This window comes from Calidris pugnax, unplaced genomic scaffold (assembly GCF_001431845.1).
Source record: "Calidris pugnax isolate Ruff unplaced genomic scaffold, ASM143184v1 scaffold44, whole genome shotgun sequence".
Classification (NCBI taxonomy): Eukaryota; Metazoa; Chordata; class Aves; order Charadriiformes; family Scolopacidae; genus Calidris; species Calidris pugnax.
The window spans coordinates 3,138,561-3,208,709 of record NW_015094506.1 but is presented as its reverse complement, the minus strand read 5'-3'; the positions used below and the strand labels follow the sequence as shown (position 1 = coordinate 3,208,709).

The window sequence follows — 70,149 nt, the reverse complement described above, 5'->3', positions numbered from 1 at the left end:
AATGAGGCTGACTTTCTTCCCTTCTTGTCTGGTTGTTGGCACCTGGGCCAAGCCAATTTGATGCTGTGCAGTTCCATGATCTCTGGCTGCACTGTCCTGACATGGCATGGCAGAGATGGCAGTGATCCACGACAGGATCCCTGGGCTGTGTCCTTCCCTCCTTGCCCTGGCTTCAGCCGCAGACCTCCAAAGGCTGCTGCAACCCAAAGGAGGAGGCAGGCAGAGCTACCACGGTGCCTGGAGAGGGGCAGCCCAGAGGGACCCTGTCTTCTCAGCAACTGCTGGGGCAAGGGCAATGTCCCTCCCTCCTTTGGCAAAAGTTACAGACAGCTCCAGCAGCAGGTCATGACGGCAGCCTGCTTGACATTGTGGGTGCTTGTTCTTGCTCACAGCGGAGGCAGCCTGGGAGGAAGGATTTCGGCTCTCCTTCTCCTGTCACTTCCTCTTGCCTGCCCTGTTTCGACCCAGATACATTACAGTATAACGAATCTGTGACTCCCCTCGGGATTTCACAGTCGTTGCTGTGCTGCGTAACACAACTGCTCACAATTTCATGGTGGTAGCAAGGCTGGTGCTCAGCCTTCCTCCCCTGGATGGGCCCTTGGGGACAAAGCAAAAGCTCTTTTAGGCTACATTTGAGCTTCAGCACTTCAGAACGCGTCTCAGCTACGGCCACTGCTCTGCAATGTACCCCTGTCCCATGCTGAGCCCACGTGCAGTGAGACCACATCATCTATGCCTGCCTGATGTGGCAGGGCAGGGATGCAGGTGGGCAGGAGCCATGGTATGCTACTATCTCCCTGGCTTCATCAATGTAGGATGAGAATACCAAGGTTTGCTGCAGCCTGTCTTTGCAACCCAGTCTAGATATAGCCTTTGCAGGATCACAACCGAGTCTCACAGAGACAAACTCAAGCCTTCAGCAGAGGCTGGTAACGCACAAACACATGCAACATGTTTGCAGACAGGAGGGGTCCTGCCCCTGCCTTCATACGAAAACTTTCTATCCTATAAGCTGGACACACCATGGATGACTTTAGTGCACGTGAGACTGTAAGTATGATCCCCTAAGTACAACAAAGGTGGCTTAGTTGGGACTAAGCATGACCTTAATTAATGATTAATCATGAGGGAGCACAACTTTTCTTTCGGGTTGAGAGACCTTACCTTGTGTCCTTTGCACTCCTGAGTCCCAGTTCATGTCCCAGAAAGGACCAGTTTCTCTTTTCAACCTTTCCATCCCACTTTTGCCCAGATCCCCATCTCCTCACACTCTCTGCCTGCCTGGGCCACATTTTCAACATGAAGGAGGCTATGCTCTGACACCCTCCCCTCCCTGCCGCCCTGACCTGATAGCCATTCATCACTGGCCGGGGACACCAGCCTCCAGATCACAGGAGTGCTTCCTCCTCATGAAATATTGACACAACCCTTTGTCTCTCCATACCCACCGACTCCCCACCCCTCTCCCTGCCTCTCCTCACGCTGGCTGTGTTTGTCAATTACCTCTTCATCTAGCCTTTCATTTCAAAAATTCTTTTTCATCTCTCGGAAGCTTTTTATGTTTTCTTTTTTTCCCAGGGAGGGGAATTGGGAGAGATGGCACGCAGGGAGGGCACTACCCCAGCCACTGCTAGAAATACAAAGGCAGCTTGTGCACGGCGTGGTTCTTAATTGGCTGCACTCTGAGACTTCGGGGCCCATCCTCAGTGATGAAACAGACTTGTGCAGTTCCCCCACAGCAGAGAACATTGCAAGGGCAGAGATTCCCATTTAAGAGGGGGGAGGCAAGGTTTGAGACAATTTGTCCAGAAAACACAGAGTCACCCCATCCAAACCCGGCTCCCCTCTCTTCCTACTGCACTGGAGCCAGCTGTTTGCCTTCCTGGGGCTTTTCCCCTCCCACTGCATGCATCTGGCGAGTTCTCCCAGGAGGCATCATCATTAAGTGTCAATGCAGGAATGAACACGAGAGCCGTTAATTGGCTTGCTTGTATAAATAGCCTGGTTTCAGCTGGCAGGGGAGGTAGGACCCTGCATCTTGAGTGCCCAGCACTGGCTTTTTATGAAGTTGTGGGGAGAGTGGGTCTGTGAGACCCTGTTCCAGATAAATCACTAAAGGGAGTTTAAAACCTGCCTTCTGCTGCAGCTCAGCTTGACCCAGAAGCCTCTGGTGATGGACAGAACTGCTCAGTTGCTGATGTATGGCAGGTATAGCAAACCCCCAACCCCCAGGAGGCTGTGGCATGGTAGGGTTTAAGACTCCCCCTTTCCCTTGCCATAGATTCTGGATAAAGACAGTCCTTATAATTGACCTGTGTGTTTGGGAATACGTATAACTCCTACTTGGCTATGATGCAGGGCATTAAAAAGTTATGACAGCTTCCTTCCTGCCTGTGAGAGACAGTTTCCCCTCACCCCCTTTATCTGCTATCCCAAATCCCAGTCAGGAATTCACTGTTGGGGAGAAGCAGCTGCAACATACCCTCAACCCTTCCTTTTAACAGCATGTTCTACCTGATAGCTGCTATGTCCATGGCCACAGATTTAGCAGTCTCCCCATCCACCTCACAGTTTCTTCAAACCTTTAGCAAACGCCTTTCAGGGAGATGACTCCAGCACAAGATGAGAGACATAGTGCTTTTTTGGGTCAAGTGCACCTGAAATGGAAAAAAGAGCATTGGAAAGTATGGAGGGTGCCTGTCAGCTGAGGACAAGGAGGAGACAACTTGTGGGGGTATTGTCTCCCAAGGAAAATTAAATTAATCTCTATGCCAAGGAGGGGGTGGTGGTGGGGATTTGCAAGTGGGAGAGGGGAGGGGGATGCCTCAGGAAGAGTTAGTTGGGACCTGTGAAAAAAAGGGTGCAAAAAGCAGGTGGGACTTCACACCTCGTGGGATCAAGGCTGCAGTGTTTATATCAGCCATCTTGCCTGGATTTTATTCTGGTGACGAACATGTTCTGAAAACAAACAGAACATTGAGGAAGAAACTTGTGGAGCGAATGACTGTTTTTTTGGTTGCTAAGCCATCTGTTCTGCTCCAGCAGCTCACTGAGGGCTCCGCCGTCGCTCCCGGTCTGCGTGCGTGTGTTTTTGCGTGGGTGGCTGGCGCTGGCTGGCGTGGCAGGAGGGAGTCTCGGGGCGGAGGGGAGGATGTGTGTATGCTGGGGAACTCAGTTGCTTTGAGCAAATTTGCTCAGGAGGGGAGGAGGAAAGTTGGCCGAGGCAGTGTATGCAAACATACGCAAAAGAGGCCAAATCTGGAAGGGGGGGAGGGGGGGACATGGGGATTGCGCTTTTTTTGTGTGCAATTAAGGTGTGTGTGCATGTCTCTGGGGGTCTAGGGTGACAGGTACAGAGTGGGGTTTACATCAGGATAAGGGACCACATCTCCACAGCTGCAGGGCTGTGCATGGCAGGGCTGGCCAGCGCATTGCAAACCTGCCTGCAGGCGGGGGCACAAGCCTGTGTTTGTGCGTGTCAAGGAGAAGCAGTGAAAGGGAGAGCTCATGGAGAACATATGTAGGTGGGCAACAGCAGCGTGCCACCCACCAGGCTGGGAGAGGCGAGGCGGAGGTGCCAGCCAGTGGGAGGGGGGTGCTGCATGGCACATGCTGTGGGTGATGTGGCTGAAGTGCAGCGGGAGCTGAAGGCCATGCATGGGGAGTCTATGGTCAGCCCACCAGTGTGCAGGAACTCAGCTTTCCTGTCTTTATTCCTGCCCATCCCACAGCAATCTCTTCCTCATACTCAGCCATGTAAGCCCTGCAGCCCCAGTCACGCTGCAATAATGGTGAAGGCTAAATAACCTCTGCATATTGATTACTTTGAAGCAGGCCATGGAAATCTTCTGTCCCCATACCCTTTCCCATCCCTGCCTTCACTCTCATCCTTCCTTGCTCCTTGCCAGACAAGGCAGGGTTGCCATAGCAGCTGACAACGTCCACTGTCCTACCTCTCAGGACAGGCAGCAGCAGTAAAAAAGCGTGGGTTGGAGGAAGAAACCTATGGCCTGTTTGTATAACTGTCTCCTGGGAATGGCAGCTGGGACTACTTTGGTAGCCTTCTGCAGCTGGTGGGAGACACCTCAGAGCATCCAGGTGTAGTACTGGAGGGAGAGCTGTTAGTGTGCTGGGCACGCATGGTGCATACCCACTCCCAGTCTTGTCCAGTTGCTGGGTCGGATTCAGTGATGCCCCCTCCTGAAAGCTAAACTGCTATGATGGTATTAAATAAAGTAGGGGTCTCCAGACCACTCCTAGCTGGCAGTGCAGACATCCCCTGTGCTGAATCGTACTCCTTCAGAAATCTTCATTCCTCTCTCTCCCTTCTGCACTGCAGAAGCTCATTTTCATGTCTCCAGTTCCACCCCAGCAGCAGCTGCATTAAAAGGTGAGCTGAATGCCACCCCTGTCTGCTCTAAGCAGCACCATTTAGGGAATGCACTCTATTGGTAGCAGTAAGAGAGCTGGTTTTGCTTTGTACAACAACTGATGTCCTCTGAAAAGATGGCCCTCCATTTTGGGGCTAATATTTATATGTTTTTAAGCATTCCTTAGGACAAAATTCTAGAGCTTTGATCTACCCTGAGATAGCCATTCTTAGATTTTTAATGTGTCATCATGTCCCTGTGCACCTTCTCAAACTTCTTTCACACAAACACTTCAATGGTCTTTTTTTGTGTGACTCAGGGCCTTTACACAGCATGTTCCCTCCCCACCCAAAACCCCCAAACACCACAACACCCCACCCCAACAAAAAAGACCAACAACCAAGACCTTCAGATCAGGAAGCATCACAGCCCTGTGGGATTTGGGAGATATTAGCTCTGTCATAGACCTGTGGGGCAGGCCAATGCTGCCTCTCCATCCACTACTCTCAGGGTCCCAAACCTGTGGGTGGGGTATTATTGCATACACTCAGCTCCTCCTCCTTTGAACAGTGGCCTCTTGGTGCTGCTGGAGACACACAACAAAGAAATATGTGTAGCACATCAGTGCTCAAGACTGGGCTAACCTCACTGGTTAGCAACCCAAAAAGGTGGGTGACAACCTCCAGAGACAAGATGTCCCGCCCAGAGTCCATGCAAGGAGAGCAGGCAGTTGGGCACAATCAACATGACCATGGCAACAATAGCATCAGAATCTCCCACAACCCTTGCTTCAAGTGGCCCCAGATTAGATACTCCCTCCCCTTTGAATGACCACAGAAGTTCTGCTTTCAGAACTTTCTGCTTTCAGGTACCTTTGCACAGCAGCACCACAATCAAAGCATCTAGCTATGGAACTGGAGCTGGTGCTCCAAGCAGAACTGCCACTGGGACAGAGGGAACCCTTACTTGAAGGTTACCAGAGTGTCTCATTTTCATGTATCAGGACAGAGAAAGGAGGCCTTGGAGAGGGGATCTGTTCCAGTTGTGAGCTGTGTCACTCCTGGGAATGCAGGCAGAATAATAGGAGAGAGCACAAATCGATAGTATTAATAAGGGGGCCTTACTGAGTTCACCACCAGAGATAGGGACGTAGAATTAGATTTACAAGAAAGCAGTAGGGGAAGAAAATGGGTGGGTTCTGCTGACAGAAAGAAGAGAAGAAAATGGAAGAGCTTAGAAGAATGGAAGTCATGAGAAACAGAGGGAGATGAGGTATGCTAGTGTGATTGGGTTCTTTGTTTAAATGGAAAGCGCGGTAATCTCCCCATGTTTAGGTGGTGTTTGAGAGAACCTGATTGGGATTTATTAGAAAATAAAAATGCTCTAATTGAAAGCGAGTGGAGGCAATTTGTACTAATAATGAGAGAAATCATCAAATAATGGAATTATTTAAAATCTATTAGTTTGCTCCATGCAGTGATAGGAAGGGGTTGATTATCTTGCAATAGCACATATTAAAAGGAGAACCCAGCCTGCTGGTCCCCTATGCAGATTAAAGATGTAATTTATTGAAGCAATTTATTTTCTGTTGGGGAGAAGGGGGGAAAATGGAAAAATATGATAAGAGCTGCAATCAAGTTTTGGATTCTTAATTTTAAGACCTACCTCTTATCTGCCTTCTTTCAATCATTAGAAAAAAATTACTCATTCCTTTGTTGGATTTAAAGCTTCAGAAGCAGACGGGGTGGCTGGGGAAAAAAAAATAAGATCTCACGAGGAGACCTGTTACTCAGCTCTTGAGGTTTATATTATTGACAGCAGTTGCTTCAAATCCAAAGCATATCAACCTTGGGCTGCCTGGAGTAGCAGCAGGTAGAGCTTAGAGGTCAGCATCGAGGTGCTGTCTGTATAATCCTTCCTGGGGACAAAAGGAACGCGTTGCTAAACTGGAGATTAATTCAGAGCTGCTTAATTCATTCATTCTGTCTGTCTGTCTCTGTGTTAATCTGGCCCTTGCAAACCACAGTGAGCGAATGACAAATGACTCTAGTCATTACAATCTATTCCAATCATCAGGAATTTAGGTGCCTAAAGAGGAATGAGACACTTAGTGGTATGCCTGGTTCTGGAGCTCTCCCTTGTCGTGCGATTTGCCTGGAATGCCCACTGAAAACGCCTTGCAGGCTGGTGCTTTTGCTGGTCTTTGGTTTTCTCAGTTGAAGGCCTAGATCCCTTCTTGCCCCTATTCTCCTGGCCCCATTGTGACTGCCTGATCCCATCCAGTATTATCACAGGAGTCTGACAGGACTCCACAACTCTGCCTGTCTCCTCCTTCCTTGTATCATCTGCTCACATTCTTCACTTTATTGTACCCAGACATCTCTCAACTATCAGCCTCACCTCCTACATCCAATGGATCTTGGCTTGTAGGCAACAGGTCATGAAGTCCTGCCACTCTCAAGTATCCTCCAGCAATCCAGACCCAACCTTCCTTCCTTCTAACTTCGCCATCAAAAGCTATCAGAAGAGTGCCATTATAAGGGATGGAGTGAGAGAAGAGAACAATCAGAGACAAGGAGATTATCTCACAATGATCTCAGTACTGAGGACAAAACAAGGGGACAAAGAGACCAGGCAGCAGCAGTCCTCACTCTACTCGCCATCCTTCTCTGTCCTCCAGGTCTGATCTTACATGTTGTTCTTGGGCAGGCTGTGGCTTGGGAGAGGGAAATTTCGAATATCCATATACAGAAGCAGTTCCAGGCTTTTTGCAGCCCCAGGGACTTTTCTGCGTGGTGCCTGAATGCTATGTTGACAGGAGACATTGCAAATACTACCTCATTCTCCTAAACTGAATAGCTGGATTCTGCCTTGAAAACCAATAGAAAGGGTAAAATGGAGACATCAAATTGCAATTCCATGTGTTTTAAGAAAACTGAGGATTCAAGATGCACTTCATGCTGCAAAGACCACAGCTAAGAGTCTTGTCTGTGAGAATTCATTACATCTTATAAAGAGGATAAAAGACACTAGAAAAGGTATAAAGATAGTAACTAGAGCTATGGTTGGAGTGGGTCTAAAACAGGGAAGCCAAAGCAAATTATATGCTGCTAAGAGATTTATGCTGAGAGGAAGGTTGTGGTGTGGGTGACTGGTGGGGTCTTAGTCCCAACCTCATCCAGAAAGCAGGACTAGCATTCATCGCAGGAGATAGCCTAGAGTTGCCATTGTGTTAGTGCTGGGATGGAGCTGGATTATCTGTTCTGCCAAGAGATCTGTGTGTGAAATAATGACTTTTCACACCTATGCTTTGCTATGGAATTATTTTTACATAGTAACACCTTTTAAAAACTTTGTCTATCTAGGTGCTTTGATGAACACATATTTCCTTTATTCAAGCTTCCAAGTCCTTTCAGGTGTCTGTGCCTGCCTCTATACCTTACTACCTGCTGATTTCTTTCCTTTGGTTTTTGCATCTTTCTTTTACCTCTGCTCTGCATAGGGATAATATGACAATATCATCTGCCTGCAGGGAGAAAATTTTTATTTCCTCTCTTTCTCACTGCGAGAGTGAGAGGTTACTTAGCATATCCTATTAAAGTGGGTCCCAGACAGAGAGTGTCTCCCCACCTTCAAGAAAAACCAATCTGTTTTTTCCACTTCGTAGAACAGTTACAACTCTTTAACAATCTGTCCAGCATCTTTCTAAATAGGGGTCAGTCAAGCATATTTGTGCCTTCTACCCCTTCTCCAGGTACAGCGGTTGACAGCCACTTTGATTCAAACTCAGTCAAATACAACAGTTCAGAAACCAAGAAATTAAACAAACTTCAGGCTAAAGCTTTTCTTTCTGAAAAGATTTTCCCATCATTAGTTTACCTAAATTGAAAGCAATAACAAAGGTAAAAGTAACTCACCCGTGCTTTTGAGACCAGATCAGGTTACTGGGTGAATAAGAGGAAGCAGCTTTTGTTAGCTACTTTTTTTTCCTTAGAATTCAGTAGCCGTAGAGCTTCATACCAGTAGGATGACAGATTGTGCATATACAAACTTCTTCATCACGTCACACACTAGAATATAACTGTATAACCACCCTGCCTCTCCACCCCATCCCAGTTACAACTGCAGTAACCAACACATGCAGACCATAGCATTCAGTGGTATTAACTACTCTCAGGACCTTGAGTGCACTAATGAGTCTTAACTGACCTCACCAGTTTCACCTGGGGCTTCCACCCACACATCCTCTACCTAGGGCCTGAGAGGTCTCTTTAAGATCAGTCCAAGGCACCTACCCACTTTTGGTGTGTTGTAGTTGTGTTGCTCCTGAATGCATCTGAGATCTGTTTCATCATCTTGGTTTACCTAAGTCCGTTAATAGATCTTATTGATGATTGCTACCACTGTTCAGGTAGCGTGGTGTCTCACCCCAGCATGTGGGGTCACTGCCCTGCCCGTGCTTGAGTTGTCCTTGGCTCCTGACTCATCATTTTTGATGCAGCAGTCCTGCTTTTGTTGCTTCCTGATAATTGGCGTTTATCTTTATTTCCAGGCATAACAGGTATTTGCCACTCTCACCTGCTTGGTGAAGACAGTATAACCTGAAAATAGGAGACAAAACTGTCAGTATTACAGGGTAGGCAGAAACACATTTACACTTGCTTAACTGCAAACAGGTGGATATTTATTCTTTATGAACACAAACAAATATAAGTACATGATACTGTACTCCCACCAATTCCTTTCTCCTTCATTAAGCACATGCCCACAAACATGTTTCCCAATACTTCCTCACTGAGGTAACATAATGATTGTTGTGTACTGTGCTGATCTTGGCTTGCTTCATGTGGTGGTTAACTATTGCCTTGTTTTTCTCTGAACATCTGTCGGTGGGAGGAGAAAAGAAGATGGATCCTGATATCAAGACTAGGAGGTAGATCAAAATGACTGTGGGTGAAGGTACATGAGTGTGTAGCAGCATTTGCCATTTGGATACACACATGCACTGGTGCTCAGTTACCCAGCCAAAATGGGAATCCTGATATAATCTTCCTCATGTCTCTGATGTTTGACTTTCCCTTCCCTTCCCTTCCCTTCCCTTTTCCCAAAGCCTCTTAATGCCTAGAAGACTCTGAAAGCCCATGGGCACAGCCTTTTGGGGTTACATCTCTGCTGAGCACATCTAGGACAGTCTGAGCACCATTCGCAGGCTGTCCTTACTGCAATTGTTAGCCCACTCCTCAGCATGGCTGTCGCTTGTGCAAATTGGCAATCTGCTATATAAGGTTCACGCCTGGTTTGAGGGACATCCAGTGCCCAGACGCTTTATATGGGCCCCTGTTCAGGTAGAGGAGAGTAGAATTTAACTATCTGAATATAAGCTATTTCGGGTCTCTTGGATTTGACAAGCAGCACGTTGAGTCTATGACAATTTGACCAATGCATAGAGGGCCATGACCACCTTCTAACCTGCTCACAAACATCCAGAGCAAATCTTACTCACTTTCCTCACTTCTATTCATCCCCTGCAGAGGAGCACCAACCATCCTGCTTTTGGATGCTCAGTAATCCAAGCTAGTGGAAGGATGACAGGGATGGCTTTGACAACTCATTTGCACAGTGCCTCAAAAACAAATCTTGGCAGAGGATTCTGCTGACCCCTGCAATGCAGCCAAGAGGGAATGCCAGAATCTGTATTTCAAACTTTCTCCTTCCTTTGCTCCACTTCATGCTTCATATCTGTTTCTTGGAGGTGGAAGAAAGTAAGTCTTGCTTTCTGTCCTTTACTAGGTATGTCTGTGGGTATGGGTCCATGTACACAGCGTGGAGAGACACTTTCCTCAAGATACAAAAATCCTTGAAAAGGAGCTGAGTAAAAGATGGCAATGACAGATTTGTTGAAGAGGGGTGGTTTGAAGAAAACCTGAGGTAATTGATGTTGTTAGTACTGGGAACAGTAGTCAGGCTGGGCTGGGGAGACAAAAGGAGGGATGGTAGGGGCTGGGGCTAGGGATCGGGGAGGTAACAGTCCGTGTATCTCAGCTAATGCTCTCTGGCAGAGTAGCAACGCTAATGGATATTAAAAGTGTCAGCTTCAAGATTTAGCAAAATGGTACCTTTCCCGATGCATCTCATCCTGGCACACAGAGCCCCGAGCAGAGGAGAAATTAGGGCCAACAGACTGTACGTGCTGAGTATGGGGTTGCCCTTTCATCTTGTCAGGGAGCTTAATCCTGTGACTCCGCATCTCCTGGTGACAATTCTGTGCAGTGCTGTTAGCTAACAGCATGCTTGTTTCTAGGTGGGAGGCCATTCTCCAACACCCACACAGACCTGTTCTCCTCCTCCATGTCCTCCAAACAGTGCTTTGTTCTATAGGGCAAAGGGAGATGTCCATCCCTCAAAGGGAAGGAGGAATCTTGGGTATGGTATGGAGTCATCTCCCCCTGCCTCAAGGAGCAGAGTGAGGTAGAGACCTGGCAGGAATGTCTGGCTGGTGGCTGGAGCCCTGTGGGTTTGGTCTTTGCAGCCTGTCCTGGTGACAGTACCCTCCTCAGTCAGGTATGACTTGCCTCTCTCCTTTGTGGCACAGCACTGGCAAATGAGGTAATGCCATTCCCCAGCCTTTGGAGACCCTCTGTGGAGAGGTGGTGAAAGGAAGGCATTCACCTGCTTTTCCTCACTGGGCAGATGGAAAACCACTGCGCATGTGGTATCAGAAGGAAAAAGGGAAAGAAAAGAGCGTTTAGGGAGAGGTGGAGCAATGTACTCTTCGCTAGTCCCACCCTTTCTCCCCCTCAATCTGCCCTCCCCTCCCCTGGTATCTGTGGTGGGGGTTTTTTTTGGCGCAGCAGTGGTGACAACTGGTGTCTGGTTTGGGTGCTGGGAGGTTAGTAAGTATGGTGCCCCAACCCTCTCCTGCTCGTAGTGACACTAGGTTTCACCCCCCTCTACCCATACCCAGGCCTCACCCTCCAGGCTGCAAAAGGGAAGACCAACAGAGTTTTGTCCTTCTACTGCTAAGCAGCCACAGCCTGGCCTGACAGAGTTGGACTCCATCTCCCTCCCAGGTTTTCCTTGGCTGTGTTACGATTTGATCCATCTTCTCGCCAAGTGGCTGACTGCCACGCTGCCAGCACTGGAGACGGATGCTCTTGTTACCCATCCAGCCAGGGAGCATTGCCCCTGGGGCTCTGGCCAGTCAAGTTGTCAGTGATTCAAGCAATGCGGTTTTCCTTGCAAGCTTGCTCACAGCTGAAGAACAAACCTCCAAGTACCTTCCTGGCTTCCTCTGGGCTAGAAAGGAGCAGCGTGCACAGAAATGCTCCACATCATCCTTGTGCTAATGCCCACCGTGTTAGAGGCTGATCACCCTAAACATTCCAAATTACACTGACAAATCTTCCCTTACTTTAATCCACATCTTTTTCTACTTCCACTCAGGCTTTTATTTTGGGTTGATGGGGCAGGAGAGGGGGGGGAGGCTAGCTCTGACTCTGTCAAGATGGCCAAGCCCTGGGGTCAAGTGGGCTTTTGGGGCATGCATCTTGATGGCAGGTAAACCAAACTAAGGTGGCAGGGAGGTTTCCCAGAGGCAGCCTGACAGTTCCCTCCTACTCTCCCTGCCTACCTCTTCATTGCAGTGAAGGAGGAGCCAAGCTGGCCAAGAGGCAGCCAAGCACAATCTCACTGAGGAGCGCAGGAGAGACTCAAGGAGTAATTATGGAAAGAGAGAGTGGGCAAAGTCTCAGAAGAGTGGAAAAGCAAGGGGGAAATAGGAAGGAAATTATGCATAGGTAGGAGTCAGATTCTCCAGAAACTGAATCAAATTGTGATTGTGCTTATGATGTAGAAGTTATCTTTGAGTCTGAGTTATGTGTATTAGGTTATTTCCTGTAGCCCCAACAAGAATAACAGCATCATTTCATGCAGGAACTGTGCAGCTGTAGTAACTGCCTTATCCCAAAGGTGTTGCAGCTCAGCAGCTGAGGCAAACCATCAGCGAAAGGGTTGCTCCAGTATAATGTCCCATTTTATTGCGGCAACATAAGGGTAAAGGCCAGGCTGGATGGGGCTTTGAGCAACCTGCTCTAGTGGGAGGTGTCCCTGCCCATGGCAGGGGGGTTGGAACTAAGGTCCCTTCCAACCCAAATCATTCTATGATTCTATGAAAAGTAAAGCTGAAATAGCAAACCCACAGCATCACTGGGAGGTCTGGAGCTCAGCTCTCCACAGGCAAATTCATTGCCTTCTAATTCAAGGTGAAGCCTTGGCCTTCAGGTGTTCAAGAGGTAAGGGAGTGAAAAATCCTTCTTGCCTTTAAGAGAGTTTCTGAAGGGGCTTTTAGGCCCTGGCAGTCAAAACCTCTCTTTATGATGAGGCGGTTTCGTGCTGCCTCATATTCTATGCTCTGATGAGTGGCCAATATATGTTCAGGCTAAAACGATCAGGTGAAGGGGGAGTCTACAGCAACACCACTAAATAAATGTGAACACAGGCTGCCCTGGTACCTCTCTCTGCGAATCTGCCTGCTTTCTTCTCACTTTTTCCTTCATTTGTTCTTCCTTGCTCATCTTCTCTTTCAGTCCTAATCTTGTCCATTCTCCTCCTTTCCATTCTGGGCTCCCAGCAGGCCGATACTCCAGGTCTAAGCAGGTTCCCAACCCTTGAACTGCACCCCAGAGTCAGCTCTGTGGGACAGAGATAGCTGCAGTGTCTGAGGTGAAGAGCTCCTGATCCAGAACACACTGAGAGTAAGGCAGGAATAGATGTACTAATCGGGCTTACTCTCTGTTGTGCAAGCCCTGCCACCACCTCTTGTCTCCGTGATGCACAGGGATCTCAGGCCTTTGCCCTTTATATGTTCCCCCTGCTGCACCCTACCAGTAGTTTTGGATGGCTCTGAGTTAACCAGGACACAGGGTTTGGGAGGGAGCTTTCCCTGTCCTTACCCCTTCTGGGCAGCTGCAGAACTGGGCAGGTAGAAACAACCAGCCTAGGGTGACAGCACACAGACTTGGAGTCCCATGCGAGATGGAAGAAGGGTTTACTCTCACATCAACCCTTATTTCTTATCTTGTTTTTTCCATCTAGGTATTACAGCTTGAACAGGGGAAGGAAGCACAGGGATTTGGGTCTCTGCAACACTAGGGAACCAGCTTTGCTAAGTATCTATCCCCAGAAAGCATTTGACCTCCTCACCTCCTCCAGGGCAGAGGATTTAGCAAGATGAACTCTCTTAAATGATTTGCAGAGAGTCAGATGCAGCAGAGCAAATCCCAGCTTCCTGATTACAAAGTGGCTTTTTCTAAGAGGAATTTACCCTATGGGAAGGAGTGCAGATATCCCCTCTGAATGCACACACACGCCGCCCTGCGCCCACCCAGCGCCTGCCCTCTCACAGCCCCATCCCCGTCCTCCCGGACCCCTTATTCTGAAAGCATCCCTCCCCCAAGCCATTCCCAGCTCTTTCCCTGGAGCATCCCTCCTCCCAATTTTCCTCCATGCCTTGCTTCATATCCCATTTGCCATTTGACCTGCCTCTTCTCAAGCCTTCTTTCCACATACAACTGACCCACCCCCCCAGAAACTCACTTTCTTGCTCCTTCTTCCTAGGGAGAAATTTTTCCTTCTCCCCTTCACCACTGACATATCCCCCCTATAAATGATGCTTATCACATTCCTAAAAGGAGCAGAGGAATAAGCTAACAAGCTGTGAGACTTGGATGAGCCCAAAGGGTAAAGATCCCCTTCCTTCTTCACAGATAGATGTTCTTCTGGAGCCTTAGGGCTGGGGCACACACTGCAGGTGGGGGAAGAGGGACTGGAGCAAGAAGGAGGTATTGAAAACATGCCTGATAAAGCAAGAACGCTGAGCTGGTTTGGGTATTCTGGTCGCAGGAGCATGTAAAATCCCATTATGGCTTTACTATGGTGAGTTTAATACACTGAACCCTTGGTTGCTCCAGCTGCCCCTGCCAGGCTTCTCTGAAATTCACAGCAACAGGTTTTCAATCTCTTAGCAATTCCCAGCTCGGAGGAGCAGCCTGCCTGCTCTGGGGAGGGGAGAGAAAATATACAGCTGCTCCCAACCCTGCTTAGAGGACAGAGGCTTGCTTCTTCTCCTTCCTCCCCCACAGCAAAGACCCCATGGGTTTGCTGAGGGTTACCAGAGCCCCATGGTTCCACCTGCAGTGCTGGGTGTTGGCTGCTCAGGCCAACAAGCCTGGCTCTGGAGCAGGGAGAGTTGCCCACAGCATACAAATGCAGCTGGGCAGTATCCCACAGTACAGGGCTGGAGGCTTTTCAGAAGTGGGATGAGCTGTGGGCTGTGCGAGTGCAGGGATTTGACATGCAAATGGTAGCCTTGCTTTCTCCTAATGAGACTGAATGACGAGGCATCTTTTAGCAGCATGCTGAACACTTTCTAACGCTTCCTGAGTTCTTGATTTTCCTCAGGGTACATGCTACATCTGCTGCCTTGATGAATTTGGGAAACAGGCATGAGGAGGTATCATGGAGGAGTCTGTAGCAAAGCTGGAAATCATGGAGGTGTCTGTGGGAAAGCTGGAAAGAGACTGTATCTTGCCCTGTGGCAAGATAAACATTAGCCTTTCATTAAAACAAAGCAAAACAAAACAGAACAGGTATTTTTTGTGTGTAATTACAAAAGACTAAGCAGAGCTGCATGTGGTGCATAGATTTTTTTTCAGGTGCTGGGAAATACAGGAAGGAGTACATTTGGGAGAAGATGTGAGTTTAAGAGCCTGCCTTACAGCAGGAGTAGAGGTGTCTAATTAAAGGAGTGCATGGAAATGGTGCAAACTCTCACCACTTTGACCTAAGCATCATGATACTTAATATCTTTGTTAAAGCCAGAGCACCTGGAGTCAGGGGAATCAAATGACAATTTCAATTCTCATACCAAATACAAAAAGGAAGGAGGGAAGCAAGTTTCTTTCTCTTCGCCAGAGCAACAAAATATCCTCAAAATGCAACCAGGCAAATTTCCATTGGATATTCAGATAAGATCTTGTGACTATTTTGAAGTCCAGTCTTATGTTTGGGAAAGTTGGTGATATTTTTGTCTAGCTTGGGAAAGATGAGGTGTGGTCAAATGGTAAATGGGTATAGGACATAAGGGAAAAGGAATGTGTGTGTAAGCACATGTGTTCATAGAACTATAGAATGGGTTTGAGACCTTTAACGATCACCTAGTCCAACCCCCCTGCCAAGGACATCTTTCACTAGATTGGGTTGCTCAAAGCCCCCTCCAACCTGACTTTGAACACTTCTAATGGTGGGGTATTCACAACTTCACTGGGCAGCCTGTGCCAGTGTCTCACCACCCTCACAGTAAAGAATTTCTTCCTTATGTCCGATCTAAATCTACCCTCCTTCAGTGTAAAACTGCTGTCCCTTGTCCTGTCATTACAGGTGCTGGCAAAGTCTTTCTCCATCTTTCTTATAAGTCCTCTTTATAGATTGGAAGTCTGCTATAAGGTCTCCCCTGAGCCTTCTCTTCTCCAGGCTGAACAACCCCAACTCTCCCAGCCTTTCTTCATAGGGGAGGTGCTCCAGCCCTCTGATCATTTTCATGGTCCTCCTCCATGTCTTTCTTATGTTAAGGACCCCAGAGCTGGACGCAGTACTCCAGGTGAGGTCTTACAAGAGCAGAGGAGAGGGGCAGAATCCCCTCCCTTGACCTGCTGGCCATACTTCTTTTGATGCAGCCCAGGATATGACTGGCTTTCTGGGCTTCAAGTGGACGTTGCCACTCATATTCAATTTTTAATCTACCAATACGCCCAAGTCCTTCTCTGCAGTGAAGCTCTCAATCCATTCATCACCCAGTCTGTACTGATATTGGTGATTGCCCCAGCTCAGGCACAGGACCTTGCACTTGGCCTTGTTGAACTTCATGATGTTCAAGGTCCCTCTAGATGGCATCCCTTTCCACTAGTGTGTCAACTGTACCACACAGCTTGGTGTCGTCTGCAAACTTGCTGAGGGTGCACTCAATCCCACTATCTATGTCATTAATGAAGATATTAAATATTTTCACTAATATTGGTCCCAGTACAGACTGTTGAGGAACACCACTTGTTACTCATTGTCTACACACACCAATGTGTTGTCTAGCATTACGTGAATTTTAACTGCATCAGAGTAAGGGCATCACTGTAGGGACACCAAGCTGTGTGAGGTGAAGCTGTGCATGCCTGGAGTTTAGGGTCAGCTGGGATTTCCAGGAACCTCTGAGTGCACTTTCTCCCTGCAGCACATGTCTCTGAGCTGCTTGCTCCCCCCTGCCCTTTCCCGCTGCCTCTCTCGAAGTCCCTCTAGCCTCTTCATGTGTGAAGCACAGTTTCTCTTGCTGAATGCCCTCTGGAAAGGAGGCCAAGTATCATATCAGCTGCTGGTTATTGAAATCACAGCTCCAGAGCACAGTGGTGCAAATGGTGAGGCAAGTTGAGTGCTGCAGAAAGGAAAACAGAGCTCTGCAGAATAGAGCCCTTGTATACTATGATCATAATTTTCAGTTTTGCCAACCCTCCTCTTGGAAGTTTTGCCTCTTCCTCCTCTGATACCTTGCTGGTTGTTCTGGGTCTATTATCAACTCCCATTTTTGTATTTTTGTATTGGCTCAAGGCCACGCAGAATCACATGAGAGGAAGGGGATATCTGTGGTGCAAATTTGGAGGATCTTCTCTCACCCTCCCACCAAAAGCCACAGATCTGTGCAGAAAGTGCAAATGTGGTCTTCAGTGCGCAGAGCTGTCTCTGTCCCTTTCCCCTCTGCTGAGGGCTGGTCCTGGAAACCCTGCTGGAATTTGGGGTGTTTTTCCCAGTCAGGAGGCAGCAGGCAAATCACTGTTATCTGTGTCTCTTCCTTCTCAGAAAGGGCTGTGTATCTTTTTCATTTAGGTAATAACAGGCTTCTGGCAGCGCCTCCAGCACAAACCCAAGCTGCAGGTGAGCAGCAGGAGCTGAAGAGTTTGGCTCAGGTTTAGCAACTCGCTTTGCACCGATAATAGGGGGTTTTCCCAGAGCTCTGCCAAGGCAGACTGGGTCTGTCCGGGGAGCAGGAGGGCAGGAGAGGAAGCATCCCTCATCAGAAGAGAAAGAAGAGGAGATTTGTGGAAGGTGAGAGGACACAGTGGCAAGTTTACGGAGAGGACTGAGCGAAGCACAGAGGGCAGAAGGCACCACGGGAAAGAGAAGCCAGAAAGAGAGATGGGGTGAAAGGGAGGGGGGGGGCAAGTAAAGGGAGAGAATGTAGGATTCTGGAAAGGAACGTAAATTCGGGCAAAATTGAGAAGTGTCAAATTTCTGATGATGATAGAAAGTCCCCAAAGAAGTATTTCTTGAGGAAACAAAATACTACCTTTCTACACACTTTATTCCTTGTTGGGGAAGGGTTTATTACAAGCTCCAAGAAATTCCTGACTGTTACATGACTTTTCTAACAGTTGCAAGAATTTATTTTTCTTCTCCTTTTATTTTCTCTCCCATGTTTCAATAGAAGATAAATGAGAGAGCATACAAAAAAGAAAAAAAAAAAGAAAAAGAACAAGCTCAAACTCAGTCATGGGTTAAGTTTGTTAATATATCAAACTATTTCAAGGTGTCTCTCCTGAGCAAATCAATTTTAAAACATCAGTGTTTCCTCCCCCCAAAAAGGATTTAATACAATTTTCCACACGGACGTTGCACATGTCCCTCCCATGTGCAGCAGGATAGTTATACCTTTTGGGCTTTTGCCCCAGTGTGAGGTCTGTGAGCCCCAAAGGAGGCTCTGGTTTACCTGTGAATGTGATTCCAATCAGATGAGGCTTCATTGTCACTCAGGAGCTTGCTGACTTGCAATAAATATTCATATAATTGATTAGACATTAATTGCACAAATCACCACCTCTTCATCCAACCCCAGGAACCTTGCTGACACCCACCATAGTTAAAGAGGCAGCAAGAAATGTCTTTTCTGTAGGTCCTTTAAGGTCAGTCTAGTATCTCACAAGGAAAAGGAGACTGTTAAATGGCTCACCTTGCAATGTCCCTTAATAAAGGCACACCCCTTCCTCAAATTCTGCCCTAGGTGAAGCCTTGTGCTTCCACTAGTGTAGCCCCCATGGGGCAGGAGCCCTATGGTCTCTGCAGACCTCACTGCAGTCTGTTCTGCCTCCCTCTCCCCACATACTCCTTGCTGTCCAGCCCCACAAGGAATGCCCTTCCCTGCTCCTCTGTAATCTCCTTTCTTCCCTTACAGACTGTTTTTCCAGGGCCCTTCTGCAAGGAGAAGGCAAGGAGAGGCATTGGGTTGGGATGCCTGTGGACTGTGTATGTCCCTGTGTCTGTGCAGATGTGCTTGGATATGTGTGACTGTGAGCGTGCAGGACACAGCACACTCACATCTGTATCTGTGTACTACATGCAGAATGGGACACGTAACCCCACTTTTTCAGCAACGTAGAGGAGCAAAGACGTGCTCTACTAGCAGGGCATATGGTCCTCTCCCTGCACATCTCCTTGTCCACTCCCTGATGGGGCTCTGAGCAACCTGATCTAATTGAAGATGTCCCTGTTTCTTGCAGGGGGGGTGGACTAGATGACCTTTAAAGGTCCCTTCCAACCCAAAGTATTCTATGATTCTATACCACATGCTGTGCCCTTGAGGACCCAGATGTGATGGTCACCTTGCACCATCTCCACTCTCTCCCTGAAATGTTTGGGCTGGCATGTCTAGTGATATTAGTCTTCAACCCCAGGGGAGCAAGAGAACTGTTGCGACATGGAGTGCCTCTTGCTGGTGTGACACAGTGGCTGTGGTGAAGGTTGCAGGCTGTTCAATCGATGTCATACCTTATTTGTTCCTGACATTTGTGCCGCACCTACTCTGGAACTGAGGTGAAAGTCCTGCTCCTGTCACTGCAAGCTCTTCTTCATCAGCTACCCACACAAGACCCAGACTCCTCCACCCTCCCTGACTCTTTCCTTGTCCCACCATACTCAGCATCCTCGCAGTTAGCCCAACAGCATCAGCCTTCAGGAGCTGATGTCTGTATGCAGGCTCACACACAGAGGAACGTGATAACCTGGGACAGGCCACATTCATCTTCATCACAGGGAGGCAGCAGGATTGGAAATGGCATGGCAAGATGAGACTGCTGCACGCCTCTGTTGCAGGCACTTAGAGCAGAGCCACTGCAGATGCAACAGCAGTGACACGCCAAGAAACACAGGTCAGTTCTCAATCCCAGTCTGCCTGGGCTTCCTCCGTTCCCCCAAACTGGCCATCTGTCAGGCTGGAGATAGGAGTGAGCCAGAACAAGGTGCAGCAGAGAGGTCATGGTGCTTTTGAGAGCCATCCAGCCCTCTAGCTTTGTGCTCTGGACTTTCTGTGGGAAATGCATATTCAAAGAAAGTTTTAAGATGGAGGAAGCACCACAGTGGGTCCCCCACCCTCAGATAACGAGTTGCTTTGCAGGTACCAAACATAAGGAATGGGAGACAGGAGGAGCTGCTCCCATTGGCCCCACAAATCTGACTGCAGTATTCAAACCAGGGCAGCTGTGTTTCTTTCCACACAAGTGACCAATCCCAGAGGGTACAAAGTCTGGCTCCCATCCCTCTGAGGCTCTTGTAAGAGTCTTTTGGTCCTCCGGGTTTATGGGACAAGGTGGCAAACCTGTTGACCCATCTTGGTTGCAATTACTGTGCTGCTGTGGAGGGACGAGGTGTGAGGGCTCACACAACATATCACAGTAAAGCTGGCAGTCCCACTCCACATAGCCCAGTTTAGCTAACAGGAAAGAGCTACTTGATTTTCCCTCTGCGCTGAAGCATGTGTGACACACAGCTGAGCAGTTTCAGGCCTGCCAGGCATGGACAGTATCTCAAATGGGTGCTCCCACACCACCACTGAGGACCACTCCTGGCTGACTTGCAGAGTCTTGCCTTCCCACAGGCTTCCATTTGCTCATGAGCTCCCATCACCGAGGGCATTGACCCTCCTGGAAAAAGAGAGGTTCAACTCATGCCCTTTGATCAGCTCTGGATCCATAATTCAGTCCAGTCTGTCTCCATTTGCATGCTGCCCTTCCCCTCCACCTCCCAGAGTTTTTCTCTATCCTTTGCTTGATACCTAAGCCGTACTGAATGAGACTGCTGGCTCTCCTCACAGCTGCTCCATCTCTGTCACGGCAGACAATTTCTAGCAAGCCTTTTTAAAATGTATTAGCCTTCCAAAAAGGAGCTGATAAACAGGGGACAGGAGGAAGGGAAGAAGAGGGGAGGAGGCAGGATGCAGTGATGTGGTTTATTCCACACATCTGCAGTATCCTCCTCCCAGCCCTTCTATTAAAATAGATGGACATTTGTTATGAAAATGAATTACTGGGTGTGTGCAAGAGTCCTCAGGCAGGCAGGGAATACGTGTCAGTCTCCTGCGTGTATGTCTGCACAAGCCACATATGCTGCCTTATGATGAGACAGAGGAACACATCCACCAGATAGCAATCTGTCAGATTTAGTACCTGAAGGGCTCTGCGTGTGTCTGTGTGTCTGTCTGTATGCATATCATGCATGTGGTCCTGCAGTTGCCCTCAGCAAAGGGAATGTGTGATGGTGGCCAGCAATGCGTTCCCTGGTGGTGCCATTCTACTTGTACGAGTCATTCCTGTCATAAATTTGCAAGGGCTCCAAGTGTGGCTGTCAAAGCACATGGATACAAGTGGAAGGTCGCTTTATACACCCATCCTGAGACAACCTGGCCAATACCAAATGCACTGGTATTCAGCAGGCACAAAGTCAGGGACAGCGCTTGGTGAGTGAACATGTTGCATTGCTGGTGGGCACTGAGGTGTTCATGGCACTGAGGAGATTGGGGCATGGTACAGCAAGGAGCCTGGAATTCAATTTTTCTGTTCTGGAGCTAAGGAAAGCCAATGGAAACTCAAACTTACTGTCTCTCCCCCTACCACAGTCTCTAGGAGAGAGGAAACCTGGTCCATCTCCACCTGACTCTTACGGTTAGTTTGATGGATGAAAATGACACAATTGCCTACCTCTGTGCATCGTTTTGCCTCTCACAAGTTGTCCTTCCAACCCTGTCCCCACTAGGAATAATTCTGCTCTGCAGTGTGTGGGTATTGGGGGAAGAAGGGAGGGGAAAGGATGTAGCAGCCTGAAGAGAATTGCAAGGATTTGGGATGAGGAGGGACTGGGAAGAGCTTGGATAGACTCTTGTGTCATAGAAATGATCCAGGTGAAGTCTAGGGATGGCTTAGCCTGGATTCCCTCACCCAAGACCAGATCGTGGGTAGAAGAGAGACTCCAGGCTACATTTTGATGGCTTTTGTCAGACAGAGCATGAGCCTGAGAGGCACTAGAAGAGACATTTCTCACCCAAATCCTAGGCTCTGAGGCATCTTTTACCAACCAAGTGCATATTTATATTTCTCTTTCATATCCTGGAGAGGTTGCCAAGATAAAGGGCCAGATTCTGACTTCTCCTCCCACCTCTGGACATGACCCTGCCTCCCTGCATTGAATCCAAAGCAAGAGTGAATGTGTGTGTGAGCACATGTGCTCTAGAGCAGTGGGCAGCAAACTCACTCCGTATCACATCAGTGACAAAGAGATTCAAGGCAGGAGACATTTGCAGTCGCGAGCAGAAGAAAACCTTCACGTTCCTTCTCTGGGGTGAGCGCGTGCTTCAACTCCGAGATACACTCCCTGCCTCTTGAAATTAATTCAACATTCCTGTGGCTTGGGCAAAAATAACTAGAATGAATAATCGGGCTGCGCTGGCTCCGCTGGAGATTGCCTGGTAGATAGAGCCCTCTGCAGGAAGAAAAACAGCCAAGAGACTGAGAGAGCACCAGTGTTTACTAGAAGAGACCCGAAAGGTAACAGAAGAAATAACAATAGCTTATCCCATCCTTTTACCCCATAGGTGTGATTGCCTCTAGCACGTCACTGGTGTTTGCCTCCGTGCTGTCCCCAGCTTGCAGTGTCACAGCTCCTTGCACCTTTCCTCTGGTCCCACTAACTGCTCCTCCTTCCCGTGCCACCCAGCAGCTGCCTGCTGCTGCCCTGCCTGCATTGTGTGTGCACTGCAGAGCTGCCGTGGTGCTCGGGCTGCTTCGCCTGGCACAGGAACAGGACACTCTTATATCTCACATCCTCTGCCCTTATCGCTAAAATGTTCGTGTTACCCTGGGTTTTGGGGCTTGTTTTCAAGCCCTTTTATTTCTCTCTTTACACAAGAGACAAAAAAACCACCCCAGACTCCAGACGAAACCACTGTGTGAAGATGGGAATGCCCCTCTGTGTGTGTGTGCTTGTGTGTGTGGTGTGTACACACATCCAATTTTTGATGCCTTCTGGCTGCGGGCCTTTCAGATACCCAAGTCCCTGGGGTGGTACATGGAAGTAACCTTTGCTGGGGAACGACAGTCACAGGAGGAGAGCTAGTGTTCAGGTTTCTTCCCTAGGGAGACCTGTGGTGGTCCTTGAGTCTCAGAACAGAGAGACAAATGACCCAGAGCCACTTGCCTGGTCCCACAGCCTCTCTACGCTCAGTTACCCCTTATCTCCCCATCCAACATCTTTAATTTTCTAAAACCTATGACTCAGTTACAGAGCAGGGACTTCCCAGGATTATGATGCCCACAGCTACAGGAAGAGGCAAAGAGGTCTCTCTTCTGAGCAGAGGGACATCCTATCTTGGCCCCTGGTTTCACAGTGAAGTCTTAAATATCAGTGGCCCCTTCTCAACAACCACTAGACATCTGTTTGTGGAAGCCAAACCACTGGGGCTTTTCTGCTGTGCAACTGACTGGACCATGCTTGGTTGCTCCAAGAGCATCTATATGGTTCCTCATAGAAAAATACCTGGTTTGATGGCAGGAGGGCCTGGAGACATTCTTGTCTCCCCTCAGATCCCATCCTACATGCCTAGGGCTATATGGGAGAACCCAATGCCCAGTTGCTGTTAAGCCTTTACATCTGGACGTGGGAAACACCATGCCCACAGTTCTCACAGTCCTCGGTAGGTTGCACCCTGTGCCTCTGCCTTCAGTTTGGAAAGGGAAGAAGCAAATCTGGCAAGTTATCCTGTCAGTCATCTTCCTGCCAAGTGGGAGGCAGAGGGAACCAATACTCCCAAATTTCTTCACTGGAAGAGCCCAGCATGGGAGGGAAGCTGTCCAACAACTACATCTTCCTGCTGACAGTGACCAGGTCAGGGCTCAGTTTTTGCTGGCAATCTTTTTCTTACGGGCAGAAACCAGATCATAGAAAGGATCCTGTGTGATGCTGGTCCTGGAAATAAGAGGAAATGGGAGCAAAAGTAAGAGATTTAGTGCTGGAGAGCAGCATAGGCAACCTAAGTGAACTGGCGCAGAGGGGCCGCTCACCAAAATGTAGGTCTAGAGATCTGTAGACCCACAGCAGAGAGTTTAGCTGTGGATAGAGATTCTCCAGAAGGCACCTTGAAACTCTTTTAAGTCAAGAGGTACCATAGTTACTAGACTTCAAACATTTCTTTCCATAACCTCTTTCACACGTTCATAGCCAAATAAACTGTGTGACCATTTGTCCCTGGGGCTGAACAAGGTCTCCTCACCGTATTGCCTCAATCCACTCATCACGTTCTGCTGGTGTGGCTGCTGAGATCTTGTAGGACTGATGCTTGCCTTCAACCACCTTCCCATCCCCATCTGTTTTGCAGGCTTTGATCTTCTGTCCTTTGCAGTTAGGATTGAAGAGCTCAAAGCAGTTCTGTCAGAAAGGGAATAAAATGGACCAGTAGGGGCAGACAGGGTGGAACAAGGAAACTATGCTGCCTTCAACCATGGGTGATGGGCTCAGAGAGCTTCCAAAGGGAAGGAGAGCTTTATGTCTCTGAAATGCAACAGACCCTTTCCTTCCCCACCCCAAGAACTCCCCTATGAGTTAGATCTCCAGACCACCCATCTTTGGTAACACACCCTTCCTGTGAAGGGCTGGACACTAAAACATGCTTTATGGAGAGATGGACCATCAACAGTTATCAGAAACTCCTTCTGGGATCTGTAACTCTGCTTCACTTATGAAGATCTTTTTTAATGACAATTTTATGAAGATCCCTTTTAAGTAGATGCAACATCCTCTCTTCTGTGTGCCACCACACAAATAGAAGTCACTTCTCCAAGGGTCATGCCACATTAAAGAGTGGCTATCCATAGAAGATCCACAGACAAAGAGTGCCACATCCTGGGCAGGTTTCCTAACACCACAGCACTGTTTGGTCTACATGTGCTGTAACTCATTATGGTGAGTCCTGGGGAGAGAAATTGAACCCACATCTCCTGATGCCCAATGAGCAGGGTGTCAGCTGTATGCACTTATCTCTGCACCCCTCTAGACACACACATGCAAGGCAGCCATAGGATAGGTGTCTGTTCACATCAGATCTTCCCTAGTAAAATGCAATCATGTTTATATACCGTCATGTTTAGATGGGGGGACAAGGCAGTTTGGAATGGTACCTTCCCTCTGAAAAGCAAGGTAGGAATAGGGTGTGTGCACCCTCTCTTTCTTCTGACCAAATGAGAGCCTGCATTGGCAGAGTACTGAGCAATGGAGACTTACTGGCTTTTTGGGATCATCCACCTTCCGGACTGATAGGTTCTCCAGGGGGATAATACCGAGAGGCTCTTTGTCCTGAGGGCAAGAAAACATGAATTAACACCCGATATGCTCCCCGCATCTCTGCCACCATTTAGAGCCTCCTTGATTTCTCAGACATATGCCTTTGCAGGTGTGACAAGGGCAGTGTATGCCTGGGGAGACCATCTCCACTTACACAACCGGGAGCTTAGTTAACAGGACATCACAGCAATAGCTGCAGCGTCCAGCCTCTCTCCTCAAGACCAGAGGTGAAGAAACAGCACAGAAGAGGAGGACTGAGTTCAGCCTGAGAGCACAGAGTTGCAGGAAAGAGTTGCTCCCCACCCTCTGCTCCTCCCTGGCCCCTCAGAGGCTCACAAACACTCAAGACACAGTCTCCCAACTGGGAGTTAAGCCTTTACCGTGGTATATTCAAAGTAGTAGAGGCAGTTATCGGTCAGAATGAACCAACGGCGTTTCCAGGTTTTCACTCGTCCTCCTAAAAGCAGTGAGGTTCAAAAGCCATTAGTCACACACTCCGCCATCCTTCCCACCCCCCTCAAGCTCCAGACACGCACACACAGGCATACCCTCCCAGCTCTCCCCGGAGATCAGCCCCAAGAAGGCATCTGTGGTGCTCACTGCTGATATGATGCCGTATGGTGGACACAAACAGAAGGAGCCAATTTTGCTCTGATGGGGCTGGGAATGGGGAGGGGTGAGGGATCTCTTTTTAAGTCCCTTTTTGAGCAGTCAGAGCCTGCAGGGGCAGGCTGGGAGGAGAGAGCAGGCGGCTGGTTTCAACAGCAGGTGTCAGCCTCATCCCACCGCAGCAGATGGGAAGGAAGGACAGCGGGGATGCTGGTGGGTTTCGGGGGGAGATGTGTGGTGGGAGGCAGGTAGGCACGCAATTCAGAAGAGCTAAGGGAACCCTCCCCCTTACCTAGTTTCAGGAGCCAGCCCTCACGGTTAGGGTTGAAGAAAGTATGTGTGAGATCGTTCCCATCATCCTCTGGTATGGAGAACGGCTCGTTCTTGATGCTCTCAAACAGATTCTGCCCCAGAGCGTTGGTGAGGGAAAGAGGGGAAGAAAGACAGATTACTGACAAATCTTGTACACAACCCTCCTAGGTCCATCTGGTTCATCACTGTTTCCACTGGGACAGGTGAATGGGGCAGGGAGTGGGTAGTGAGCACGAGGGTGTACAACAACCCTCAGTCTACGCTTCACAGGGTCTCATAGGGGATCACCAGCTCCCTTCTGCATCTTGTGTGAAAAAAGGAGACCTGATTTGGAAAGCCACAGACACAAAAGTGTGCACCCATATCCAGAGAGGCTGCAGTGACCAAACCCAGCATGTCACCTGAGTGCCACTGTGGGTAGTACTAAGGCACTGGGTAGGGGGACGGGACATGACACTGCAGAGACTGCAGCCCCATTTAGGCCCTGGGGTGGTGGTGCCAAACAGTCTGCTGAGAACTTGTATCCAACACACACATCTACATGACCACAAGGAGGCACATTTCACAGAAACAAGGCTTTTGCACTGAGGGACACGCAGTGTGATATTCATAAGAGCAGAGTGACAGGGGGACAGGTTACTGGCTTTCAAGGGATACAAAAATGTTGCTCACATCATTGGATTTGCCATAATTTATTACACAAGTCCCATGCCAAGAAAAAAAACACATTAAACTACAGGCTCTTGCAACTTCTTTCAAATTGCCCGAAAGAAACGACACTGGAGAAAAATCTAGAGCGTTTACCCTGAGGGGATGCTGCTCAGCAAACCCAAGTGTGGGATGAGGCAGCCTCTTTCACAAGACACAAGTTATTTTCCCCAGGTTGGTTGGGTGAAGCTAGATACATGTAGGTAGGCTGCCCATCTCTGCCTTGCCTCATAGGGCTGGTCCCATGTCTGCTGAGCTTTTGGGAAAATGGTAGCTCCAGATTTGCTAATGGATGTGTTCCCTGACTCTATCTGCCCCACTTTGCATATTCATCCTCTGTGATCAGAGACACCATGGACACGCTGAGAGCTTCACAGATGCTGAGAACAGATGCTGGAAGAGACCCTGACACTCACTTGGGGTTTGTTGCTTCTACTCACTCAAAGATATATCCTGGTGTAAGAGAGGCCAGGCACAGCTGTCCTGACTGATTTGAACACGAGTCAGCTAAGACAGTTAGGTATGAACAAGGGAGAGGGATTCATAATCTGGGCCACAGTGACATTGTCTCACACATAGAGACACACAAAATACAGACTATTGCCTCAGGGGCTAGGACTTTCAAATCTGGCCAAAAGAGTGAGGTGCCCAGCTACCTCCCACAGAGGTGGGTACCCTATTCACACAGCTTCATACCTACATGACACACAGACACCCACAACTCATGTCTTCTTCTCTCACACAGGTACAATATCTCACACAAAAGCACAAACTTTTTTAAACTGATACTGCTATTCCCTGCATGTCTCCAGCCCCGTCTCTCTTGCTCCATGTCCTCACCAATAAGCATGTGTGCAGCCCCTCTGCAAAGCTGTTTCCACATTTTCCAGCTCTGCTTTTGTACATACATTTTGTACATACTCTTGTACATACTCTTGTACATACATTTGTACATTTTGTACATACATTTTGTACATACTCTTTCCTTGTGCAGCCCTTCCCCTTGTACAGCAGAAGGTCACTAGACCTGTATTACACTGTGGACCTTAGCTTCTCAGGGGGCCCAAATCCAGAGAGAAAAGAGGGACTGATGAGAAAACGGGAGGTCTTCTTACCTTTAAGAGCTCTTCTGGCAGGTCCCCTCCATTGTCAATGCCTCTGTTGATGGACACAAACCTTTCAAAGTGGGGTTTGTCTTTCACGTTGGGGTTGTGCAGGCTGGTGTTAAGCATGATGATAGAGAAGGAGAGTATATAACAGGTATCTGCAAAGAGAAAGAAAACCAGGATGGGTGGCACTTGTCTTAGAGGGCAGATAATCCACACCCTAACAGGTGGCTTGGTTTCCAGTCACTGGAGAACAGCCTCATCCTCTCCACTGTAGGAGGAAAAGGGAGATGTCCCTTCTTCTAGGAGTAAGAGGGACAGATAGAACTAGAGGAGCGTTGATCTCCTATGATGGAGATGATTCCATCCACTCAGGGCAATGGGGCAACTTGGGTAGATCAGATCTGATAATGGCTCTGCCAGGAGGAAATTTTCTACAGACCCATGTCTGTCAGTGCTATCCTTGCTGTGATGAGGTCTACCTCATGTGGGGCTGGGAGCACTTCTCAAGTCTATTACTCATGGGACTGGAGCAGAGTAGCAAAAGGAGGACTGAAGACCCTTAGCCTATTGAAAAGCTTCACAGGAACCAGGCTGCCTCCTTCACCTTAAGGGAAAGCATCCACACTTCCAAGTGATGCCCTCTGTGCTTTGTGAATGGAAAAGGAAAGCTCCTCTTTCTAGCAAACAGTGGAGCTGAGCTTTACGGGCCTTCTTCTCCCCATAACTACCTGTGGACTGGAATACGCCCGGGTTACACTTGCAGTACCAGTTGGCAAAGGCCTCCATCATCCGGTCAATCTTCTGTGCTTCCCCAGGCAGCCGAAAGCTCCATAGGAACTGTCTATCAGGAGCAGCATGACAGAGAGTTAGTCAGATTGGGTAAAAGGGATATTTATGTCTTCCATCAGCCCATGGCACACCATGAAAATAAAAGAAGTCATCCCATCACACTGGGGAGACAGCACAGTGCATGAAGCAGGAGGTCTCCTCCTCTCTCTAGAAATTGTCTGGGCTCACCAGCCTCAAAAACACTAAAAGGAGGAAGCAGAACTAAGTATCCTGGAAATCATGGCTCCCCTTCCCTAATGAGTACCCTGCAAGGCAGCAGAAACCTCAAGAGAAAATCCTGCCAGAAGACTGACCTATAGGAAAACATGATACCCTAAGACAGAGTCACTTTGTCACTAACATAATGGGCACTGTGGACAGACATGTTTCCTGGTGCAGAAAATAACTTGCCCATCCCCCCCAAGCATTGAAGCCATGATGACCCCCCTTGCTTTCCCCATCTTCTTTGCCTATGGCCAGTCCAGTCAAGGGGCCATGAAAGAGTTCCCCCAGGAAAAGGTGTTAACACCTCACAGAGCAACAGTCTCGGAGCCAACACATGCAGCAGAGCCTTGGAAAGCCCCACTTCAGCCCACTAGGTCATCACAACCTTCCTGGGTGGTAAGACTCAGTGGCTGAGCAGGCTCCTGCTCCACACCCTGCATCCTGCATGCTCACTCACCTGAGTGCCTGCACCAGGTTGAGGTTGGCAAACTGGTGACATGCCACAAAGGCTTGGAGGATCTGAATGTTTGTGGGGTCCCTGGGAGAAGATAGGGGGAAACGGTCAGAAGAGAGCTTTGACTCTGTTCAGTTTGGATGTCCCTTGCTGTGATGACATGCACTTGGCTCCATCCCAGCCTCCATTCCCCCTCTGATCAATAAGAAGCCAAGATGCAAGCTCTTGTCTGGGAAGACTGACCCCATTACAGGCAGGAGGACAGGTAGCCCATATAGCTAGCCTTAGCCACACTCCAAAGGGCCCCCTCCCCAGGAGGCACTGCCCACCCAGCCCACTTCAGTTTGGGATATGTTTAGTCTTGGCACCTGGCTGAGGTCTGCTAGGGGTCATCTAATATATTAGTTGAGAGGGACCAGGCAGGACAGGGCCTCCAAAGGGCCTTCTCATCCTAGCTGAGTTGCTCACCTCCCACCCAGGTAATCCCCAATGGCTGTCTTGTTCAGGCCTTCACCCTTGTGGAGGAATTTGGCGATCTCCTGCAGGTCTGAGGACAATACCTGGTGCTCAATTAGGTACTGGATCCCCTGGGGAAGGAGAAGCAAGACAATGAAGTAAGACAGTTCTGTGGGCTGATAAGACAGTAAGACCGCAACACCCTGATACCAGCCTTCCTTGGCTTTGATGATGTTGCCTCCTCTGTTACTCCCCAGCCCTTCTATGGGAGACCACAGCCATGTTCCCACTCTTATTCCATGCCTCTTCATCTACCATGGTTGGTGAGTCCCACTTCCATTTTGTCCCTAGATTTAGATAAACGTTTCACTGGGGTGGAAACTCAAGCAAACAAAAAAGGGTAATGTGGGTTAAAAGTCCAAAAGGCGAGTACATTCAAAGCTGCCCTGGTTTGAAGCGGAGCAGAGCCAACTTTCCATTCAGTGAGAGAGCCTGTCGCTCTTACTTGTTTCTGCGGCAACCGGGGTCAGCTGACTTGGTTGGTTGTGGACAGGTCCTGTGATTCAAAACTGACCAATAGGCTATTCCATCCCATCTGCCATGCTCAATATAAAAGCCGAGGGATCAAAGGGGTCAGGTGGGCTTTTCTTCAGTGGCTCTGCTTTGATGGTTCTCTTTCTTCAATGACTGACAACTGAGGAGGACCCTGTCAGTTTGTCTACCTTCAATCCCCATCAGTGAGTCCCGGAATTCAGTTCCCTGAATCCATTCTGGAGCTTCCCCAATGCCTGCTGGTGACATCTCCCTGGGAGCTTGATACGGTTTTGTATATATTTGTATATATTGCATCTATTTCATTATTTCCTTTTTTTAATTTTATTTTTAGTATTTCATTAAAGTAGTTTAGTTTTACCTAAACTCATAAATCTCTTTCTCTTTTTTCTTCCTCTCCTTGGAGTGAGAGATGGGGGTCAGCATCTGTCATCTTGTCATTGGCCAACCCAGCCCAACCCAGACAAAGGCAAAGACAAAATAGTTCATTTAAAAACTTCCAATCAAAATATAGAATCATAGAATTGTCTAGGTTGGAAGGAACCTTTAAGATCATCTACCTAACTCTGATAAAAACCATCACTAAACCGTGTCTCTATATCTCAGTGTTCTCTTCCTAAATGTAATTTTTTTCTGAATTAATTTAACCTAAAGAAAAAAGTGTTTGTTTAAAAAAAAAGACATAATAAAAAATGCACACAGGAAAAAATATGGGCTTGAGACAACTCAAAATTATTCTTTCCTGGATTTTCTTCTATGCCATAGAACAGAGAAGTCTGTGATCTTTTCAGCTCCATCCTCTGGCTGGAGCCAGTAAGGATGGAGTATGTTTTCTATGGAAAATAGAGTGTCGAAAATAGAGTGTCTGAGTTGGGCGGTGCAAAGAGCGAACACTCCCTTTTAGAGGGAATTTAATGATTTTTGAAGTCATAGACAGTTGAGGTTTTGTACAGATTATTAGCAATATCTAAAACCACTGCAACTCTCCAGACCACATTGCAATTCTCCTCACAAAATACAATAAAGGAATGAAAATTGTTTTAGATCCATCAAAATGTTCACTTCCAACAGAATCAAATCACTTTGCCTTGTAATATATAAGGAACTATTTCTAAAATACCCCAAAGGAAAAGCAGGTTCAAAAGAAGAAATTGAAATGTTTGTGAGATTTTTCCAGACTGTTTTCCTTTCTTTTTCCCCAGACGGAATTTCGGTAGGATCAATTTAATTTTGCAAAGCATTGCAGTGATGATGTGGCTCCATTTTCCAGAAGAAAATGTTTCTCCCAAAAGGTTTTGTTCAGCATTTGATTCCTAATGCCCACCTTCTCTAGCCTCAGGAACTTGCCCTGAGATCTTGGTGATAGGGAACTCATTTAAAGTATCAGCATGGCATGGATGAAGTGTAACCTCAGCAAGGAGGGCAAAGAAAGTTCCTTGCATTGCAGAACCTGTCAGCCTATGGCATGTATCAAAAGGGAAGCAATAAACAGAGGTCTGCATATGCTTATTCTAAAGTAGAAGCAATATAGGCACACAGTATAACATTTCAACCAGGCTCATCAGCGTTGAACTAAGAAAGCTAAACTGGTTTGGGGTCAGAACTAGTTCAGGTATTTCAGCACAGCATGGCACAGTGCCATAAAGAGATGTCTCTGGGGCCTCAAACCATGGTCAGATGGAAAGACAAACTGAAACCTGCTCTCACGCAGGCTGTAAGTACTGATGTCACTGCTGTGAGATAGCTCTTACGGGCAGAGTGATGTCCAGGGGACCGGCAAGCGTTCCACCTGTGGTGCAGACATGGGAAAAGGCATCTTAACGGTCTCAGCACGGCCGAGTAGGAGGCATGAAAAGTTGTCAGACCAGCAGCTACTCAAGATGATAGCTGTGGTTGTTAGCTGACAATGAACAAACAGCTTGTGGTTTTCTGTACAGAGCTCAAAAAACACGGTCCACCAGTGAGGAGGAAGGAGGAGGAAACTGTCTCTCTCACATCTTCTCTACTTAATCATGAAGATTTTAGAGTTTTCTGCAGAGGGCTGAAGGCTATGGAGTCTGGACCCTACTAGTCCAGAGTCCCAGAAAGTGGAAAACTTGGATTCACTCTACAATCTAACCATGACTATCAAAACCAAAACTACTTCCAAAATTACAGAGGCAGCTTGTCCTCTTCTGTTCTAAATGAGCCAAGGAACCCTACCTGCTCTCAAACACTTCACCTTCTTCTTACTTCCCACTCTTCCATCACACTATGGCCAATTCTTAGTCTCTCACAGGCAAGAAGAGCTGGGCTGAAGGAGGGCTGGGTTGAAGGCTCTCTTGGCACACTGGCAGTGTTAAACCATCCTCCCTTTATCTCTCTTAGTTTTAGGTTGCATCTAATGGGATGGCCTATAGGCACATGATGGGGGGAGGCAACACAGCTTGATCATATCAGAAGACCTTATTCAGGGACAGGAAGGACAGTGTTGCATCCTGGAGCCTTAGTGAGGTAGGAAACCAGCCCCACAGTTCCATGCTGTAGTGGATGGCTGCAAATGGACCAGTAACCAACAGAAAATCTTCCTCCCAGTTTTCTCCTCATAAATGGAATGAGAAAATCCTACCTTTGCAGGGTCCATGTTGAATTTCTTCCGGCCCAGAGACAGAATTTTATCCCTCTGTGAAAGTTTGCTGCAAATATGAAGAAGAAGGAAATTCAGAAAGAAAGAAACTCAGAATAAAGGGCCATGTTTCAATTCACTCAGAAGGTAACTCAGATATCTCAAGGACCTTTATTCCTGACCATCCAGGAATAAAGAGAAATCTCAGAGAAGAGAAGGGGATTCCTTGTCTCATTTCCCTGTCATTGTTGTGATCCAAATCCCATCTGTGTTTCTGTTTTCTCAACATCAAGAGAGAGACTTTGTAAACAAAGGGATATCCATATTATCCTACTTGCCTGCTCTGCTCCCCAGGATTATTGTCTGCCTCTTGCCTTTCCTCTGCATTTTGGAAGCGCTCAATCTCTGCAAACACTTCAGCAATCTCTTCCTTCAGCTTCTGCAAAGGAAAAGTCAGGAAGATGAAGGTGATGAAGAGAGAAACAGCTGAGATATACAGAGCATGTCCTACTTCTTCCCTCAATCATAGGAAAAGGACAGGTCAGATGGTCACAACCAGCCAAGGACGTCTATGAAATGGGCACTGCTCTGGGGTGACCCTGCTGAATTCCAGATGAAAACAATGGGAGAGAGGGACAAAAGGATGTTCTCATGCCTGTTGTCAATCAAGGCTGGAAAATCAAGCTCAGCCAGCGTGGAGAGTGTCAGAGAACTCACCCCAGTGTTGATTTCAGTTCCTCAAACAATGTCAGATGTGAGGCTCCTTCCATTGTGCCCATTTCCTTCTAGCTTTAACTTTGCATAACCATACTATACATCCAGGAAAGGGGAAGTGGAACCAGTAGCTGTGAGGTCAATATGAATCCGAAGTGGCCACATTGTGAAACAGAGTTTTTAACATATCTATCATTTGAATACCATTGAGCAGATACCTGTCTTTAGGTGGAGAAAAAAGAGAGGAGGAGTAAAAGAAGAATAATCACAGCCAGATTTTAAAAAATCAATTGTAGAGTTAGTTTCCTTTAGGCCCACGACAGACCATGGCCTTCTTGGCTGGATATTCTGCGTTACCAGGGAAATGAAGATGTCTATATCTCCTTGCTTCTATCCTGTGTTACGGTCCTCCTCAGAGCCAGACTGCATCACAGCTCTCTTCCAGGAATCACCTGAATTCTTTCCCACACAAACCAGAATAGGCAGGGGAAGAAGGGTTGTTCTGTGACAGATCTTGCCTCATCAAGAAGTGAGGGTGTGGCTGCCATATGAAACCAAACAGGGGAACTGGAGTTCTCCAATATCCCATAATTTAAAAGAGCTTCTGGATTTCAGTTTTGCTCTGGCCTTCATTCTGTTGTGCTTCATCAGCCTCCAGAGCCGGCAGTGTTCCTTACTAAGCTTCAGGTATTGCAGAAACGTAACAAAGCTGTGATCATCAGTCCTGTATTTCGAATGATTGTCAGTTTTGTTATTTTATTTATTGCTGTCTTTTGGCAGTGTAATCGGCAAGTCTAGAGCCATCCTCTCCCCTCCTCCCTCTCCACCCACATCTCTGCGTTAAAGAGTATTGCTAGATACTTTTTGAAGAAATCCATCTGGGAGAATGTCTCTAGCTCTAGGTACTCCTTCACCTCAACTCATCCTGTTCCATTGGACAGTGCATACCCCATTGGTTAATGGCTTTGAGATTTAGAGTATGGGTCCGTATAGTCTAGCAGCTTTTTGCTGTCCATAGTGGGTAAAAAATACAGTATTCCTGTTCAAGTATTCTGCCTCCTATATAATGCCCATTGCCCACTCGAAAAAGTGAAGAGATAAGAACCACATACAAGCAAACCATATGCACATACATTCATAGCCTGTTTTGCAGGAAGGGACAAGACACCATTCTGATTTGCAGCAGAGATGATGAGTCTGGAAGCCTGAGAGTGTTAGGGAGTTTGGCTTAATCTTTTATGCAAGGAAATACCGCACACATTCCCCAGGCATCGGGACATCTTCACGTTGTGGGAAAATCAGTGCAAGTCCAATGATTCAATGCAATAAGTTCTCTCAAACAGGAGACCACATTGCATGGTGGTGGAGGCAGAACAGAATAGAAAGTGTACGGCACCATGCGTGGCTGCGATGTGATATTACTGACTGATTTTGAATCTGTCACTTTCAGACATTTTAGGAGTCAGTGGATAAATGTTTGGGTCTGCTAAAAGAAGAGAAAAAAAGCAAGTTCAACCATGAAAACTTGTGTGCAAGGTCCTGCCATCAAACCTCTCTAAAGAGACAGGATCCTTCATGAAGGACTTGTTAGAGGTCCACAAACCAAAGCTGGATAAACACATGGGGATGCAGCAGGTAACTAGGACTGATATGTCATTAGCAGGTAATCAGTAATTAAAAATAATCATAAATGCTGAGTCAGATCCCTGCCAGTGTGACTTAGTAAAGTCATACTCATTTCCTTAATCCTAAATATGCAATCCCAGCTCACCCCTGCTAATGAGCTGACCAGCGTTTCTCAAATATCTCATTAGGGTAGTTGATGACTCCTGCAGCAGAGAGTGCCATAGGTTGGATGCACACTGGAAACAATTATGGCAGGGCAGCCTGAAATTCAGAATTCAAGTTGGATCACGCCAGAGCAAATGTCTCCTGTGCAAGAGCACTTCTGCATGGCCTGGATTGTTATGTGAAGATGCTCCTTGGTGAAGATAGTCTTGAGAAGGCTAGGCAGACAGGAGGAACAGCAAGGTCCTTACCTTAATATCCTCCAGAAGCTCTTGTCTGTGCTGCCTGATTGTCTCTATTTCAGCCTCTTCAGCCTCACTCAAGTCAGTTGACCCTGGAAGAGCGAAGAAGCAATGAGAATAGTACTAAGGTCAACATATCACAGGAAAAGCTGCCTCAACCACTCAGGGCCTGTCCTCTCCTAGGGTCATGCCACTGCAACTCTGACTTCTGTGTTTCAGCATCTATGTGCTGTGCTGTTGCAGCCACTGCACCTCAGCTTTGTCCTGCAAATGGTTTTCAGTGCGGAGCAAGCAGCACAGACCCATATACCCGTCCTAGCAGCCAGCTGCTGTGCTGGTAGCCCTCTGATCTAAGCCTGCAGCAACCCCCCCACCGCCTACACAACCGATTTTGCTTGCCACGAGCGCAATGAAGAGGTCTTACCAAATGCTCTTGGTGGTTTTTATGTCAGTCATCTTTATGTACCCAAAAGCTGCGACCTAAATACTTCATCTACATCCAAACTGCCCATGCAGGGCCACTGGTTTCATGGATTGATCCACCACTGCTAGAGTCAGAAATGACTTAAGAGAGAGAATAGAGGTTTTTCAAGTCTGAGGGCAGGATCTAGGGGGGATGAAAGCTTTGCTGAAGAAGGAGCATCTGTGGGAGGCTGTTGTTCTGTGGACTACAGACAATGCAGAAATAAGAGGAGGTTTCCTTGTAATGTACAGGAAGTTGAACAGATACCAACAGAGCCAAGGCAACCACAACATGATTCATAAAAGATCTAGAAGAATTGGGGTGACAGCACTGCTGCTAAATATAACCCAGGTGAAGCACAACCTTTTCATCAAGGAGAAAGAGAAGGCTGCAGCCCTAGAGAGGTGAAGCAGATGGCTACCCCAGGAAAAAAAAACAGGGGGCTCGCACAAGGCTGAGAGCACTGGAGCTCCTGGGAGGTCACTGCAGAACTTGCAGACAGGGTCCTTGCTGCACCCAAACGCTGCAAGACAAAGCTTGTCCAGAGAGCCAGGTCAGATCACTGGGTGCCCTGCTCCACTGTTTCATAAGCCAAAATCCCCTGGGCCTCCCATCTTCCTGGAAAAAGGGGAAGTGGCACCAGCTGCCTTGGAAATTGTCTTAGTGTGGATCTCACGTGCAAAAGAACTGCTATAAATATGAGTGGGGAAAAAAGGGGAAGGAACCAGCCAAGACAGACAGAAGGAAAAGGGGACAAGGGGAGTCATCTCAGAGCCCATATCCTTCTTTCCTGTCATGGCCACAACAGCTCAGAGAGAGCTGCCTTCCCTGATCCTAATCCTTCCCCCATCCTCCTGCCTTGTTGGGTTCCCATGTGCTAATTCTGTCCTATTACTTTTCTCAGGCTGCAGTCTCTCTCCCGTCACTTTTCCCGCTGTTTTCAAGCACTGCATTCACTGGAGAGAAGCTGCTGAGCCTCTGAGAGGGGGAAGGATCCAGCAAGAAATCAGGACTGAAAAGGACCCACATCCCCTCCTGGCTCTGCAAGAAGCCCTTCTGAAGAGATGGAAGAAACTGACTGATTGCTGAAGCAGGTCAAGAGAGGAGGAAAACCTGTAGCATCCAGCAGGTCATAACAGCCAAATGAGTATGTGAGGGGAAAACAAATAAACAAGCAAGGAAGCAAGAAACAAGCAAACAAAAAGAAACAACAAAAACCCCCATGCAGTGGCTTTGCTGCTTGTTAGGCGGGTTGCTGACTTCCCCTTGAATGTCAGCCCAGCAGCGCCTGGGTCTTTCAGCTTACTCTCTGTCTCCTGCTGTTCTGGTGTGTGCAGGAGATGAAGCCATGCTCATGGCCTCCCCAGCTTTATCTCACTCACCCCTACAGGGGCTGGCAATTGTGGAATCACTGGGGTGATCCCTTGACAAATTGCCACTAAGGCCTTTTGTCCTGTATTTCTTTCCACAAAGGCATCGTAGCAGGACATACCTGAGGAACTTCCCCTTCCCCCCCCCTCATCAGCAAAGTCTCTAGTGTGGCTGGTTGCCTTGCTTCGGTTGTTGTGTGTCTACTGAAGCAGCCTAAAGCATCTCAAAGAGTTGTGAGGCTCCCAGAGGACACCATCTCACCCACACGACCCCCACCGAGACTGTAAATAACTCGATCCCCCTTCCTCCTGAATATCTGAAAACCCCAGCTCCCAAGGGATTTACACGTCCACTTTCTCAGAAAAGAGTAGGAAGGACTGGGGGGGGCGAGGCGGGGTAGAAGAAGCATAGGAGTCAGGGAGAAGGGGAGGGAATCAAGTGATAAAAAGCCAAGAAAGGGTGACGTAGTCAGGAAAAAAATGGACGGATCAAACTTTCAGAGCAATTTAGACTGAGCTGCAGAGAGGGTCCTTGTAAGGTTTCCTGTTTCCTAAACAGCTTAAGTCCCTGATTGCCTCGGAAAATAATTCTGAGGTCAGTGTTTGCACGTTACTCTGCTTTCCTAACAGAAGTCTTAATGCTCTGCTCAGTGCTATTCTGAGGTTGTCCATCAATGTTACTGCACACATTGAGGTCTACAGTTAGGGGAAGTGAACACAAAAGGCTTGTCCACAGGAAGGCAGTGAAGGCAGGAGAGGCAGCTGGGCAAGCAGCAGATGGGACATCGAGATCAGGGTGCTTTGCCTTTCCTTCCCTCTCCACGTTGAGAATGAGCCGAGCTGGTAGGAGAGGAACACTCCGAGTGAAGCACCGCCTGGCTTGCAATGGCAAAGGGAATTAATTCATCCCTGCACTGGGGGACTGAGGAACAGCCTCAGCCCTGTCAAAGTCCTCAGTACCACCAAGTTCTACTTCCCTCTCGAGCTAAGTCAGGACACAGATGAAGCGTAGCCCTGGTCAGGGTTCTTTGCACAGGGGGAAATTTCACCCTGATGAAGAACACGCCACGAAAACACCCGCAGGTTTCAGGGGGACGGTGTCAGCCAGACTGACACTTAAGTCTTCCGGTTAAGACACAACACCTAAAAACTGGCGAGCACCCTCTCCTGAGAGGACATGAAGTTGCTGCTTGAAATTAATTTTCAGAGAACAAAAGTTGAAAGGAAAGCACATCAGCATCACATTTGTGGGGCTGTTGAGGTTACTTCCCTACTCTCAGGGCAGACCCAGATAGAAAGACCTGCCAGTTCTTCATGAACTGCCCAGGCTTGTATTTTTAGTGCTGTCACTCAAAACAGAACACAGACTTCAATTCCAGATGTGGTGACTTACGCCCTCAGCCTCCTTATTTGGAGGGTAGGTCGGAGTTACCCAAAAGTCTGGGTACTCAGGTGGCCAGCAAAGAGTGCTGTGTTTGGTGGTCTCATTTCCCATTGCAAACGGCTGTGCAGAGCCATCCAGGTGCTAAGTGAGGCATTCAATCCCAAGCAAAAGACAATGAATAGGAAAATAGCTTTTGGAGCACAGGGATAAGTAGGAAGTGACTACTTAGGACAGCATAAACAGAAGGTTATGAAGAATGACTGCCTCTGTATCACTGTTAGAGACCATCCGCATGCTACCCATCCACAGTATAAGAGCAGAAGTTCAGCTGGCGCATTTGCAAGGCAATTTAGGGCTCTGAGTGTAGCAGCTGATGGGTTTGGATGCCTCCACCCATGTCAACACACAGAGCAGCCGGAGGGCACCTTCTGCCTGCACGAGGTTGTCTAGTGGAAGAATTTCACCTGAAATTCCTTTTCTTTTTTGATATGTCTGCTGTGTGATCTCCAGCACAGACCACCTCCTCCCCAGCCAGGTACCAGGCTGGTACCAGGCAGATAACATGAAGCCTTCCAGCTCTTCAAATCCCTCCAGCCCAATCTGTCTCCCTCCTGCAGCAACCCCACAGTTCTCTTCCAGCTTGTGTCAGAAAAAATTCAATGTGGACCTCACAGAACTCTAATTTGCACATTCCAGCAATGGGGGAAAATGTGTGAAGAATTTATGTTGCCTCCTGGTGCCCTTTTCCCACAGGACAACTTACAGCAATCCAAATGCTTCCAAATGCTTTTGCCTATGGCTCTCACCCCTCCCATGTTTCACACCCCCAGCTCAAGGATTTGGCATACTGGCTCTGCCGCCTCTCTGAGACAGTTGCTAGAGGGTCCTGAAGGAAGCTGGAAGAGGATATCCACTGTGGGGAGAGCAGCCTCCCCACAGACATAGGTCTCTGCTGCACACAGCTGTGGCAGATAGGTACCTAGGAGGACCATGGCATCTCCAGGTAGGAGTGACTCCAGGAGAAAGTGCATGTGCACCTCTGACCTTGAGGAAAATCATGCCACAACAGAGCAACTTTAAATACATCCAGCGCTCTAAAGCTCACTGGAGAAACTGCGTCTGGGGACAGCCTTGGCTCCCAAGGCAAAGCAGCATCAAACAAACCCACTCTCCCACCCAGCTGTGAAGTGATAGGCTGGGACTGAGCAAAGACATCAGTCAGAACCAGCACGTCTCTTCAGGCCTATCTCCAGGCTCTGCCTCTAGCCAGAGCTGAGCAAACATTGTCCCAGAGCTGGACTTCATTATGTTATTGCAGTGTGGAACTTTTAAGACGTAATTAACACAGTATCACTTAACTTGAGTGAATGCCAGTGTCGGACCACCAGTTCTGAAAGCCTCAGTTTCCATGGAAAGCACACTCCAAAGCACGCAGCAAAATATGAGTTACCCCCCGCTTCCTCCTGCCCAGCTTGTCCTGCAGAACCTTTGTCCACAGCTGCTTTCAGGTGGTGAGGGGTGGGTGATCTGCAGAGACTCACCTTCACCAACATTCATAGCCAGATGCTGGCAAGAGCTCAGCTCCCATGGGTCCCACCAATCTCCCTGACAAGCGAGGCTGGTATTTGGTTTGAACGTGGCTTTTCCTTGGCTACCCACCTAGGAGCTAAAAAGCGCAGAACAGTTGTTGACACCAGGCCCTGCTTTTTCCCTTTGTTCTGCGCTCTGTATCATACACGCAAAAGCCTGTGAGGACAAAGAGTCAGACACAGCAGGGCCATTGCAAGATGATCCCTTTTCTTCCTGGCCCTTGTTCAGCCTATTCCCGCTCAGCCCTCCCTCTCTGCTGCCTTTGCACACACACTCAGAGCTTTCTCAGCCAGGGGCTAAAAATGTTCAGTCTGGCAGTATGTCTTTGTCTGCTGAATCCCAACCACTTTATCCTTCACCTGCCAAAGTAGGAAACAAAACCCGAGATGTCTCTCGGTTCCTCAGATGTGGCTTATCTCCTCCACCCACCCACATCTGCCTTTTGAGATACTGTTCCAGGACCAGGCAGACCCACCTGCAGGTCACTTGGAGTTGGTAGGACCCTAACACGGTCATTTACCTTTAACAAGAGAGGCCTGGGTACCAAAAGCATGTTGTGCTGGGACACCCAACTGACTGAGAGGCTCTGCAAAGGCAACCAAGCTTCTGGGGCCTGCAAGGAAATACCACTGAGGAGCTTGCAAGCCATGCTAGAGCTGCAGGAAGAGAAGCCAAAGCTTATAGGTGCTCATCCCAAGTGTCACATATATACTCTTGATACCCCTGAGTCAGTTCCTGGCTCAGCTACAAGGGACCAGCAGAGTAGACACTCTCAGCACAAAAGCCATTCAAATTAGTGGGAAAATTTCTTCCGATGTGAAAGGAGTTTGCTTATAGGAGAACAAGTAAAAAGAAACCCACGCCTAACGCTGAAGGCTAACAAGCAATTAACTGCACCACTACAGATCTTCCACTATCTCATTCCTCCAGCCACCAGCTGCAGCATCCACTCTGGCTGCTGGGATTTCATGGTGTGCTCTGCCCCACCAAACTGAGCATGCAGCCCTCAACAGAAAACAAGGCAAAAGACAGTCAAGGCTTACCAGCGGGACAAAAGTCCATCCTGAAGAGCGCAATATCTTTTCAACAAAAGTATGTTTTTCCTCCTTGCCTTCTGCTTGTTCAGATGCTTCACAGAACTGAAACAACTTGGAGCCAGTGACCAAGATCGCAGCAGCATTAGGGGGGGCGGGTTGCCCTGTGACTCCTCCCTTCCTCTCCTCTGCCCTCCAACCTCATCTCAAGATCTTGCATCGGTGAAGGAAGCTGTGTGTGCACACTGCAATGAGGGGCTCCTGGGCTGCTTCTGAAATGCAAATGCACAAATGCATTTCCCTCCTAGCACCATTTTGGGGAATCTCTGAGCACACGTCTCTCTTTGAGGGGACTGTAATAAGCAGTTAGAGGCTGATAGTACTTTGGGCTTTTGCCTGAGATACTCTGAGGAGAGAGGGGGGGGGAAGAAAGGAAGTTCTTTATTCAGAAAATCCATCTGATTCAGAAAATCCATCCGATTCGGGAAGTGGTTTCATTTTAAAGGAAAGATTCTTCCTGTGGAATTCTGCAGCAGGTGGGGGTGGTGGTGAACATTCCAAAATTGGAGGATGGTTGATGGAAGGGAGAAGAGTCTTTTTCTTCTTTTCCCTCCCCCTGACCCCCCCCAAGTGACTTGTACTCTAAGTCTTGCTTGTTCCTTTTTTTCCACTAACAGACTGGGTTTTTTTAGGAACCCTGGTATGTAAGGAAGTGAGTGAATTGAAAAATGAATGAAGCCCTCTCTCAGGTTTAGTGGTAGTCCTGCTGGTGGGACAGCTGGCATTAGCAGGACAGTTTTGTGCTGCCCTGTTCACCTGCGAGGCAGAGAGGTGCACTTTTTCCTCCGTCCTCTCCACACAGCCCCAGAAAGCTCTACGCATCCCCTTGAGTTGTCTTTAGTTGCCATGTGATTTATGTGGTAGATCTCTGATGCAGGCAATGTGGGGAAAAAAAAGAAGTGTGCAGGAGAGCACGATGTCAGAGCCAGGAGAGCTGGTGACAGTGAATAAATAGGCCAAGGTGAAATTCAAACCAGTTGTGATGCCCAAACAGGGCTCTTGCTTTCTCTAGCAGGACTGAAGGTGTAGAGGGATGGCTTCTCTCCACGCATGAACGCTTACCTCTGCAGCACTTTACACCTTTAGCTCCCCGACCTGTTGCTGTATTCTCAGCAGGCCTTGAGCAGGACAGCAAAACAGGTACAGACTTCTACCTACCGTCTTTCCATGAGACAGCAAGGTAGAGTTTGCAAGAGCATGCGTAGAAAAAGAAGAATTGACCTTCTGACTTCTTATGCAGTTGGAGCTAGCATGTATGTACACTTGCCACCATTTAGAATAGGCTTCTCTGAGGCCTATGAGGTCCTCACTTCCTGTGAGGTCCTTGACTCACAAGGAAAGGAAGAGCCATTACCTTCCCACATTCCCATTAACTGAGTTTGGCCTGAGATCCTCTGGAGAGAATAACTGGCCCTTTAAAAGGCTCGATGCAAAAGGTGGGGTCTGCCTGAACACTCTGGCTAAGGTCCATTGCTCTAGGGCCATTCAACCTCATAAAGAAAGACACAGATTGCCCTCCTTCCCTCTCAGTCTCTTGCATTTGCTCTAACCTGTGGTTATCCTATAGGTTCAGTGCTGTTATTGGAGAGCACAAGCACTCCAATGAACGTCCAGTGAAGGGTGGCAGATATCCCAACCTTAAAGCTGTCAAGGGGTGGCAGAAATCCAGAATGAATCCACGCAGGCAGCTGTAGGCAGGGTCACAAATAACCTATGATCTTTAGGAAGAGTCAGTGGCAAGGATTTAGCACTCACTTTCCATGGTCAGTGTCAATATTTTCAAAGAAGAAGCTAGGAGCTTATTTGGGAGGGATAAAAAGAAGGAGAAGAGGCCAAGCTTTATTAATGCAAACTGATTTCAAATGATTACACCAATGTCTGATCAATGTCTGATTTGACCTTCATTTCACCCAATGCTCATGCATAAAATCAGAGGCCTGCCTTTGGGTCAATAAATTGCCAGTTTACACCTCTTGTAAACTCAATTTCTTTCTTGAGATTCTGGGCCACATCAGAGGAGAATTCACTGCCCCACAGCCTGGCCCAGTGTTCCAATTCCTGCACTGGGGCTGGGTCCAGCATGTCACCTCCCGTCCCTCCATCATTGTTTTCCACAACAAAAAATAAAATTGTTTCAGCAGTATTGCAGCTGACATGAAGCAGATCACTGCCCCACAGCCTGGCCCAGTGTTCCAATTCCTGCACTGGGGCTGGGTCCAGCATGTCACCTCCCGTCCCTCCATCATTGTTTTCCACAACAAAAAATAAAATTGTTTCAGCAGTATTACAGCTGACATGAAGCAAACCTAAAGCATGCCAACCTAAAGCGCTTCCTTGAAAGACCTGATCTTGCCTGCTTCAAAGGTAGGTGACATATATAGGCAACTTGATCAGGGCTCTTATATATGCGTCTGTGGGCAGGTCAAACCACAAGCACCCTACAAACACAAAACAGATGCCTCTGTGCACTGCAAAAGTAGTCTCAGCCACTCCAGCAGACCACACTGCAAAACTCGTAGCCATGTCTCTAATCGTCTTCATCTCTTAACTCTTTGATGTTTCTTCCTACTCACAGCTTTTCCGGCATGTCTGTTGGAATCCCTGACTGCCCTGTTTTGAGTCCTTACCTACTAATTTATTTCAGTGGTCACCTCCGCTACTTGCATTCTCCCAGTTCTGGTAGCCTTGCTTTTAACAGTGGTTGGCCTTGATGCAATTTAAATGCTTTCAGTTACTTCAGCCAGGGGAGTCTGAATGGGAAACGCACCATTAAAAAACTGCATAAGCCCATTTCATGTAAAAATGAAACACCTGTGAGATGTTTCCCCATGAGGGTACACAAGAAGTGACACAGGATCATGTAACTAAACTAAGCCTAGAGCATCCCCCGTTTTTCCATAGAGCCCGGGAAGTATATCTCTCTCTCCAGGTCCTTAGTCTGCCACTCACTCACACAGTGCGCAGACTAACTTGGTTCCAGGCATGTCCTGCAGAAAAACAACCAGTTCCTCTCTTGAGGAAACCTAGACCCAGATGAGAGGTCACTTTGCTTGAACATCCCAGACAGGCAATATGGATCTGTAGTGAATTCAGGTGGATACCAACAGTACCCCAACCAGCAAACCATCTGGAAATGCCCTTAAGGTAAGTGACGTTTTCTGTGGTCATGGCATGAAAATACCACGAAAGGGCTACATTATTTCAAGTGAAAAAGGTAGGGGGGAAACAAAGGAAAAAGAAGAGACACAGGATGAGGCACAACAAGGGAGAATGAGGGGTAGGAAGGAAGGAAGGCAGGAAGGAAAGAATGAGAGGAAGAAAGCAGGAGAGTTAGCAAGCATGGAAGCAAGAAAGGACAAGCAAGCAAGCAAGATGACATAAAAATTAATTACGCCCCAGTGGCATAAAAACATCAAATGTTTCTCTCCTAGGGGGAGATGAGATTTAAGTGCTATACAGTGTGGTCAGAGCTAAGCCATAGCCACCAGCTCAGAGTAAATGGATTCTCCACTGGTGTTGTCAACAAGGCCAGCATAGATACAGCCTAGGTCAAATGAAGACTAAGCAAGGAGAATTTGACATGCAGCAAAAATCAGTTTATACTAAAAGACGCCTCATTGAGGAGACTGAGTCATGTTGGGAACTGATTCTGGCACCTTCCTCTTTCTAGAGAAGCCTATGGCCTATACAGTAAAAAAACCCACCATGATGACTGCAGCAACATCTGGGAAAAGAGCAGCTCAGATGAAACCAAGGGCATTTCTCATCAAAGAATGTACTCCTTGGAAAAGCAGGAGACTGGAGGAAGATCCAAAGAATCTTCTATCCAAAGAATTTCTATCAGGTGATGGAAATTTTTTCAACAAGGCAAAGAGTAGAGCTGGAAATGGCCACTCCTTGCTCCAAGACATATCTGGCTCCGAGGTGTAAAGTTCTCTTAGCTATGCAAGAAGTGTCAACAAGGGAACAAGAGGACCGGGTGGGAGGGGTTGTTGAGGGGCCTACATAATATCAGGGTAAGCGAAGGCACCTGGGACAGGTCAGATACGTCTTGGATTGGATTGGAGTGGGATTTGCCTATCAATCCCTTTCACATCCAACACCCCAAAGGTAAAGCAGTGCTTCTCCTTTTCAACAGCCTCCAGAGCTGTTGAAATCAGGGACAGGAAGAAGCAGACCCCTGGAAATCAGCGCTTTTGATACAGGACTGGGATTAGATCCAGTAGTTGCTTCTGCCACTGCACATCCTTCCCAGCTGTGGTTATCTCAGGTTGGGGCTGTGCAGGCAAGAGCTGGGAGTGTGTGCAAGGGGAGCATCCAGGCTGGTCCAGCAGTTCTCACCTCATCAAGCACAGGCAGGTTAGGCAGACTGCAGCAGATCAATACTCCAGGCTGCTCCCTGTGCCTCCTCTGCCACAAAACATTTCTTCTCTGAGGATGCTCTCTGACTGCACACAGACACTTAAATTGGAGCTGGAAGTATCTGTTGTTTTGGTGGTCACAAAGGAAAATATCAAACCAACAGCACGGGTGTGCTTTTCTACTATTTGGTATAGGTTTAAAATAATTGTGTAAATAAAAAGGAAATATAAATATTTCCTACTACTTTCAAGGAGATAAAGACAGTGACAAAGTGTCATATATTTCTCTGTGCTGAACATGCCAACTATATTCCTACATCTATCCACGGAGAGACAAAGTATAGGTCTGTACAAAATCAATAGCCCCTTCAGTCTCGCGTTCAGGGTGGGCTTAGGGACTGCAGTATGTCAGGAGAGAGGGTACCACTTCTTACACAGTATTGTGGGGGCTTACAAGCTGCACAGACAGTATTTTGATGTAAGCTAAAACAGCACTACAGCAAAGACAACAACAGGATTTTTCATATAACAATTGGAATAAAATAATCCTTGTCCACTGTGAGGAGAAACAGCGACTGTGACAGCCAGAGCAGTAGCTCAGGAGGAAAACGTGCAGGCAGTAAGTAAAGCTACTAGTGCAGAGTACCTGGAATAGCCTGTCCTCAGCTGCTTTTCCTAATTCAAGGAGCTGGAATCTATTTTAAAGGTAGAATGATGGAGATTATAAAAGGCCACAGGAAAAAACCCCAACCACCTCTTATAAAAATTATAGGAAGGTGACTTGGAGTCTGATAAACTTGAATGAAGAGCCAGAGGGATTTTTTTGTTGGACTCAGAAGTGCAGCAAGATTGAAGCTTTATGCCTTTGAAAAAAAAATATGGTAGAATTCAAGCAAAAGATTTTACTTTGGTAGTTCAAAAAATATTAGTCTTGTAAAACAGAATAGCTATAGATTTCCTTAGTTGTCTAAAAAGGTCTTTTCACTTTTCTGTTGCAGCCTTCCTAGAAGATACCATAGCTTCCCAGTAAAGATATGTATTAGATTGACCTTTACATAAAAATATGCATACAAACCATCCTATATCTAACATCTGATAACATATGAAGAGTGTTAGCAGGCAGGGGAGTCGAGCCAAGCAGCTGACACTCAAGTTAGAATTTACATGTGTAATCTCTAGTCCCTGTTACCTCCCCTCTACAACAGGCAGGTGAAAATGTCGAACCATCTAAGCACCTTGTGGGAAAGGATGCAGTCAGATACTGATCTGTATTTGTTACCATTAAGTAACAGAGTGGTATCAGGAAGATGGGGGCTGTCACTGGCTGAGAACAAAATATCTGTAAGGATGGAAACAGATATCAGAATCACTGGGGACTTGCAGAAGTAGAGAACCAGATAAGGCCAAGTCATAAAAAAACAGTATGATTTAGAGTCTGCGAACAACTTCTCAGCTGAGGGAAGTGCAAGTGTGAATCAGCCATCACAACAAACTTGATGCCCCTTTGGGCACCTGTCTGTGCCATGGTCTTCTGCTTACCCACGTACACAGTGGAGAAGGGGTGGAGGAGGTGAACCTCTCCCAGTGCTCCTGTGGACCTGCTATTTTGCCCCAAATTGGAGAGGCTGAGAGCTTTCCCACTCTGAGAGCCTCCATGACAGCGTATGGACCACCTGCTCCTGATTGCAATAGGGCTGGTCTCCAGAAAAGTCCATGAGTAAGACAGGTCCAAGACTCTACAGTAAACACCATTTTCAAGTTGAATTGCTTATGAGTTACGTTGTCAATGTAGGTAGTTTGTGTTCAGTGAGGCTGGACTGGAAACTTCTTTTTTTTTTTTTTCCTAAGCTCTTGATTGAGAGTATAAATTTAGGCTAGAGACGCCCTTGGTATGGCCGTGTATGAAGCACAGACTCTGTATGAAGCAGCTCCACGAGCTCTCTAACCGCAGGGACTGCAGAAAATCGTGGCCTGAGGTGCATGGCCCCTCTTCAGTTACAATGTGAGCTCTGAATTCAGGGCAGGCTTTTCAGAGGAGCAGGGCAGCCAGTGAGAAACCGCAGCAGAAAGGAGAGCCTCCATGACAGCGTATGGACCACCTGCTCCTGATTGCAATAGGGCTGGTCTCCAGAAAAGTCCATGAGTAAGACAGGTCCAAGACTCTACAGTAAACACCATTTTCAAGTTGAATTGCTTATGAGTTACGTTGTCAATGTAGGTAGTTTGTGTTCAGTGATGGGACTGGAAATTTTTTTTTTTTTTTTTTTTCCTAAGCTCTTGATTGAGAGTATAAATTTAGGCTAGAGACGCCCTTGGTATGGCCGTGTATGAAGCACAGACTCTGTATGAAGCAGCTCCACGAGCTCTCTAACCGCAGGGACTGCAGAAAATCGTGGCCTGAGGTGCATGGCCCCTCTTCAGTTACAATGTGAGCTCTGAATTCAGGGCAGGCTTTTCAGAGGAGCAGGGCAGCCAGTGAGAAACCGCAGCAGAAAGGGGGGCATCAAGAGGGAGGGGTAGCACTTTTGGAGAAGAGAAGCAGAAAAGGAAGAACTAAAAGCAGGAGGCAGGGGGTACAAAGCTGTGTAAATGGGGAAGTGGGAAGACACAAAAGGGGAATATAGCAGGTGAGGACAGTTTGCAGCCCTGCCAGGCTGAAGCAAATTACTCTTTTCCCTAGTGGAGGCCCAGCACACACAGGTCTCAAATCCACTCAGGATTGCCTGGGCCATAGCTCACACAGAATAAATCCTATCAGGGCCCAAGGTAATGAGAACACCTGCTGTGGCCGTGCCCTGTGTGGGGAAAGAAATGAGCCTTGTGTTCTCCCCTGGAAAGGAATCGCTCTGCTACTCTGTCTACACTGAAGGACAAGTCTCCTGCTCAGCTCCCACCCTCCTGTGCCAGGCTGTGAAGTACAAACACCATTTCTGAAAGAACCCCCTGACCCTTTTCCCATCCTCCCTTAGGGAGCAGAACCCCCCTCCCCAAGGAAGGGGGAGAGATGGAGTCACCCAAATTCCTTGCTGCTTTGGGTCCTTGTTGGGGGAAGAATGGTGTCATGCATTGCCCGCTGTCCCACATGGGTGCTGTGCAAACCCAGCGTAGATTGGTCACTCAGAAGTGACCCAGCCCAGGGCCCTGGAAGCCTCTCAGAGCAAAACTGTCTCACTGAGCAGTTCTTTCCCATTAGCGTCTTCCTCAAACTCAGTGAAGGCACCAGATGGGTGCCTGCCTTCCCTCAGCCCTGCTGCATGTGCAGAAGGAAACTTATCTCAAGAGCACCTCTTTGTGGTGTGAGAGGACATCAAAGCAGCAACAGATCTGTATGTGCTCAGCTAGGTGCTATGGGGCTACTGACTGCAGTTTCCTTCCCTTTCCTGCATCTTATACAACTGAGAAGTTTTAAGGTAGCATGTGCCAGTTCTCAGAGAGATTACAGTATGTGTTATTTGACTGTAATATTCCATTTTTAATCAAATAGAATGGAAAGAACCACTCTAAAAGTCTTTATGTAAATCCCTATTGTCTCTCTACAGAGGCACTGGCAGAGGAGGGATGTTTATAGATCCACGGCACAGATCTCTGACTTGGATGAGAGGACTGACTATCCATAGCAGTAGCAGGCAATTATCTTCCAAAACTAATTTGCCCAGAAGGGGGATGGATATATACCTTCTCGCTGGGACTTCCACAGCTCATTGTTGGCCATATAGAACTACAGTGTCTTTGACATGGGGCTCACCTGGAAATGGAGTCTCAGCTACAGTCCCTTCTCCCTGACCAATTTTAACTTGTCATCTTCTCCTTCCCCACTCCCTTCCACACTGCCCGCCCCACAAGCCCATCTGCCAGACTACAAGGCCAAAAGCATACACTGGCATTCAGCAGGTCAGTGGTCCTTGTTTGTCCCTGTCACCACGTCCTACTGTGCCACTGGCCAGTTTTCCATCCAGTTTTCCTTTGCCTGAATCCCGTCCCTAGCTTCAGTATCCTCACATGACTGTTACTCTTTTCCAGGTAAGACTCAGTGTGTTCTCCAGCTCTCCTCAGCTCTTTTTCCTTCAGTCCACATCCTTCCCACCTGAGGTGTTCACTTGCTGTTCTTCCCACCCTGCTTCTCTCCAGGCACATAGGGGTTACCTTCAGAGAAGAGATTGGGTGAAAACAGAAATGTTCCTTTGGAGAAGCTGAGTCTAAATGCAGTTTCAACAACGCCCAGAAAGGGGTTAGTTTCCTGTTTGCCTGTGCCAGGCTGCCTGCCCGACCTAGAGCTCTCTGAATCCCTAGGGACTCCACCAGCTCCAGCTCCTTGGGCCCTCAATTGTCATCCAGGTGCCTCCCACACAGAGCTCTCAATATGTCCAGTTGCCTGGGGAGCTGTAATGGTTTTTCTCCATCCACCAGTAGCATTCCCCAGAGCCAGATATACCTACTTTCTCTTCTGACCCACTATATTCTGCACCTGCCTGCCCTTTCCAGCTCCTGCTGCTGCTCTCCCTGTAGCAGCCTTTGTCACTCTCCCTTCTGTCCTTCTCTGATCTGTATTCCTATGGCCTGTTCCTGCTCTTGCTTGCAGAGGAGTCAGTGGGTTTCTTTCCTTCCCCTTCCCTACCACCCACAGAGGGAACACCTCGTACAGCTGGTTGCTTTGTGCTGCTGAAATAGCCACAAGACTTGGAAAGGTTTCACAGCTGAAGGTTTCTGGGTTGCGGCCAGTGCTGAGTGATGGATGGGAGAGCTCTCCTCCCGAGCAGGTCAGTGGCAACAGCCTCCCGTGGCTGCAGCAGCACAAAGGTCACCAATCTTTGGAGAAACACTTTCCCTCAGAGTTCCTTCCTTCAGGAACATCTCAGCTGAAAAACCACTGTTCTTGGCCTAATTGGCCTCCTGACAAAGCCTGGAAGTTATAATTACTTCTGTGTCACCATATCCCTTCTATAAAATGCATCTCCTGCCCCTACACTCATCAGTTCAGTCTGGAGCACGCAGATGTTCACACATTCACGCTTTTCCAGGGTCTTGCATGGGAGGAGAAGGAAGGAAGAGGAGGCAGACCCTCATTTCAAGATGGGAAAGGATGGAGTAGAGCCTCCTGGGATCTTTCTCCTCCTTGTCTCTTCTTTCTTAGGGTAATTTCTTCCTTCTTCTCCTTGCTGCTTAGCTCTAAAATCCTATTATCTTCTCAGGACAATGAGGACAGGCTGAGAGAGTTGGGGTTGTTTAGCCGGGAGAAGGATCCGAGGACACTTTACTGCAGCCTAGCATAAATATTTTAGTAGGGCCTGTAGTGATAGGACAAGGGGTGATGGTTTTAATTTAAAAGAGGGTAGATTCAGACTAGATATAAGGAAGAAATTTTTTATGATGAAGATGATAAAACACTAGAGCAGATAGCCCAGAGAGGTGATAGATGCCCCACCCCTGGAAATATTCAAGATCAGGTTGGATGGGGCTCTGAACAATCTGACCAGGTTGAAGATGTCCCTGCTTGTTGCAGGGGAGGTTGGACTACATAACCTTTAAAGGTCCGTTCCAACTCAAACCATTCTATGATTCTATGACAAGATGGAAGAGATCTGGCAGCAGCTCCCACTGGCTGCCTTTGCACAGAAGTAGGGGAGAACGTGGATAGGGAGAAGCTGGTTTGCAGCAGCTCCCCCCATCCACCAGTCTTGGCTCTCATAGTACTGGCAGGGAAGAGAAAAGAGTTCATTGCATCCCTTGATGCGTTTGCTCCGCTTCATGGTGAACACACAGGTCGACACAATACGTCTTTGTACTAGTAATCTGGGCAGGTGGAGAAGTGCGGCAGGACCTTATCACCACCGGGGAGGAGGGAAAGAGCAGCCATGGGGTGGTTGCTGTTTCCCAGAGGCTGCTTAACTTCCTTGTTCAGCCTTCACAGAAAACATTGCTCCTTTTGACGTTTTGCCACTGACACTCAGGGGCACTGGGAAGACCTGAAAAGCCTTCATTGCGCCACATCACCCCACTACTTCCATTTTAGATTCCCTTCCCTGCTTACACCTCCTCCAAAGTTTGGATGATGAAGGAGGAAAACCACCCCTCCGCTTTCTCACCCCGCTTCTAACCCTTGTTCAGCTCCCCTGTAAAAGCAGTTTGGTGCCCCCAGCCGTTCACTGGGATGGGGTGGGAAGGGAGAGGGTGAGCCACATGGGGAGGAAAAAAAAAATATTACAGTTCTCATCATCCCAACCATGAAGTCATGCACGCCCCGCCTTCGGCTAACGGCCTCGGCCGCAGAGCTGCTGCTGTGGTGGGAGGGGAGGAGGGACCGGAGGGTGATCGTCAAGTACAGTTCCCTCTTCCACTTCCTCCCCACAACCTGCCGCTCACTGCAGCACAAGGGCTGACACCCAAATTTGCCCGTCTCTCCCCGCTGTTTGCCTTGGCCTGACTTCCCTTTGCCCCGGGCACCGTCCTCCGCCACGGGTCCGGAGACATGCAAGCCATCAAGTGTGTCGTGGTGGGAGACGGGTAGGTACCCCTCTGGTTTGCTGTGGGTGCAGGGTGGGAGGGGTGGTGACAAGGGGCAAGCAAGAAGGTGGCTGCTTGGTGAAACTTCCCCAGCTTTGCTTCTGGCCTCCTGCAAATTGTGTTCCCTCTCTCGTTTGCGCTTCCCTTCCCAGGGCAAGGGACCTTTCTCTGGGGAGGGTGTGGAAGAGGGCATTTTGAAGGGCATCTGCAAAAGGGGCATAGGAAATGGAGCAGGTCTGTCCCATGCACAGGAGGTGGTGATGTTGCTGCCAGATTCAACCTCTAGGCAAGAGTCGGATTTAAAACCCGAGAGGTACAAGCGCTCTTCTGCAGGCGAATGGCTCCTTGAAAGCCATCTGCTCACTAGGGCTGACTGAGAGAGGGCACGGCACTATGGTCCTGATGAGATGAGATGTTCAGCTTTTCTTGGCACATTGCCTCTGTACTGGGGTGTGGGGGCGACAGTTTGGCAGGGGGTTCTGTGGGCACAAGGAGGCGGAGCTCTTTCCACCGAGATAGGCACGAGTATATGCCATTTTGGGAGTGGGAGGTAACACAACCTTGCCTTCACAGCATGATGGCATCACTGCCCGTGTCCCGTGATCCCTGGTAATGGCCAGATCCAAGCCATCAATAAGTGACGCAGCCAGTACTGCCGGGGACAGGAGGGATGGGGCGGATGGGATCTCTTCTTGCCCTGTGGGATGAGTAGATGCAAGGAAGGGAGGGGAGGGGAGGAGAGTCCACATTTATCACGGCGTAGGTTAATTCATTTCCCAGCTAGGAGCTGGCCAGACTGCTATCTGGGGCAGCTATCAGGTAGCAGATGAAGAGACATTTGCAGCAGCCCTGCTCCCTACAGTCACTTCCTCCTTCAAAACTCGCCTGGGGAAGAAGACGTCTGCAAACATAACATGTCACAAACGGTACATGTTAGACATGTTCTCAGGGTCTGGGGCAAGGGAATAAGGTGAAGGGACAAGGAAAGTCAGAGTCCCAAATAAACACCATTACCTCTAAGAAAAGTCCCCCAAAGGGCACAAGCTAGAGCAGAATGGACAACTGCACTGGGCATTTGTCTGTTGCCCTGTTAACCCGCCAGTTTCCCTCCTCACACATTGGACCAACTCTGTAGCCACCCCTCAAGGCAGCAATCCCCTCATATCATGGATAACCCCACAACACATCCTGCTGTCAACCCTTCTGACCACAACACCTCTTAAATGTCTTTGGTCCCATCATTTTGCTTGTCTGTACCCTGCACCTCCCCTCTCACCGTCTTGCAACACAACAGTCCAGTCATCCCCTGTTGCTCTGAGCTCTTCACCAACCTTCACCTCCCTCCCAGCCATACCCGCCATGTCACCCCCCCTTGGCTCAACTTTACCAACCACAGGACCTTCTACAGTCACTCAACTAAGCCCCTCATGTTGCCCCATAGGTGTACTGGCTCCACAGCCCCCTCCATCACACATCACCGACCTCTTAACTCTTTCTGAGTTCACTCCCAGGAACCAGCAGGTGCTACTAACCTCACCTCGTCTCTCAATAGCTTTGTTGTAACCTTCACCCCTTCACGGATGTTTTGTGCTCCTTTCTGTTCAACCACACCGATTCAGAACCATCCCCCTTGCATGACTGACTCACCCACAGTCCTGTAGACCTCCGGAGCCATTACTTCTAGAGGTACCGTGGCCCTCCTTCAATATCTCTATGACAAGATGGAAACAAGGGAGCTGGGGAAAAAGAAGGGACTGAGAGAGGAGGATCTAAGGAAGGGAGGTGGCAGAAGGAAGAAACAAGGGTCAGAGCACACCAAAGAGCTCAGTTTCCTGCTCAGCTGCCCTACAGTGCAGTGACTGAGGCAGGTGCCTCATGATCAGGGAGAAGATGCCAGCTGTGCCTGTCAAGAGCACACAAAAAGGCAGAGCTGCAGCTCTGCAACAGGGGACTTTGCAGGTACAGCTGAGATGGTTGGACCATCCCCACTAGTGAGGCTGCAACCTTTCTCCCAGGAAAGACATCTCCCTCATCCTGTAGCTGTGCTCGTAGGCTGAGGAGGCAGGTTGCTCTCACCACCTCTATTTCACACCTGCTGCAACTGAAGCATGGCCACCCTTTCCCAGACCACACAGATCTGAGAAATAGCAGCCCAACAGGAGAAGGATTGTCCTTTCCACACCTGTCATGGCTTCTTTATCATCTTCCAGTTTCTTTTCTCTTCTCCTTTCCCTCATCACAGCCTTCACCTTGCCTACAACACCTTTTCCTCCCCTTGACAACCTTACTGCCCCTGTTCCCACTTCCTCACACCAATGCTTTCACCCAGTCTGGACTGTGCTGCTACCTTGGCTTATTTGTGCTCCAACCGACTGCAACAGGGGTGTGGGGGAGGCTGAGGAGAGAGGAAGCACTAGCTTCTAGCTCAGAAACACCACCAGCAGCTTCCGTCAGCCACAGGGAGAGTCACCTTGCCGGTTGCTTTACAGCTCTCTCTGTGGGTAACGCTGCAGCTCACCGCAGACAGGCAGGACTGGAAAGTGTTGTGGCTAAAAGTCAAGAAGAGGTGCCACTCTGCTGGCAGGAGCAGGCAGGAGTGCCTGTGCTGGGGGGTTGTAGCTGGCTGGGCAGCCTTGTCACAGCACTCCAAAAATCAATGCACCTACCCTGGCTGTGCACGCACTGGAAAACAGGCTCTCTCCTCCATCTCAGAGTGGATGCGTCTTGGCTGAGTGATCTCTGTACCAGATGGTAAAAACAAGCCTTCGTGGTCGAAGACAACAAACATTTCTGGGTGACATCCTGTCTTTCTTCCTGCCGGCTTTCTAACCTATGTTTATGCAGTGTCTGGTCCTGTGAATGTGTTTCTGCTCCCAGGGGTCTCCTGACAGGGCTGGCTTAGAGGTGTGGAAGGATTGTCCCATCCCCATCTCACCCTAGCAAGACTGCCTGCACTACCATGACTTCCTGCCATTTTTCTCTTTCTCTTCCAGAGCTGTGGGGAAAACCTGTCTCCTGATCAGCTACACCACCAATGCCTTCCCTGGAGAATACATCCCCACTGTGTGAGTAAACAGGTCCTGGGAGGGGGAGAGAGGTGGGGGAGACATGGAAAGCAGGATGCAAAGGGGTGCAGAAACCCTTTGTTGTGCACTCTGAAGGCAGGGTCACAATCTCCATGCCAGCAGAGGAAGGGCTGCCAAACCACTGAAGGTACCTCTGTGCTTTGGATCTGTCACCTTTCACCAGAAGCACAAGTGGCCTTATAAAACCCCAGCATAAATGACATATTTGGGAGACATAAACCAACCCAGCGTCTATCTGCCTGCTAAGTGTACAAGTAGTAGATGGGGTCCTGCTAGGCAAAACAACCAGGAACCAGGCTGCAAAAAATGGGCCAGACCCAAGAGAAGGTTGTTGGGCTAGACAGGAGTTCCCACTTCCTTCCTTGTCCGAGGCACCCACTGTCATTGGAGCAGGCACTGATAATCCTGGTGGTAGGAGTGCAGGATTCACCTCAGTGCTGGAACAGAAGCCCTATGTAATCCAGTGGATGTATGTGTGAGGCTGGGACAGACCTGCAGACTGTTGGAACGGGGAGGAAGGTTAGGCTTGTCCTAGGCTGAGTGGTCAGATGTTTTTGTCTCCCTGCAGTGCGTGGGGAGGCTCACCACATGAACTCATACCACACCACTGGGGTGTGGAGCGTGACCTCCTTGAGGTGGGAAAAGGAGCTAGGCACAGCATGGCAGACTGGCAGCTTGGGTTCAGATTCCTTGGGAAGGACAGGTGCAGGAAAACCCTGAACCCTCACTTTTTTCTCCAGACCAATTTGCAACAGACACTGTGAAAAATGGTTGTGCTAGCAAAATCACGTCTCTGCTTAGAAGCTGGTTTATGGAAGGGCACCACCCCTTCCTAGCATGTAACCGTGAAGTGGCCAGGCATTTTGTGTGTCACGTACCGTTTCTTCTCATGCCTGAGGCTCGTGTCGGAGCTGTGGAAGGGAGGCCATTTTGTGCTTCTGTGGCAGCAGAGCTTATCTCCCAACTGTGGTACGTGCCGTGAGCACGTCCACAAGGTCTTTGCATTGGTTCCTTCCTATTGCTGGTTTCCCTCGCCTTAACCTGAAAAAAAATATACCAAAAGGAATAGAAAATAAAATTTTCTAGCAAACAGGGAACTAACACCTCTATTGATTTAATGGCCTTTTTTCCCAATAGTTCTTTGCTCCCAGGCACGCAATCTTGACAGCTGTTTTCAAATATTTCATGCTGGGATTTCAGAGTTATGGGACACACTTCGGCATAGCAGTTCCAGCAGAGGTGTTGAGGAGTGCAGGGCTCTGGGAGAACTGCAGAGACATGGGTTCTTCTTCACTTTTAAGAAGAAATCTGGATTTTAGAGCACAGAAGAAAGATGGGGTAGCTAGAACAGATATGGGAAGGGTGCTGGGGAAGCAGAAAGGTTTATCGACCTGCAAAGCCAGGCCAGGCCAGGACAGCTGAGTGATAGGGAGGGGGTTGATGCTGAGTGGGAAGTTCATAAGCTAGAGGTTCACAGGAAAACAGCATCACCCAAGTGAGCTGAGAATAGGGATCACTACCCTTCGCTCTGGGGGTGCACCTAGTGAAACCCACCTACTGGAAGAGCTCCCTCTTCTCCTGTTTGAGCCATGGCCTATGTCTCTGCATTTCAGGTTCGATAACTATTCTGCCAACGTGATGGTTGACAGCAAGCCTGTAAACCTGGGGCTTTGGGATACTGCTGGACAAGAAGATTATGACAGGCTGAGGCCGCTCTCTTACCCGCAGACGGTGGGTCACATTCCATGTCCCTCATCCCGTGTTCTTCCCTCAGATATGCCTCTCTCACCCACTGCAAAAATCAATGCTTGCCATAACACAGTGACAGGACTGTGCCCATCTCTCTCTGCCTTTTTCTGGTAATACCTCTGTTGATATACAAGTGTCTTGAAACCCTAAAGGTAAAAGATATCTAAGGGTACGTTGGAGCCTTTAGATAAAATTTATTACTGGGATAACTTAGCAAGAAAACTGAAATTGTCAAAGATACTTACGAGTCCAGCTGACGCTGATTTTAGCGTGGGACAGATGCCCTACACAGCCCTGGTAAAAAGCCCTCCTCTTGCAAAGCTAAAACCCTCCTTTTGAAAAGCTAAAATGGCTCAGGGAATTTAGGAGCTGAGGCAGGAGCTTTTCATATTTTTGTGAACCCCACTATTCTGTCTTCTGCCTTTTAAAAGAGATCTGATGTGTGGACACGTGTATTTGATCTGCGGATGCCTCAACGAAGCCCATACCTGTCCTCAGATACTGGTGTTCACCATGTTTTCATCATGTTGACAGAGAGATTTCAGGGTTTCAAGGTCACCTTCCCTGGAGGACGTTGTTCCAAGCAGTCTCTTGGCAAGCTCAGAAAGACCCTGCTGCCTCAGGCGCTGGTCTGAAGGTTGCCATTGAAACCAAAAGGGCTAGGAATTGAGGACACTATTTGTTTCAGCCAGGTTCAGTCACCTAAAAGTCGGACACCTGGTGTAATCTACTTGCCTAGGCTCTTTCTGCATTCTGTGTAAGCAGGCGTATTTCTCAACAACATGATTGCGTCCACCTGGGACACATCCCAAGAAAAGGTGGGGGAGCTGTTCTCCAACATACTTAGATGTACTACAAAGTACTTGCCTCTGACAGTTGTAGAACTATGGAAATGGATAGGTTGGGCCTGATGCCCTCGTTTTATTTAGGCAAAATTGGATGAAGGAAATATAATCCTGAAGAGCTGTTTCATTTTGTTTTGCTTTGTTTTTAATGGAAGTCTAAATTCTGCCATGTCCAGGAGAAGCACTTATATGGATAACCAAGACTCATTTGCATCCTGCGTGTGTACTTTTTGGGGTTAAGCCTAGCTCTGTCTCAACAGCAGGCAAAATTATTTTGGCCTGAAAGCTCTCTGGTGTTCTGTGAGAGATGAGCAGGACACTGTCAGGCCATTTCCCACGAGGATGAGTGTGCCTACCGCAAAAACCCCATCCTCATAGCTAAACGTTTGGCTCTTCTGATAATGGTGGCTATGGTTACCATGAGTCAAATATCCTTCTCTCTAGAGGCAATTAGCAGCAGCCAGGACTGTGTTAAATTGTGAGAGACAGCTTTCCCTAGCATGACCCTCTTTGCTGCAGAAAGAGGATGCTGCCTACCCTGCCTCTTGCTATGCAATCCCATGTTGTCATCCTAACACTGCTCCATGGTTGTGTGCCTACAGGACGTCTTCCTGATCTGCTTCTCCCTTGTCAGCCCGGCATCTTATGAAAACGTCCGTGCTAAGGTGAGACAGAGTATCCTGGTCCATCAGGGGTTGAAGAGGGTGAGATTGGTGGTGGCCTTGCAAAGAAAATGACTGGGTGGAGAATGCTAATGAGACATCTAGATTCTTTTTTGTGTCAGTCAGAAGGAATTAAAATATCAGCCTCCTTCAGATGTCTTTTCTGGTTTATCTCAAAGAAGGCAGTCAACCCTATCTAAGGGCTAATATTCATATTGCCGGGCTATTCAGCTGTGAGACCACAGGCTGAAGTTCTGGTAGCATCTCTCAGCCAAGACTGTCCCAGCACGAACACACAGGACCAGTTCATAGGGTATGAGAAACAGCTACCCACAGCCTTTGGGTAGGAAGTAAGGGAAAAAGGAGAGATGGACGGAGAGGAGAACAACACAGTATTTCTTTCCTTGAAGAAAGTTTCCCTGAGAAACTTTCAGGTTTCTCCCTGGGTTTCAGGGAGCCATGAAGGCTGGAAAGTAGCTCGTGCTTTTGCTTAACAGAACTTGAGCACCACATCTGGGATTTTGCCTGTGGACCCAGCAACAGGGGCTTGTCTGGGCCAGGCTAAAGTGCCCAACACTGGATCAAAGGGCTGTGAGGAAGGACAGGGTGTTAGCTACCTTGCTGTCCTTTGTTCAGGTGTGTCTCACCCCACAATGGGTTCAATCCTGAGGGCATCCCATTTTATATATTTCATCATTTTTCTTATTGATATTATTATATCTTCTCTTTGTGAATAATATTTCATTAACATAGTTTTAGTTTCTTTTCAACCCATAAGTCTCTGTGTCTCTTATTCTCTCTCCTTTCTCTTCTGGGAAGGGAGAGAGAAGATAAAGAGAGCATCTGTCATTCGTTTATTGGTCAGCCCAGTCTAAACCATGACAGGTGCATCTTTGTTTCCCTTGTCCATGTCCCTACATGTGACTTCTCACATCTTTGCCATTTTTCTTCCTTGCTAGTGGTTCCCCGAGGTGCGGCACCACTGCCCTAGCACTCCTATCATCCTTGTGGGCACAAAGCTGGATCTTCGTGATGACAAGGATACTATTGAGAAGCTGAAGGAGAAGAAGCTTTCACCCATTACCTATCCTCAGGGCCTTGCTCTGGCCAAGGAAATTGGTATGTGCTTAGGGCAACATCTTGGACTTACTGAAAGGAGAGAGGAAGAAGATAAGGCTTCCCCTCAGTCTAAGGAGGCTTCCTTGGAGGTATCTCACAGTGATATCTCCAAGGGATACATCAAAGGTCATGGGACAAAATGCATTTCAGGAGGCTCAGGAAAGAGATCTGCTCCTTGAGGAAGCCTTAACCCCTCAACACTCTGTTTTCTGCCTCTCCCTGGCCGCTATCCTACACACACACACAGATATACATTTGCACATTCCCCTCCCCTTTTACTCTGCTATTTCTATCTGGGACAATATTTTTCTGTGAAAGCCGCAGCTGCTCTGTGGGCAGAGGCCTCTCCTCCACATCCGGAAAAAGGCGGAAGACCAAGTTTTCTAACATCTCTCAGGAAGAGTTGCAACTGCAGCTTCCTGTCCCTGCCTCCTGCTACTGGGGCTTAGACATGCAACTGGGCATGTGTGTCTCACCCCACCATTCACCTCAGGGGCATCAGCTCCCTCCTGTATTTTGGGTCAAGCACAAATGCCTGTTCCAGGTAACTTCTCTTAGATGCAGCATGCAGAGGTAGCAGAGAGGGTGGGAAACACAGCTTGACAGAGAAGTTCTCAACCAGAAGTTCAGAGGAGAGGGTGTCCAACCAGGATAACATAGCTGGCCTCACACGATGGCTCTGCTCTGGCTACAAGGGTGGAGAATAGGCAAACCCTGGTCTTGTACAGGCAGCAAGCTTTGCCCTGAATCAAGACTTCCTAAGTGAGTGCTGTCCTCACAATGCTTAATGGCTTTGATCACCTGAGCTCTGTTTATTCATTTTAGGCAAGATCCAGGTCCCTTAGTCTTCAGCACAAGGTCTCTGAGAATTTGGGGTACAGAGACTCAAAAGTGCCACATGATTTGAGATGCCACCAGAGGTGCTTAACACTCAAAGCCTGAGAAGACTTGAGACCTCATCTCAAGACAAGACTCAGGGAGTGTTTTGGTGGTGTGTATGTGCCTCAGAACAGTGTGAAATGGGCACTGAGGGAGAAGTGTTGTGGCTGTGAGGTGATAGAAGCCAGAAACATACTGGTGATACAGGCACATGCATCTCTTCTGGCTTGATGCAATCTGTGGCATTCCCCTGCACACTTGTCTTCTGAAGACCCTCTGCAGCAGCCTCTGGGGTACACTCACTGTCTACCCCAGTTCCCTTACTCCCCATTACAGCACCTACTTTCCTCCCAACAGACTCCGTGAAGTACCTTGAATGCTCAGCTTTGACACAGCGTGGCCTCAAGACGGTGTTTGATGAGGCCATCCGAGCAGTCCTCTGTCCGCAGCCCACCAAGACAAAGAAACGAGTATGCAGCCTCCTCTAAGTGAGTATATCTGAAAGAATCCCTGGGAGTAACATCAGTGGCCCTTTCCTGCTCTTGAAAGGTCAGGACCACTGGGTTCCTATGACCTGCTGTGCGTGGTGGGATAGGTCAGTCTCAGAAAGAGAGAGGGAGACAGCAATTCTGCATGGGGATAGGACTGTTGGTGTGACAGAGCACACAGATCCCTGAACTACTTCCCCCTCCTTGCTGCCTGCCCGTGGGGAGTTTTGCCCCCATCTCCTGATGCAGAGTGGCCTAGAATTTTCCACCTTTGCCCTCAAAAAGAAGAACTGTCTGTCACCTTCTGCCACAGAGGGAACTGTGTCCAAGCTGCCCTAGGGATGACCTGCTGTGAGAGCTGTGAAGAAAAAAACCAACAAAACAAGCAACAAAAAACCAAAGCTGTTCCTTATTCATAGCAATTGCCCAATGGCCCTTCCTCTTACCCAGCCCTGCTCACCTAAAGGGGGTTTTTGTGCTGCTGTTCATTGGCAGGTGGCAGCTTCTCCCCCAGGGCTCCTTTTCTTCTCATATTGTCCTGACCTGCCCTTCCCCTTCAACTCAAGGCAGCAGAGGGAGAAAAGGGGTTTCAGGACAAGAACCAAGGCTGGCCAAAGCCTGAGGAGAGAGGAGAGTGACAGCTTTTTAACTGAGACCCTGCCCCTTCACTCTCCCACCCACCACCAAGACAGAGGGAGGGAGAGGAGGAAAATGGCCAAGCTGGTTTCACAAGGTCTGTCATGTTTTTTGGCTACAGATCCCGGCCCTGTCCTGATGTCAGGCTCATGCCCAGCACGCAGGAGAATGATGGCTCCAACATCCCGGAGCTCAGTACCTTGTGGTGGTCACTGCGCTTTATACTTCTACCAGCTTGAAAGACTGTTGTGGGTCTGTAGCACTGGTTTGTCCATTTGCACAACTTCCCCACACTTGCCCCACCCCAGCTGCCCCTTCTCTCCCTCACCGATCTCTGAGGTTACAACATAGTGAGTAGGACCCAATAAACAGATAATACGTTCTTGCCATGTCCATGATGCGTTGCATCTTGGGTTGGGGATGACAACAGCCCTGAAGCAGTGAGCAATGGGGTGGCTGGGGTGGAGGCACCTACTAGCTATGTCCCTCCTTTGGCAGTGATAACCCAGGCAGCACCACAATGAGCTTGGTACTGGGGAGCCCCAGCTGCTATAGGATGAAGAGATGAGGCCTGATTCATGGAATCACAGAATCCTGGAATTGTCAGAGCTGGAAGGGACCTCTAGAGATCATCTAGTCCAACTCCCCTTGCCCAGAGCACATTACTCAGGACTGCATCCAGACAGGTCTTGAAAATCTCCAGAGAAGGGGACTCCACACCCTCTCTGGGCAGCCTGTTCCAGGGCCCTGTCACCTTCACCAGAAAGAAGTTCTTCCTTGTATTTAAGTGGAACTTCCCATGTTCCAGCTTGTGCCCGTTGCCCCTCATCCTATCGCTGGAAACCACTTAAAAGATTCCACCGCCATCATCCTTCAACCCACCTTTTAGGTACTTGTAAACATAGATAAGGTCTCCCCTCAGCCTTCTCTTCTCCAGGAAGAGAATGCACCGAGTTGCTGAGTTCTCAGCTGAGCCCCCTGCGTTCCTCAGCACAGTGCAAATACTGTGTGCCAGCCAAAGGCAGCGGGGTAATTCCACCTCCGCTTTTGCCCTTCCTCTTCTCAGCCTCCATGGGTCCAAAGGAAGAGCTGTCTTCCCTCTGAGACACGCAGAGGGTGAGATGCAGGCTTTGGGAGGGGACACCCAGGCCCTGACTCTGCTCCGTGGGAACACTCTGCTGGGGACACCCTTTCAGCAAAAGGTTTCTGCATTAACGCAGCCAAGCTCACGTCACACGCAGTCATATCGGTACCGGCACTCGCTCATGCTGCCAGGCACAGCCAGAGCGTGAACAGGAAGGGGGAGGGCAGGGGAAAAAGAAAGAAAAAAAAAAAAAGAAAAGAGCAAGGAATGAGTCACCAGTCCAGACAAATTGCCTCCAAGTCACTAAAATTAAGCTGAAGAGCGTGGTCCCAGCGGTACTATGGATCTGGTAGCTGTGAGCACCTGCCTTCCTGATGCATTGCAGGGACTTGAGAGTAAGGAGTGTTAGAAGGTGGCTGCTGCTGCCACTGCTTGCGGGAGGGAGGAGGGCTGAGGGTGCAGTGATTGGCACTGCAAAATCCTGCAGTCCTAGGAGGGCACAGAGCAACTGTGGAGTTGAGCCAGCCCAACGCTCCCCGGCGCAGCACCGCTTCTGAGTTTCAAAGGCTGCTTCCTGCACAGAGGAGGTGCATGGGGAGCGTCAGCAACAACCTGCCACAGTGAAGCCCATGAGGTACCCTGCTGCCAGGGAAATTTCTGCAAATCCAATTCATGCCCGGATCTGAGTAAAGCAGTTAATTCAGTGATGAGAGACATTATCCGCTGGTAATGTCCAGAGCAACCCTGGAGAACATCCTGTGGCAGCGAGTTCCACAAATGTCTGCACTGCTACCGGATGAATGGCTAAAGCTCTCCAAAGGTAATGTAAAGTGCATCAATTTAAGCCCAGAAGAGCAAAACTTAGGTCTCTGGTGTGGACATGTACATGTGGAAAGGCAAGGGACACAAAGCCCTTGACAATGGGATCTAGCCTCCCTTTAGCATCCTAAACGTTACTCAAACCAATGAATTCCCAGTAGGTTATTATTTCCCCTCCAGTTTTCAAGCTTGGCTTTTACCTTCTCAGTCTGCCCTGTCCCCTATCACATAAAGCAATGCAGAGAGGAGAATCTCCCCATGTGCATGAAACAAAATTCACATAGTTGCCTACCTGTGGAGGTGCGCAGGCTGACCTCTCCTTCCAACACAATTCAAGCAGTTTGCAGAACCCCGTTGGAGCTGGGGCAGAGAACGGGGCAGCACTCCGAGCATTGAGGAAGCGAGCTGGAGACCTGGAGGTTGTGACCCTGTGACTGTGCTTGTGCTAACAAGTCCTGCAAGGCAGAGCTGGCCTGAGTAGAGCTCTGCTGTTTCATGGCTCTGTTTCTTTTAAGAAAGGAGTCCCAGGGGTTCCCCTCATGGTGCTGCAGATACCTGCCCTGCCATGACTAAGGTAGCCACTGGGTGCTGCCCATGTCATTACTTCTCCAGTGAGGCCTCATCTCTCCCATGTGTCTCCAGACAGCGTTGGTCTAAGGTCTAGGCTAAGGCATCCTGACAGCTTTGAAGCCCTGTACTGCCTTCACCTGTTCACCTTTGAGCAGCACTGACTGTACATGTTCTGCTCACAGAGATGCTCTCTACTTCTGCTAAGGCTGCAATTTGCCTTAGGGACCCAAACACTCATAAGAGCAGTGCCAAATGTCAGGAGCTGGGTGACTGCACAAGTAGTCACTGATGTTGGCTGCAGGGCAGGGGATGAGGACTAAAATGGAGCACTTTGTGCTGGGAATGGGATGGGGAATTCCTTCCCAGGAGAACTGCTTGCACAAAGGGGCTTAATTTCTTGTCCCCCCCCCCCCGATTTCTTCTGGGTCCACTCCTTGCAGCAGACATGAAATTTGGTAGGAGAATTTTGGGCTGTTGAACTGGAGCTTTTTCCCAGAGAAGATGAAAAAGACATGAGGTTGTGCATGGAGCCAGAGGAGCAACAGAGTGGAGACTGACAGCCCCCTTATTTAAATGCCCATCTGCCCTTAGCTCTATCCACCTGGAGGTGCTCATAGGGCAGACCAGAAGGGAGAAGGGTTTGTATCCTCAACATCCACCCCGGTTTCTGACCACCTTGCCAGCTAGAAGGCTTTGCCACATCCCTGCACCTCTGAGCAGCACTGGTCCTGCCCTCAGGACCCTCATAATAAGGCCCCCCTCTCCTTTGTGTCTGTGGGCATTCACAGGGTGCTTTGCACTGCCACAACTCCCTCCACCCAGGGGAATTGAGCCAGTCCCCCCCCCCATCCTGCCGCACCGCTCTCCCACCACATCGCTGCTCTCTGCATTCCTCTATTCTCTCTCTCCCTCTCTCCTCCACTGTCCCCCCCCTTCTTTTACCGCATTCCTCCATCCTCCCTTCCTCCGTGCTCCCTTTCTCCCCTTACCCTTCTCCTGCACCTCCCTTCTCCCCCCTTCCCTCTCCATCCCGGTCTCTCCCCCCCGCCCTTCTCCTGCCCTATCGTCCATCCCCTCCTTCTCCTTCTCCTGCCGGTGTTTCCGTGCGTGGCGCCGATTGGCTGCCGGCATCCGTCCCCTCGGTAGCCGCCGCTCCCGTCCGCCTGCCCGGAGCCCGGCGGAGGAGCCCCCTCTCCCGCAGATGGCGAGGGGAGCGCGGGGGAGAGCCCCGCCGGCCTGAGGGTGCGGGACCGCTCATCCCCGCAGGGAACACCAGCCCGGCCTCCAGCGGGACACGGGAGTGGGCCCCAGTCCCGCACCGCTCACGGAGGAGGAGATGGGCAGGTCCAGGAGGGAGGACCTGCATCTCCGGTAGTGCAGGGTGGGACTTGCTCCCTCCTGGGACCGCTCTGCTCCATTGCTTTTAAGAAAGGGGAAGGGGAAAAATATGACACGGATTCTCCCGGTGAAGCAGAGGAAAATGTACATCCCAACGACACGTAAGTACCAGGCGGCTCTGCCCGCTCTTCCCAGATGTCTCCCCGCGGGCGTGAGTCCATGCAGAAGTTAACTCTGCAGTCCCACAGAAGGAAACCTGTGGACCCGACCCCCCAGCTCTGCCAGCCCAGCCTGGTCCCTACCAGAGAGCTCAGCCCGGTGGTGAGGCAGGGGGGATCCTAAGCTGGAGCATCCCATGGGAAACAAGGTGGACAGGAGGGGAGGGTGGCAAAAGGGGCTGCAGGTTACTGGACTCTGTGGTCCCCCCCAGCTTCTATTCCTGTTTTGTAACCAGGTCTAGGCTCAGCTGTTAGCATCCACCTCCTCCCCTCATTCAATGCAGCAGTATATATTTGATTATTTTTTTTTTTCCTACCGAAAGCAGTAGCACGAATTTACCCTCTCCTGCTACCTCTCTGCCTTCCCCCTGCTTTCCAGATGTACGGACCAGGCATATTCCAGCAGCACCTGCCAGGGAACGCCAAGCCTCTTGCAACAGGTGCAGTCCACATCACTAGGGACGGACGCCAAGCAGATGCCAACACTCAATTAGTCTGAGGCCAAGGCTCCTCGTTAATTCCTGCCTGTGCGTCTGCTGCTGAAGCAGCCATCAGAGTCAATCCAATGCAGATGAGGCACTGGTGTCCAGGAGTTGTTCTGCCAAACCAGCCAGAATATGTGATATGGCATTTGAGCTGCTAGATGGTACTTGACAAAGTTAGAACGGCACAGGCAGACCATGCCTCCTTAAGGACAAAGTTTCTCCACTGCAGCTCTCTGAGCAGCAGAATGAGTTTGTAGTGAATCAGTGCCTAGTTGCATTCCTTAGCATTTTTTATAGGGTTTTTGGAGCCTTTTTACTTTTACTGTGTTGCTAAACCACAGTGTAAGCCATCAGCTTTGAGGTCTGGACCCCAGACACTTCCCCATATGCTCTTCAGACCCTGCACAAGTGTTCCCATCCATACTTGGTATTTGTAGGGTTCTGTCTCCAAATGCTTTTTGTTTTGGAAATTCCTTTGCATGCAGGAGGAATATTTAAAGTGATTCCTAACTATACCCCCACCTTTTAGATGATTGTCATTTTATGAACATACTGTTCTGTTCTCTGCCACCCTTTGCAGGGATCTTTGTCCCCAGAGCAGCCACTGCCCTCCCTTTTCCTCCAACAAGTGACTTGCGTCACTAGAACAGCACTGGAAAAAAATATCAGAGGAAAGATCCTCAAGCTTAGAGTTTCAAATCATTTCCTACTCAGCCTGTTCACTGCAGCCACTCATGATGTGTGGAACAACCACAGTACTGCAGAACCCCAAAAGATGGGCTTCTATGAGGACAGTGTGTCACAGCCCAAGGCAGCTGCAAATAGAGAAAGTCTAAACAATTCCAGTCCTTCAAAGCTCATTTAGGTATAGCAGGAAACATTTATGCAATAGCCTGTAGAAATGGCTGTAAGACACAGTTGCCCAATTGTGGTTTTGTGAGGCCTGTTAGATGAGGCTCTTTCAGTGTAAGATTTGATAAACCTGTGGAATCTGTTGGGTTTGCCTATCTGATATCTGAGGAGTTCATCCAAAGTTCAGGTCTCCCCTAAGGTTTCCTGAAGTTGGAATGATGTGTACAAAAAGGAATAAAAGCTGTAATATCAAGACATGGGTGAACAAAGTTGTGATGCTGCAGGGAATCCCATCTGGGAGAAAAGTCTCTGGAGTGTTTCTGGCCTCCTGAAAATAGTTAATATTGGGAGTCCTTTCCATTGAGATCTCCCGCTTTCATTTCAGTAACAGAGGAGCTTCAGAGCCCTAAGAGATTTGTTGGGATGGGTAAAGGTGAGACTCAGGGTCCCTGTTCTATTCTACCAAGTTATCCTCACTTCCAAGAGAGTGACCCTGTCACTCCTCACTTCCAGAAATTTTTTGCAGAGCCCAGGTGATCCTGAAAGTATCACAAATCTCCCCTGCGTAAGGTTTGCCAGGGTGTCTGGAGTATACGCTGGGCTGTCACTCACATATCTGGAGCCCTGACAAAAGACAAAAGGCACGTCCTGTCTCTTCTCTCCCTGCAGCTTCTCACCCAGTGTGAGCAGAGAGCTGGTGGAGAGTGGAGAGCTTGTTTGTTCAAGGCTGTCTCTGAGTGAGCTGAGTGCTGTTTCCATGCCAAACCCTGATGTGACGGGCAATTGGGCACCTCACATTAGAAGGGCTGGGACACTGCTTTGGTGTTGCAAACAGCTGGGACAGGAAAGCTTCTTCCATTAGCAGTGTGTTGCAGGGTGCAGAAGGAGAGGGATAAAACAAGAGAGAAAGAGACAAGAGGGATCTGGACTGATCCACCTTGGTGTACCCAAAATAATCTGGCTCTTCCTTGACTCTCAAGCCATCATAGCACAAACCAGCTACCTTCCAGTTCAGGTGCTGAGCTCAGCCTCTGGGCTTGGATTGAGAATGGAGGTGCTTTTATTTCTGCTGGTGGGGCTAACACCACCACAATAACCTGGCCACTCCAAAAAGAGCTTCAGCAAGCAGGAGGATAGACAGTGAATGGGGAAGCCAGAGTTGGAATGGCACTTTGTCACTGGATGCTCTTCCCTCTTCTGTTTGTAAGACACCTGCCACTCATAAAAGAGAATTAGGCCTCAGTACTGGAGCCATTAGCAGAAAATGAGAAATTTTCCTGTTCCTGTCCTGGTCTGTGGTTCTTTCTCCAGAGGATCTTTCCCTAGCAGAGAGGATCCACTGGCCCACATTGAGGCATGTCCCTGTTTGTCCCTCCATGACCACTGTGCCTCCCAGGACTAGCTGGGGTCGATAGCGTCCTACAACTTCCAGCAGCTGCCAGCATTCACAAACTCACCTCAACTTCCCATGCCTGTCTATAAGTACACACAGTTCATGTGGTGATTTTATCTGTGGCTTGTTCAGCTCTCATGTCACCAATACCAATGGCTTTTTTCTCTTCCTCTCACCTCCAGATTGCTAACTGATCCTGCACGGACACTTCCCCCTGCCCTCTTCCCTGCCTCTGCTATGGACACTTCTGCTTTCAGCCTCCCCACGCCCACAGTGTCGGAGGATTGGAATGTCTCTGGCAGCTGGGCAGGCTTCACCACCCCCAACAGCTCCACCACCACCAGCCCTGGTGTGGTTGTCAGCGGTGTCCTCATCCCCCTAGTCTACCTCATTGTCTGCGTGGTGGGGCTGGCTGGGAATTCTCTGGTCATTTACGTGGTCCTGCGGCACTCTGTGAGTGAGTCGGTGACCAACGTCTACATCTTGAATTTGGCCCTAGCTGATGAGCTCTTCATGCTGGGCCTGCCGTTCCTGGCAGCACAAAATGCCCTGTCCTACTGGCCCTTTGGGTCTTTCATGTGTCGCCTGGTGATGGCTGTGGATGCCATCAACCAGTTCACCAGCATCTTCTGCCTGACAGTGATGAGTGTTGATCGCTACCTGGCCGTGGTCCACCCAGGGAAGTCCTCCAAGTGGCGGACAGCACGGGTGGCCAAGGCTGTGAGTGCAACTGTGTGGGTGCTGTCTTCCGTAGTGGTGCTGCCCGTTGTGGTCTTCTCAGATGTCCCCTTAGGGATGAGCACGTGCCATATTCAATGGCCAGAGCCTGCCTCAGTGTGGAGAGCTGGTTTCATCGTCTACACTGCCACCCTGGGATTCTTTGGGCCGCTGCTGGTAATTTGTCTCTGCTACCTACTTATCGTCGTAAAGGTTCGTTCCTCTGGTAGGAGGGTGAGGGCTCTGTCCTCCAAACACAAGCTTTCAGAGCGCAGAGTGACCCGCATGGTGGTGGCTGTTGTGGCTGTCTTCGTCCTTTGCTGGCTCCCCTTCTATGTGCTCAACATAATCAACGTCGTCTGCCCACTTCCAGAGGAGCCATCCCTCTTTGGCGTCTATTTCCTCGTGGTGGTGCTACCATATGCCAACAGCTGTGCCAATCCTATCATCTATGGCTTCCTTTCCTACCGCTTCAAGCAGGGCTTCCGGAGGGCCATCCTCAGGCCATCCCGCCGAGTCCAGAGCCAGGAGGTGCCAGCATGCCCCCCAGAGAAGACTGATGATGAAGGGGAAGAGGGCGAGATCAGCAAGATCACCCAGAATGGTAATGAGAGGCAGGAACACCCTCTAAGCAGTGGGGAAGGAGAAAGTAATGAGCAAAAACCACTCCCTGAGGAACCTGTGGGATGTGAAAAGAGCAACAAGTTGCATGTCAGTTATTTATGATGAAAGGAATGGTGCAGGGGAGAGAGATATTAGGACATGGGATCCCCT

General features: G+C 48.8%; 3 protein-coding genes across 3 annotated transcripts in view; 2 read left to right on the top strand and 1 right to left on the bottom strand.

Moving 5' to 3' along the window:
* Positions 1-22,724: 22,724 nt before the first annotated feature.
* Positions 22,725-41,752, bottom strand: CYTH4 (cytohesin 4). Its single transcript, XM_014963429.1, has 13 exons — positions 41,523-41,752; positions 35,682-35,764; positions 33,267-33,367; positions 32,932-32,998; positions 29,784-29,902; positions 29,319-29,399; positions 28,537-28,649; positions 27,815-27,963; positions 25,972-26,083; positions 25,451-25,527; positions 25,011-25,082; positions 24,004-24,158; positions 22,725-23,699 (listed from the first exon to the last, which is right to left on the bottom strand). Exons 1-13 carry the CDS (start codon positions 41,539-41,541, stop codon positions 23,627-23,629), a joined length of 1,221 nt encoding a protein of 406 aa, XP_014818915.1. The 5' UTR covers positions 41,542-41,752; the 3' UTR covers positions 22,725-23,626.
* A 10,474-nt stretch (positions 41,753-52,226) lies between these two features.
* Positions 52,227-62,283, top strand: RAC2 (ras-related C3 botulinum toxin substrate 2 (rho family, small GTP binding protein Rac2)). The gene is made up of 7 exons (XM_014963416.1): positions 52,227-52,435; positions 55,429-55,500; positions 57,135-57,252; positions 58,718-58,780; positions 59,737-59,896; positions 61,133-61,263; positions 62,021-62,283. Exons 1-6 carry the CDS (start codon positions 52,401-52,403, stop codon positions 61,261-61,263), a joined length of 579 nt encoding a protein of 192 aa, XP_014818902.1. The 5' UTR covers positions 52,227-52,400; the 3' UTR covers positions 62,021-62,283.
* A 3,125-nt stretch (positions 62,284-65,408) lies between these two features.
* The window catches only part of SSTR3 (somatostatin receptor 3), a 5,644-nt gene continuing 903 nt past the window's right edge, over positions 65,409-70,149 (top strand). The window contains exons 1-2 of the mRNA XM_014963171.1: positions 65,409-65,871; positions 68,841-70,149. The exon at positions 68,841-70,149 is cut by the window's right edge and continues 903 nt beyond it. Coding sequence (XP_014818657.1) covers positions 68,896-70,101 — 1,206 coding nt within the window. The 5' untranslated portion in view covers positions 65,409-65,871; positions 68,841-68,895 and the 3' untranslated portion in view covers positions 70,102-70,149. The remainder of the gene's footprint in view (positions 65,872-68,840) is intronic.

Coding starts and splice junctions, on each gene's coding strand:
- CYTH4 (XM_014963429.1), bottom strand. Junction 32,999..33,266: donor AATCCTGGGGAGCAGAGCAG/GCAAGTAGGATA, acceptor TCATATTTGCAG/CAAACTTTCACAGAGGGATA. Junction 29,400..29,783: donor GGGGATTACCTGGGTGGGAG/GTGAGCAACTCA, acceptor ATCTTCTCCCAG/GGACCCCACAAACATTCAGA.
- RAC2 (XM_014963416.1), top strand. CDS start 52,401: ATGCAAGCCATCAAGTGTGTCGTGGTGGGAGACGG. Junction 57,253..58,717: donor CGCTCTCTTACCCGCAGACG/GTGGGTCACATT, acceptor GTGTGCCTACAG/GACGTCTTCCTGATCTGCTT. Junction 59,897..61,132: donor TGCTCTGGCCAAGGAAATTG/GTATGTGCTTAG, acceptor TCCTCCCAACAG/ACTCCGTGAAGTACCTTGAA.